The sequence below is a fragment of the Zeugodacus cucurbitae genome, chromosome 4 (genome assembly GCF_028554725.1).
Source record: "Zeugodacus cucurbitae isolate PBARC_wt_2022May chromosome 4, idZeuCucr1.2, whole genome shotgun sequence".
Classification (NCBI taxonomy): domain Eukaryota; kingdom Metazoa; phylum Arthropoda; class Insecta; order Diptera; family Tephritidae; genus Zeugodacus; species Zeugodacus cucurbitae.
Window position 1 is genome coordinate 63,017,905 of NC_071669.1, and position 72,089 is coordinate 63,089,993.

General features: G+C 34.2%; 1 long non-coding RNA gene across 1 annotated transcript; it reads left to right on the plus strand.

Annotated features, from left to right (window-relative positions):
* Positions 1-16,710: 16,710 nt before the first annotated feature.
* LOC128921561 (uncharacterized) lies at positions 16,711-41,264 on the plus strand. The gene is made up of 3 exons (XR_008471000.1): positions 16,711-16,845; positions 16,918-17,048; positions 40,499-41,264. It is a non-coding gene; the product is annotated as an uncharacterized LOC128921561 (long non-coding RNA).
* Positions 41,265-72,089: the final 30,825 nt, after the last annotated feature.

Here is a 72,089-nt window from a genome sequence, read left to right on the forward strand (position 1 = left end):
CGCCATAGCTTATCGCTTTTGTATGCGGGCAAATAGTTATAAATAAAAGTGACTTTGAATAAGCTCTACAATAATAATAAGGGTTTAGCGCACAACAACAACAACACACCCACGCATTGTTCCTTTTCAAAATATTTTCACAAAGTCCACAAGTGTGTTTATAGACGTGTGTGTATTCACGACGCTTTTGTCCTTCAACAAAGTGCCGTCAGTTAAGGCGTCGCGACTGTTCATTTGACGCCTGACTAGTGAAGTGACAGATATGTGTTAATGTGATGTTCATGCCCATAAAATACCAAATAAAAATATATTTTACGAGAGGGTGTGGAAATGAAATGAGGAAATTACAGAGTTCTGAAAATATATTTATAAAAAGAAGACGAAATTTTAACTAGAATTTCTACCAATTGAAGAGGTTTAGAGTGGAGTCTCCCTCGAGGGAAAATTTTAAGCCATAGAGTAACATTTTTCGATTTATTAATTATATGTATCACATCAAGATTACATGGGTTTTTAAAAATAGAGTCTTAATATCATCATAAATCAATTAAATCACCTGACCAAGCCATAAAAAGCCTCCCCAAACCACAATAATCAACAGACTTATATATAGTATATAATACAGAGGACTTACGCTCTAAACCATAATTGATTCGACCTGTTGGCGCTCCAACACACACTACCATGAACAAGTCTTCACTTCCGTAAGGCAGTGAATTTCTAATTTTATAGTAAATTGTATGCGCTTAGACACTGAAGACACCAGTAGTAGTACATGGATATAAAAATTGCCGGAAAAACAAGCAAAAGTCATCATTAATTTCGGCAAATTACAAAAAATGCACAGCGTAAACACCTAAAATACACGCGCCATTAACTTGTTGGCTGCCACAATTTGTGGCGCAAATTTTCCAAGGCAACAACACCAAAGAGATAAATTCGACCGGTGAACTGCCAGTTCTACTACAAACTGTTGTGGCGGTTTTTAAACTTTTATCCCATGTTTTTGCTTTCTTGTAGCGCTACAATTTAAACTGCCGTCAAGAAAAAAAACGTGACCACCTGCCAATTCGGCTTGTTGCCGCACTTTAATACTCTGTATACACATTGTAGACCCAGCTACTTAGCTGCAGGTCATCACATACCCATTCTACGTCAAAGTTATTGTCGGTCGTCGGCAAAATAAATGGGAAAATAATAAAAGCGAGTACATAAATTCTAATGCCATTATCATTTGTGGCGCTTTCACGTGCCGTCCCCCGACCGGCAGGCTGATGGGGATGGCTGCGAAAAGCAATCGCATTTCTGGTTACCATTCAGTCAGTATCTAAACTTAAATATTTTATTATAATAAAAGCAATAAACGAAATGAAAAATGTGCCCACACGAACCTCAAATGGAGTGCGGAGGAATGTTAATTGAAATTTCTTGCGTTGGAGATGAAGAAGTGATATTTTCTTGTAGAGACTATATGAGATGGACGGAACAGAATCAGAAACAGAGTCCAGTAGGTTGAGTGTTTGTCTACAAATCTGTCTGGTATGTGTTAAAAACCGCTAGTGACTAAGGCTCATGAAAGCTTTTTCGGGTTTCTATGATTGAATTGTTTTGTTCCAGAATTCATAAAAGGTGAAGGTCTTCCTTTTGTTATATTCATTGTCCACTTTCATGACTCTAAGAAAGCATACGTAATAAAAACCAAATTAACCGAGCTCAAGAGATTGATTGTCTTCTAAATGGTCAGATATTTTAAATCTTCGATAGCTAAGTAGAGACTTAATATCTTTTAAGTCTAGTTTGGCATATAATTTACATTCATTTACCTTAAAGTCTATAGTCTAGTATAAGTCTAAGCCAATAGATGGCGCTATGATCGCAGAATTTAGAAACCAATATTCAGATTGTCATTTTTTTATACTCTCGCAACAAAGTATTGTTTGTAAGTCCTAAAACCAAACGAGTTAGATATAAGAGTAAATTTCAAAACAGGATGTCTGTCTGTCCGTCCGTCTGTCCGTCCGTCTGTCCGTCCGTGCAAGCTGTAACTTGAGTAATAATTGAGATATCCTAATGAAACTTGGTACATGTGTTCCTTGGCACCATAAGAAGGTTAAGTTCGAAGATGGGCGGAATCGGACCACTGCCATGCTCACAAAATGGCGATAACCGAAAACACATAAAGTGCCATAACTAAGCTAAAATTAAGCTATGAAAGTGAAATTTTGTACAAAGGATTGTTCTAGGAAGGGGCATATTTGGATTTTTTTTTTTGGAAAGTGGGCATGACCCCGCCCCCTTACTAAGTTTTTTGTATATATCTCGTAAACTACTAAGGCTATATCAACGAAACTTTCAGGAGTCATTTCCATATATGGTCCAAAAATGAAAGAAATCGGATTATAACCACGCCCATCTCCCATACAAAGGTTACGTTTAAAAGTACTAAAAATGCTTTAATTCAGTAAGGAAAACCAGCAGAAACCTTAAATTTCATTTTAAAGAAGGTACAGAAGAGCTGCACTCAAAATGGTCAAAAACCGTATCTCCGAAACTACTAGACCAATTTCAATGAAATTCGGTTCATATTATCTTTCTAGCTTCCCAATGATATGTTATTAAACTAGTCCAAATCGGTTCACAACCCCGCCTACTTCCTATATACCAGAACTTTGAAGTCGATCTGAATGGTTTATTTTACAATATATAAAGTAAGCACTAGTGAAGATATCGAAACCGAACTTTGCACAAATACTACATTTATAGTGTGTCATCGCCCTTCTAAAAATCGCCAAAATCGGACCATAAGTATTCGACGCCCCATATATCGAATATGGAGACCCCAGACCTTCGAATAAATGGGCCTAATCATTGAATCCGTTTCGATCGAAAAATTTTACGTCGGAATCATTGAATCCGTATCGAAAATAAAATTTACGTTCACATTGAACTCACTTACCGCTTGGAAAAAATGCTTTCCGCGGCTAATAGATGTCGCTAATTACGCAATCATCATTTCGGTCGCCATCTATCCGTTGGTGAATGAGTTGCGGAAATGTAAAAGAAATAAACAATTTGGAAGTTTTTATCTAAATAATTACTGATGACGGACTAAATTATATTTTAAATGGGTATTTTAGAGACTAGAGACAAAAACGGACTAAGAAAAATAAATTAAAGATGTTTAAAAGCGATATAAAGTTGCCCACTCGAAATAGCGAAAGAATTTTCTCAAAGAGTCTCATGCGAATTAAATATTTTTATGGAAGAAATTTCACAATAGTTAATTGTCAATTTTTTTTTTAACAAAACAAAAAGCACAGACACTTTATCAAATTTATCGCATTTGTCGATAAAGCTCGATAAAAGAGTTTTACGCTCTCACTTTGTGTTAAAGCAGTTTATCGACGGATTCAATGATTGCATGCACATTTTCGATCGAAAATCTTTATCGTATCGAAATCGAATTCGCTGCGGATTCAATGATTAGGCCCAATATTTTACCGAAAATATAGGTGAGTCTCTCAGATATTTTGAAGAAATTCGGAGGGAATATTTTTCTTCTAATAATTTGTCTTCGTGCCAAAAATGGGTGAAATCGGCCATACATTCCAAGTCCTCGATATAATATAATATTTCAGTTCTTTGTAGGATTAAGAATGCTAGAACTCTCCATTTACATTGTACAACAAAAATAATAACTGTAAGCCTGTTAGTGTTTTTCCAAATCAAAAACGAAATTCTGGACAACTCCTTGAGGTTCAAATAATAAATGAAATCTGGAAATGAAATCAAATTTTATCAAATTAAATCACTTCTCATACTCTATTCAAGTTAATGGCACTCACTATATTTAAGTCCTTATGCCTGCAAGGACACAATATAATCTTTCAACAGTTTGAGACCACTTTGTGCAACCTTGATGTAATGCACTTAGACTGATGTTTTTATTAATCTTATTTATTGTTTTTGTAATTTGTTGGTAGATGTTATCAGTATATTTCCACTTATAGTTAGTAAAATTATTGTTTTTCTTGTTTTTACAATTGTTGACCGAAGACAATCGGTCATGGCCACTTGCAGCAGCACTTAAACTTAGATGTCGGTATATATATATACAATATATATACTTACAACCATCACAAAACTAGAAATTATAACTATATAATATTGACTTTATGTACCATGGAGCGTGGGTGCCGAGCAACATTGTCTTGTACCTAAAGTTTTTCGGAAATAAATCGTATCAATTTACTTGAATCTGATAACGAAAGTGCTAAAATGTTTGTTGTACATAGTATGCTCACAAATTTGTTTGTGGCCGAAAAGGAATTGCGATAGCAGGAAGAGCGACGAGCGGACAAGCTGGCCGCAAGTTGTAGCAGAAAATAGTTTTTATGTACTTTAGGTGAGGATGTACATGTATATATATGTTAGAACGAAGTTCCAGATGAAAGCAAAACACGGCGAGTGAGCTGGCGAAAGAGGTGGAAGGCCAGACATGCTGAGCCTGATTTCGGCTATAGATAATGCGACCTCTTTTGTGTGGAAATTGAAAATGCTTTAAATTGTTTTTTTTTTTTTTTTGCTTGTCATGTTTTTGTTGTATTGTGACAGGATAGGTAGATAAAGTGCCATTTTGGGCAGCAGATAATTTAAAGGTAGGTCAAAAATGTGAGAAAGCGGAAATGAAATATATAAATGAAATACAACAAATTGTCAATCATACATTAAATAAACTGACATATTCTCAAAGAGAGTGACATATGAAAATGCGCAACTCTCACTGAGAAAAAAACATTAAATATTTCAGGCTCAAATTAATTTCATTATAGATTGTGAGTTCATTAAAAAGCGTTTTAAAAAGTGAGCGCGTCCTGAAAACTGCAATTTGAACAACTCGCCACTGACGACATCAGGCCACAATGCGCTTTGAACTTAGCCTTCATATAGCGCATAAAGCAGCAACCGGCGACCCACGTAACGAGCGCCCCCCAAATATATGCCGACCACAAAACGGAAGTGTTGAGATGCAGCAGCGCGTGAGCGAGAAAACTTTTGCAACTTAATTAAATTTCAGCAAGTGAATAATGTACGAGTATATTTTGTGGAGCAGCCGCGCCAGTGTATTTAGTGGATACTTAGGAAGTGCAAGTGACTGAGTGATGTCGCGTGTATTTTAGCACATGGCAATTCCTTTGCTTTTTGGCCCGTTGCCAAATGTTTAGAGAATGTGGCTCGCGTAACGCAGCGGATGTCACACCAAAGTAAATAAAAAGTTACTCATACCACAAGGTGTCTTCGGGAATTATACACTACCAAAGCAAGTATTCGGCGAAAGTGTTGTTGTTTGCAGCGCTGGGTGACCTCTTTAGTGACTCGGAGATTTTTTAGTGAGTTCTTCTTTGTTTTTCGTGTGTTTTAGTTGATGTAAAAGTGAATTTCATTGGCTGGCTTTGAACTTTAAGTAATTTTAGAGGTGGAAATTGATTCTGTTGACAGCTATTTTCTTGATTTGGTGAGTGTGTTGAATGAGTGAGACTTTCAAAAGTTGGAAAGTATCTCAAATGTATACTAATTCTTACTAAATATCCAGTCAGTGGTGTGTGTCTTGGCTAAATCGAGCCTAATTAAAGGTCATACTTCATTTAAGCTTTAAAATCTTTGATAATCGCGATCAGTAATGACCTTTTCACAAAGCCAAATTAATTAATCAATTAAAATTTTGATTGAGAAATCAGTTTTTGCGTTTCACACTGCCGGCTACTCGTTAATCGATCAGTTGTTACACATGTTTGTTTTTGCTTGTCATAAGAAGCTGGTAAGTTTCATCAGCTGATTGCTATTTTTTATTTTTTTCCAGCAGCGATATCTACCGTCGTGTAGCGTGAATAACAACTCGCAGACAATGAACGTATATATAATTACAAATACGGTTTTTGTCGCAGAGTTGCAATTAATTCTCAAGTCGATTAAAATTCAATTCACTATTAATGTAATTGTATGGTAAATCAATCCAAATCAGCTTTTTAATCGAGCGAAGGCCGGTTAATTGATCAATTAGCTCCTGTGTGAAATGGCTATAAGACAAATTGTGGAAACTTCTCAATGTAATAATAGTGTAATTAGTAAAACCACGTTTTTCCTACTATAATACTGAATATATTCGTTAAGCCGGTATCCAAGATGAAGAAACAACATATTATCCACTGATAAATATGTGTATCTAACGATTTAAAGCCAGCCTCGGCATTTAATTTTTTGAATTTCCAGAGTAAAAAATGCTACAGAATCGAATCTGTGAAGAGATGTCTTAGGTACGTAGACTAGGTTAATAGAATTGAAATTTTTGAAGTTATAAGAGCGTCCAAGAAATTTTGACGATATTTTAACTAACGAAGAATAGAGCTGAGGCATCTACATACTCTTCTCCACAAAAATCAATGTCGTCGATAATTTTCTTTTAAAAAAACTTTAACCATTTTTGAGAAGGAGTTCGATTTTTTTTATATTTTAAGGAATATCGACTTACCCTTTAAAAAAAGGTTACATTTGTCAAAAATTTGTATCAAGAACCCTTATTTCTATTTTAATATTTTCTGAACATATTTTCCTGCCTTTTTGTGACTCGTCTACTGTTTAAGGAACCAAACTAGCAATATATAACAACATTTTTCCAAAAGACAAAAATTATAATAAAAAAGAGCACAAAATCGATGGCAATATACAAAATGAAAGAGAAATCTAAAGTAAAGTAAATAAGTAACATAAAAAGATGGCCAAGTAACCATATGCGCGCATAAACACACCATTACAAACATAACTATACTCTATATAAGTACCAACATTTAGTGCTTCCGAAAAAAAGCTAAATAGATTACAATAACAACAACAAAAAGACAACTTTTTGTCTACAAAATATTACACTGAAACATTGAACAATGACCCTGTCAACCGGCGTCACACGCTCGCTAGTCGCATATGGCAACATATGCAGTTACTTACCCCCACACACACGTGCATACATATAGTGTATCCACAAACTGACGCTAAAACAATGAACTGTCCTGTGCTTAGCGCATATGTTGCCTGTTATATAAATGGCACCTTCATTTAGCAGCACACACGTCCGGTTGTCCGGCTGCCTAAACCAATGGCTATTCATACCCCAAACCACTGCTGAGCCATTGTGCAAAACTAATCGCTTCATCCACATCACTTTCGCAACACCACAGCAGTTGACACATACAGATACATATATACGTATATCTATGGAAGGTTTCATATATAGTACGTTGCTGCTTTGGTTGTTGGTGTTGTTGATTTATGCTTCGAACTTTTTAAAAACAGCCATTTGAGGTGTTGAGAAAAAAGTGGCGCGAGTCCGGTGTGTGCGTGTTTGAATGGCTCACTTTGTAAAAATATAAAAATATATTTTGCTTTTCATGCATTGTGGCACTAACCTTGCTAGAGGGATATCACATTTCTCACTGCAGCGCAAACAATGGAAACGTGAGTTTGTATCAGTTAGAGCGAGAATATTGTTTAAATTTGTTTGAGAATGAAATATGAATAAAAGTATCTTTCTCTCTCTAGGTGTCTAGGTGTCGTCAAAGTGGAATTAATTTAAAAAAACTGTATTTATGACAAAATTTCTTTCTTCGAAATATAGTTCTATTGGATAAAGTGATAGTACTAACGTTTAAAAAATTCTACCACTAGATGGAGCTCGAGGCTAATTATTGTCATTAATCGCTCATATTATCCGTTATTGATCAGATAATAGCTTTGAAACTGGTAAATGATTAAATTTAGCTTTCAGGTGTGTGAATAACTTTAATTGTTTGTCACTTTAGAAAATATATTGTTAACGCAATCAGTATCAAAAAACTGAAACGAAAACTCATTTTTTTTGCATTTCGTGAAGTGTAATATCTTAAAAATATTCTCTGAAAAAAAAAGTTGATCCGATAATTACTTTTCGAATTATTCGACAAATAACAAATAGCGCTCGTGCACTCCAAAACGCTGGTGTGAAGGTGTAAAATGCGTTTTTCGTAAAACTATGATTTTTGAACTGTTGAAAACTGTAACTCGAAACGGCTCAGTAGATTTTATTGAAATTTATAAAGCTTTTAGAATACATATTAGTCCTGGACCTGATCGAACCTTTTTTGTTTTTTCGAAAATTTCGATTTTTTCAAACCAAATAATGATTTTTTTTACAAAAATCTATAAAACAAGTAAGGAAGGGCTAAGTTCGGGTGTAACCGAACATTTTATACTCTCGCAATTTATTTATTTAATTTTATTAAGATAACAAACAATTTGACCCACATATTCGGCATATATATGGTATAAAGTCCATTGAAAGTTTGAAAATCCTAATATTAAGTATATGGGAGTTAGGTGAAGTTATGACCCGATTTCACGTATTTTAGGCACGGAGAAATTATATTAGAAGAAAAATATTCCCTCTGAATATTTTCGTTAAAAAATGTATTCGAAGCTCTAAGGTCCTCATATTCGATGCATGAATCCTTGAATACTTATGGTCCGATTTTGGCGATTTTTAGAAGAGCGATGCCACACTATAAATGCAGTATTTGTGCAAAGTTATATTCCGATATCTGCACTGGTACTTCCTTTATATATTTTAAAGTAAACGATTCAGATTGGCTTCAAAGTTCAGGTATATGGGAAGTAGGTGTGGTTGTGAACCGATTTGACCTATTTTCACAACATATAATTGGGATGCAAGGGAAATATTACAAACCGAATTTCATTGAAATTGCTCGAGTAGTTTCGGAGATAAGTAGGCGGAACCACGCCCATTTAAAATATTGTTTTAATTTTGAATGCAGCTCTTCTATGCCTTCTTTATAATGAAAGTTAAGATTTCAGTTGGATTTCCTTACTGAATTAAAGCATTTTTAGTAGTTGTCAACATAACCTTTGTATGGGAGGTAGGCGTGGTTATAATCCGATTTTCTCCATTTTTGGACTTTATAAGGAAATACTTGAGAAAAACGACTGCTGAAAGTTTCGTTGATATAGCTTAAGTAGTTAAGGAGATATGAACAAAAAACTAAGTATGGGGAGGGGCCACGCCCAATTTTCCAAATAATTACATCCAAATATGCCAATTCCTAGAACAATCGTTTGTACCAAATTTTAAGTTCATAGCTTAATTTATGGCTTAGTTATTGCTCTTTATGTCTTTTCGGTTATCGCAATTTTGTGGACGTGGCAGTGCTTCGATTCCGCCCATCTTCGAACTTGGAACACGTGTTCCAAGTGTCATTAGGATATCTCAATTATTACTCAAGTTACAGCTTGCACGGACGGACGGACAGACAGACATCTGGATTTGAACATTACTCGTCACCCTGATCACTTTTGTACATATATATAACCTTATATCTAACTCGTTTAGTTTTAGGACTTACAAACAACCGTTATGTGAACAAAACTATACTACTCTCTTATCAACTTTTGTTGCGAGAGTATAAATTTCCTGAGTCCGCCAATTTGTGAATTTTTGAAAAAAAAAAAACAAGCTTCGATTATCTATTAGTAAAACTACTTTTTATATCCAAGTGTCTTTTTTTTTTAACTGGGTCAACACAAACAGCTATAACTTTGGAAATTATGAATTTTTTTTTCAAATTTTCTTGACTTCAAGTCAAAACATTGTGTAATAATTCCATATTATTACTCTTGAAAAATCACATGATTTAATAGCAAACACCCTGACGACCCCTAACCCCTAATGCAGGATCGAATGATACCATACGACACTCAGATACGTTCCATCTTTTTCAAACCCAGATAATTCGATCTAGTTTTTGGTTTAAAGTTTAAATTAAAGTTGAAAATAAATATTTAGTACATTTAAATAAAAATATGTATGTAGACATCTATTTCACTATAATAATCTATCCTTTCATTTAAGACAGAACTTTCAAGTCTGCTGATTAGAATATTTAGAACACAAAATCAAACCATAGGCTTTCTATTTCACTATAATAATCTATCCTTTCATTTAAGACAGAACTTTCAAGTCTGCTGATTAGAATATTTAGAACACAAAATCAAACCATAGGCTTTCTGAAAATGTCTGTATATGTCTTTTCACTTGAGGCAGCATTTAGTTCATGCATTTTATCATCTATTTTTCGTCATTTGTATGTCACACACTCATTTACTATTGCACCTATGTTTCTGATACAAATCAACCTATTTGCACAACATCTGGTCCGAATGATGCCATCCGCAGTTTGCACGAAAGCACAACAAGCAAAGTGAGTTTACATATTTTAGCTAAAGAAGAAAATGGAACTTAAAAGTAGACAACGAAATAGACAGAATACATTTTCTTAAATATACGACTACACTTATATGGCACATAGCATCAAATGGGTTAGTATATAGCAGGTTCTTAGGAAGCAAAAAAATGCTGGAGTTCGCTTCAATATATTTGCAGTAGTAGCTTTTCTGCAACTTTCTTTAGTGAGACAGCGCTCTCGACCGACTGTCAATGGAACGTTTCATGCAATAGAAAATAGAAAAAGTAATGTTAACTACCAACAAAAACAACAATGCGCGTGAAATAACCGTAAGGCAACAGCTGTCAAAGTGTAGTTCAATATATTAGAAGCATTCGCCAGCACTTTTCGTGAAATTCAATTTTGTTGTAAAAATTTCGATTCCGTTACTTATTGCCAAATCATCGTCAAGGTGTGCAACATGTACTTACTTACTCGTATATATGTAAGTACATACATAAATATTGTATTGGCAAAGCTTTCGTTGTTTGAGAGACATTTCAGCAAGTAACTGGGTTGCAATTTCACAAGAAACGAAGCTGATACTTTTTTCGAAGAAGTTGCAAAATATACAAGTTCATATATATATTTACAGATGACATCTGTCAAATTATAGTTCTAGCTATAGGTTTGATAGTTGTGTTAGTTGTTGAGTTTGACTGCAGAGAGAAAGAATAGCAAAACTTACGATTTTCTTCAAATTATTGACAGTTCAAATTTAAAAATTTCATGTTATCTCAAGAATATTCAACGGCCTTGTATCTTAAGAAAAATCTGGGATTAGTAGAAATTAAGTTCTCAGATCCCATACAAAACCTAACAAATCTTTTCACGAAGATAATTTAGAGTAGATACAATGTACCGTGTAATGTAAACCATTGAGAGAGTCTTTCTCGATTTAAATAAATTTTCTAGAGAATGCCAGATTTACGATGTTCAAGCAACAGATTGATCTATATATGGACCGGGCAAGATATTGTATTAGGTTGGCAAATATTCCTTCCGCCATTTTGTTTTTGAATTTCGCGGCTATGCATAAAGCGCTACAGAGCTCGTATCTGGTAGGTCTTGACGTAACCTACAAAAAGACGCTATGCGTGATTAGGATATTGCGTTCAAAAGTTATAGACGTGTAAACATGGAGTTCACTAACGCCGGAATTCGTGCTATTTTAAATTTTTCCTTTATTAAATTCAAACGACACCATGGATAAGCCTGCTGGCGAAAGACCTGTGACGACGAATACCAATAAAATCATCGACATGTGTCATCTCGTGACATCGCCCAGAAGATGGGAGTTACTCACCAAAACATTTTAAACCATCTGCAGAATGCTGCATACACATAATTTGACGCATAAAAACCTTCTGGACCGAATCAACGTCTGCGATATGCTGCTGAAAGAGAACGAACTCGACCCATTTTTGAAGCGGATGGCGACTGGCGACGAAAAATGGATAACATACGACAATATCAAGCGAAAACGGTCGTGGACGAAGGCCGGTGAATCGTCCCAAACAGTGGCCAAGCCGAGATTGACGGCCAGGATGGTTTTGCTGTGTATTTGGTGGGATTGGAAGGGAATCATCCACTATGCGCTACTTCCATATGGCCAGACACTTAATTCTACCACCTACGGCAAACAACTGGCTAGCTTGAAGCAGGCGATCGACCAGAAGTGTCCAGAATTGGCCAACAGGAAGGGTGTAGTGTTCCACCAGGACAACTCCACACACTTCGATGATGACTCGTTAGAAACTACGGGAGCTCGGATGGACGGTTTTATCGCACTATCGGACTATTTACTAAAAAGAGGCTTGTGAAAAGTGACTGTTCGAGTTCTTCGCATATAAGGAGGGGGGATTCTACGATAGAGATATTATGAAGTTGCCGTCTAGATGGAAACAGATCTCTGTAACACTTTTTATGAAGCGTTGAGTAAAGACCAAAGTGGTGGAGAGATATTTGCCAACCTAATATATTTATTTAAAAATATGGAGGAAGTGAAGCCTCTGAGACATTCAAAGGAATGATGTCGCAGATATAAGAGCAAGGGCGACACTCTTCATCCATGGTAAAAAACGATAAAACTTCAGGGAAAAATTTGAGTACACATAAATCATTATATACAGTCCTATTTTGAAAGCTTCCTTTAGAAAGGAAGTGGAATTTTTTTGGTTTAACTCATTTGGTTTCCTCATTCCTGCTTCAACTGGCACAATCAATCTTTTCAAAGTAAGGTGCTTTCTCGTAAAAAAAAGAACATTATTAAACTCATAGCTCTTTGTTCGCTTCGTCACTTTCCAATGTAAAAAATTAAGAAGTCAGCTAATTAAAGTTAGTTGCTAACAATCAATTCATTAAACACTGCATTACCAAAAATTTGTATTTTACTTAAACAAAGGCTCGTCGCTGCGCTGTCTTAAAGCAACACTCTAAAATCGAAAATGGCTGCCAAAGCAGCACATTGAAGTAATTTACTTTTGTAACTATTCATGTCTACTACTTCAGCGTTGAATCTCTTGGCAAACTATGTCTACCGCAATCATATACGATGTGCACACTACAAAATCCAGCAAGAGCCTGCGAGTGTTTCCTGCTGCAATTGATAGCTCAAACGGTTACAGGATAACAGTGTTGTTGTTGTGTGTCTTGCATATATAATGCATGCGAGTTAAGTGCATTTGCGGGCGCTACAACTGCAGCAATTGGCAAAGAGTATTCGAAACATGGAAATGACATTCAATATTGCCGCAAAGGTGTGCATCTGAAAGGTTTCGGCTCCCGTTCGCCGTAACTATTACGGCAAACATATGAGCGCACATAAGATATAGAGTAGTGAAATTGTATGCGCACGAGTACTTTGTATACCGGCTGGCGCACATTTCCAGATTGTTAGTGGCAACCAACCATAACGGCACATTGATACAAATCTATATGATCTCTTTGTTTTTGCATGCAAATGTAGGTTTAGAAGTAGACACTCTTGTTTGATGGCGCATGTTTCTGTGGCCGCAATATTTTGCAACCGAAACGATTTCCATTAGCTAAAAGCGAAATGTAAGATCTTTGGCAAATGGATATGTACGTATATATTTCATGGATATCAATTTTATTCGAGAAATTAATATTTTTGAATTTTATGTGAATTTTTGACTAGTGGAGTGTGAGGAAGTAATACAAGGATATACGAAGTTAATTTTATTTATTACTCTTCAAGCAAATCATTTATACTTTCTTCTCTGAGATCTTTATGGACCGAAGAGTTTTTTAGAAGAAACGATGTACATATGTTAGCTGAACCCTTGAACTTTCTTGTCACTTTCCGCTAAAAAAATCATACTTTTAGATTAGAAAATTTCAAATGAATTAGATTTGGTCTACTATAAATTCAGAATAAAAAATAAAATCTTCAAAAAGCATAAACTTCCTGTGGATTTCAAAGTGAAAACATATTTTACTCATTGCTTTCAGTTGACCCATAACAGTACAGCACGTAAATTGTGTCTGTTGCTATTATCTTCACATAAATATTTTTTTTCTTAAAAAAAAAATTTTGGACGATATTGGAGTAGCTTTCACATTAGATTTAATTCAAAACCTCAATAGATCAACAGTAAATCCGTAAAGCGCTCTCCAACTGACAGTTAAAATTGAAATATGGTATTTTAAAATTCCAAGCACATTTAACCTACTGCTTACATTGACAGACGCACTGACAGATGTCTACTATTGCTGGGAAGTACTCATATACACAGAGAAAGGCCAGTAGCTAGTATATTTATATCTAGGTATATTTATCTTAACGTGGATATTCCTCCTGCTGTGGCGGTCAAGCTGCTCTCGCCTTTGTAACAAAATCTCAAAACATAAACATTCATCTACACATATTAATTCATACTATATTTATGGTAGGTAAGGATGTATATAAATTTATGTGTTAAAATAAATATAAAATATATATGTGTTTATGTATACTTATACGTAAGTTTGTATTTATATATTTGTATATGTATGTAAGCATATCTGCTTTAAAACCTAAATAAACTGGCTTATATCATCACGTTTACACACTCAGCTCATATTTATCAATTTTATTGACACCTCGGTCACAATGGTCAAAGATTTTAACAGACAAACACAAGCACGTGCCATATGTCACTTTCAAGCTTTCAGTGGTCAACATTTGGAACTCTTTGTTTCGGTATTCAATATTGTATTAGGAGAATTTTCAATTCTAAAAGTAGTCTGACACGTTTTATTGAAAGAAACGACTCAAATATAGATTTCGAATTTTAACGAAAGCATTGAATAGCTATTTATACATACATACATATACGTAGTTTAATATGTATATATATTTTTACTTTCAAATAAAAAGTTCATGGTAAGACAAAAAGAATATAATATTCAGTACACAATGACAATTATTGCAAAAATATTTTATATGTATATATATTCAATATTATAAGTTAATTTAATATAAATTATTAAATATATTATAATCAATAATTTTGCACGTACCTATTTACTCCATAATTTTTTGTTTTCAAAATTCAATTTACCTGAAAATACAACGCATTTTAGTGAAATTAAGTAAAAATGGTAAAAATATATATATATATTTATAAATTAGATTTTAATATTATAAAAAAATATCATGTTGCACACTATTCCAATGTCAATACTGCAAAGATCAAAAGCGCACCATCTGTCAGTGAAAAACTAACGATCTGCAATAAGTGGTTGGTGTAACGGCCGCTAGCGTTGCTATTTGTTTGCTAGACATGGCTAGATGTCGCCACAGCGTTTGCATTCAGCACAACAGCAACAACTTAGCGTTTCAGCCTGTGCAGATACATACCGCCGGTGAGCTGCTTACTTAATTTGTAGAATATGAATAGAATATAAAAGTATTAATTTTATTTCTTATTAAAGACAGCTTACCTGTGATTATTACGAAGTTCAAGACAGCAAACAGCAACTTAATAAGAGTTTTTCGCATATTTTTCACAAAAAAAGTACTTTTTTTACATATATTAGGAAGCAGACGGCGCCTGCTCATACAGGACACTTATATTTTCACAAAAAAAACGGTACTAAAGGCACTGACCGGATAAAAAGTTTGTACACAGTCTACCTAAAATGCACTAAATAACCATAAATGACAGGAAACACAACTTTTGGCAAGAGTTTTAATAATTAAATCACATTTTTCAATAAATTCGAGACTCCGCGGAAACAATTACGGAACAGTTCAAATGACGCGGAAGTTTGACACTAACCGGGCGTTGCCGTTGTGTGTGAATGCATGTTATAAATTGTGCCTTGCCAATAGGTTTCGACAAATTCTAAATTAGAATTAATTTTTTGTTAAATTTATAGTTTTTTTTTTTTTTAAGAATAGATAATAATAAACTTTTATTTAAGATCTTTTGCAATACTATATTGAAGCTCTTCAATTATAAATTATTATTTGAATTTTATTTAATTATGACCTCTATCCTTTGGTTGTTTTTTAGAGACTTTATAAAGGGAATTTTGATGAAATAACGTGATTTAACATTTATAAATCTTACCGCTTACATAAAATACAGCGGCTTATTTGAAGTCTATAATTAAAGTACAGTGGAACTTCCATAACTCGAAGATCTCCATAAGTGGTACACTTGAATTTTCAATAGAATGCAACTTTCATACAAATTTCCTTCCATAAATCGAACTTTTCGACAAGGGCATAATACAAAATTTAAAATTTTACTAACGAGGCAGAATTTTAATAGAGTCCCTCTATATTGTATGGAGGCAAACAAAAAATATAATATTATACTTACAGATTTTATAAATCATCTAACGAAGCCATGGGATACAGACGTCAAGAGCCAAACAATAGCAAAATACAACAAAGAAAATTGCAGAAAACTTCTTTTATCGTATGTCTAACTGTTTTACTATACTCTGTTGTATATAGGATGGCTGATACAACATTTAACGTTTTTCTAAAAATAAGTTCTAATATTGGGAAATATTAGTAAAATCTGACTTTAAGCAATATATTATTTATTTTATCAAATCACATAAACATTTTATTTCTTTTAAATTCTATTACTTTTTTCTTTGAATAATTATTCAAAAATTGTAGTAGATTTTTTAATCAAACGCAACTCTGCACTTGCGCTAACGCTACAGCTTCTGTCAGTTTCCGTCGGCGCGAATCATAACATCTTAACCAAATTTGCTCTCGCTTGCAAAAAGTTGTAAATTTCCTTTGCTAATGTTTCCAAATGTTGTGTTTTGTTATTATTTCAATAATATAGTAAGGCTTCTACTGAAAATAAGTCGAAAATGTAACCGGGTGTTAATATGTGCGCGATAATCGTTTAATTTCGGTATCCGTGGTCTTGGCATAGGTTTGTTTGAGAAATAGTAGTTATTTATGAATTATTTAAAAGAATCATTAGTGATCCACAGTGTGTTAGGAATGTAGGACCTTGAAATAACATATTTAACATATTAGCAGGTGAGTTAATTCTTATACGCAATTTAGTTCAAATGTTCTCACATGTGTACATAAATTTATACATTACTACAGATATACACACAAATACTGCTGATGTTGCTGTGGACTTTGTGCAGTGCCATCTGCAGCTCTTGTTTAGAGCAGAATTATTGCGGCAGCACCTGTAAGTGGATTTAGTGACCGACTGAAGATTACAGAAACAGGTATGTTTAATGAAAATTTACTCGAAAATTGTTAATAAATTTAAAAAAATATTATTCTTAAACAGGTGAATAATATTTTCTGCTTTATCTAGCTTAATTATGATCATAACGAAAAGCAACAAAATTGAATTTATTGCATAAAATTTACCAGCTAGTTTTGGCCCGCATTTATGCATCTATAATCACTTATATGTATATACATGTCTATGTACATATGCACTTTTGCTTAAAAATATGCAAACATTTGCAACACTCAATTCAAAATTACCGGAATTAAATCACAGTTGATTGCATTTAACACTGAACCACAATAAATGGATTTCAACCATGTTTACCTGTGAATGCGTGTAAGCGCTCGGATAAACATTTAATTTGTTTTTATCAACACCTCTACATACACATGTAAGTAAATATAAAGGCAAAAAAAACTTGCGCTGAACTTTATGTGCATTTAAAATACACATTGAAAAAAATAACAACAACAAAACTATTAATTATACTTTAAATATTTTAGTAAATTAACTACTTCCAGCATTATTTTTTATGCTTGTGCAATTTAAATATAACTGTATTTTACAGCAACAGTATGCACATGTAGATATGTCTGTATGTACATAAGAAATTGCGCACTTAATTTATTACTTAGTCGTGTGCGAGTTGTAGTTGTTTTTTTTTTTTTCAATATTTGTATTATTGTTGAGTTGTTAACACGATCAGATTTTCCGGTGTCAGCGTATGATAAGTTAATTAAATTATATAAATTTTAAATTTTTTATACAAGCGTAAGGCGGACATTTTCAGGTGATTTATAATAAGTGAGTGAACTAAGTTGTGGCAGAAATGTGTTGGTATTAAAAATTTATTATATATTTAAAAATGGTGTTGAAACTGAAATACTATTTTAAAAATTTTATGAAATGTATTTTAAAAGTGCATTCGCTCCCGAGTAACCATTACATTAAGGGGTTACATGGGTTTCGTGGATTCAAAAGATCGATTTTTTGTTTTTTTGGCCGTCATAATTTTGGCAACATCTCAAGAATATTATCCTAAATTGTCAAGTCGATCCGAATATTAGTTTCGGAGATACAGCCTTTGGAAGGTGTGCGCTCCAAGTCAGGTATTATTGTTACTCAAAACTTTAAACGCGTTTTTCTCGGAACCGTGTTTTCAAAGTCGGTTGTCAAATTTCAAATTTCTCGAAAAGTACTCAACCGATCTTGATGAAATTTTGAACAGGTGTTCAAAATACAATTAACTCGTTCGTGCTTGAACGAAGGATTTTACTTTTTTTTCAATTACAACTATTTAAAAAAAAACAAAATGTCAGGTAAATTGGACCGAAATTTTTCTTTTTGTAAAAATATCTGCCAAAATTCCAATTTTCACTATATTTGTCTTTCCTTCGTTGAAGCACGAGTTTATGGTCTTACCTAAAACACTTTCTTTCATTTTGGATGATCCTGTCAGGAGTTACGCTGACAACGCGGACGCACTTTTTTTCCGAGGGGTCACCGGAAATGACGTCGCAATGGAGGAGTTTTACTTTTTTTTGAAAATTTCAGAAATTATTCTATAAATCTGTATCTATAAGACAGAAAAAAGTTTGAATTAAATAAATAATTTTTTACATGGAAAAAATATTTAAAATATACCATTTTTACGCGACAAAACCCATGCCCCTTAACTCATATTAAACAAATTTAGCCGCGCCCAACCATTGATAAATGCATCCACTTCGTTAGATTTATTTATGTGTGTTTGAAAGTTATTTATTTTGTACTCTCATAAATTAAATTGTTTATTTTATAATAATTTGGAAACCAAAAGACCGATTTTTTATGCCACATACACACACATTACACACATGCATATATATCTACTTGTCCTTGCCGCACACCTGACGCATGAATAAATGATTATTGTCATTCTTTTTCGTTTTCCTACGTTTATTATGACAGCTGCCATCTTCAATGTCTGTTTAGCAGCCATTTTCAATTCATCAACAGGCAGCCAGTGCCAAGTCATGACAGCAAGCGAGTTGAAATAAGCAAAAAAAAAAAATTGAAATAAGCAAAAAGTGAAGTAGAAAATTTGTGGAAAAGAAATTGTCTAAATTTTTTAGAAGCAAACTCATGCCAACATTTATTTGCTGAAAAATTGATATATCGTATAAGCGATATGTATTCTTTTTTTGAAAACACTCACATTATTAATAACAGTTATTTCAATAATTTCGAAATGATTTTAACTTTTTGTTGTAGGTGTTTCAAATTGAATTGAAAGCGAAATCAAAATTTTTAGTTTTATAAAGTAGTTTGATACAAATCAAACATTTGATGACTCAATCAATCTGAGCTGATTATCTTACTACGGGTACATAAGACCTTTAGCCCCACCTGTAAGTGGCAACTATGTATAAGTTATAATAAAGTGCACACCAATCCGCTTATTCCAACAAGTAACAGTTATATAACTGCAAGTGCGTGTCATTGTTGAAGTGAGTGTATTTGACAACCTTTTCTTTTTCCATACTTTGTCTGCCAATCATTCAATTGGATCAACAGTACTTTGCTGTCTTTAGTTAGGCACTTGCCACCAAGTGTGTCAACAATTGTTTTAAGTGGCAACATTTGTGTGAATTTCTAACGATATTCTGTTCGATGACATGCGAACGCAGCGAACGCAAAAGCATACACGCCGTGAAAGCTTTGCGTGAAACTCTGTTCTCTTCTTCCTCTTGATATTTATTTTCTTTAAATGTGTTCCAAGTTTCTTGCTTTGGTGTCATGTGAAATGTCCAACTGAAGTGCCTCTTAAAGACTAACTAGAGTGAAAACACTTCTCACAGCGTCTTCATGCTTTAAGTGTCAGCGGTTAAGAGCGACGTTAAAATGTCAGCAATGAAATGCTTAAATATTATATAAAAGTCTTTAAAAGTAAGGAATCACTTATATTTAAATTAAAGTGTACAAATATAGGATTATTTTTTACAAATTCTTGAACCCTAAGCTAAGCTACATGTTCTTATTTCGAATACAAAATTTATTTTCTTCAAATTTATTTTCACATCAAAACTACTTCCCATAGTCTAAGGTAGAATCACACCGTTGGCCTCTTTAGCTAAAGCGAACTTTATGTCCAGAAACAAATCTTGATGAGTTTTTCGGAGTAAATTTAATTCTGGAACTTTAAAACTTGAAACAATCACCTTGAACGAAATCTGGTTAGGCATAATCAAAATGTTCTGGAATAGCATAGAGAAATTTATTGATCGTGTTTTTGGGTTCGTTGAGTTCAATGAAAACCAAAGAGAGAGCAAGTGAGAGAATATTACTCTGGATGGTATTGATAGATTCAATAATTTCTGTGCGATTACATATCCCACGTTTGGCAGAATGAAGGTAATGAAATCGATTCATTTGGGTACGATCCACTAATTCTTTTCAAGTATTATTAGTAGTATGCTTAAAATATTCCTAACCTAATAACCTGTGACAAATGATACCATGATACCACCATATACTAAACGATATGTTTCAACTAAATAAAGAGTGATCCATTTCGAGGTTGCCAACTTGTTTAAAGAAAAAACACAGAAAATTCACATTTAATGAGGGATGTTTATTATCATTCTAAAGAACTTTCTTAGCATTTATTTTTTTTTTAAATTATCTTTTTCAAATATTATCCGCGGCAACGTGTCTCATTGTCGCTCCGTTGAGTCCAATTTTTGTTGATTCGTATGGGCATTTCGATTTCGGTAACTGGCGAATGATACGAGTGATGTTTTGCTCCAAGGCATGAATCGAAGTGGGGCTTTAGACTTTACATATCCCCACAGAAATAGTCTAAAGATGTCTAAAGGTGATCAATCGGCCGGCCAAAAACTTGTAATTATCGGCTGAGCGAAGTAATCTCTCAATAAATCCCTTGATTGATGTGATGTGTGGGAAGTGCCGTCGTCTGAAACCAAATGTCGCTAAGCTCACGTGCTTCAATTTCAGACATCAAATAGTCGGTTATCATGGCGCGATAACGGTCGCCATTTACGGTTACGTTCTCACCGGCATCATTTTTCATGAAATATGAGCCGATAATTTAAGATCTCGACGTCAAGTCGTTCCATTCGTCAGCTCCAGTTGCTGCGAATTGCGACGAATCGACCCTCTACGGCCTTCATATACACTCTCATCTATGACTGCTATATTTTCTTCATATATTATCCAATAATGATTGCTGGTTATTAAGATGGGTGACCATTTATTGCTATATGAATTTCTAGCTCATAATAACCTTATATTTTGAGATTACGGAGTTCAATTTTTAAATAATTTTTTTTTTCGGTTAAAATCCGACCAAGTGGAACATTGCCGATTTGAAGCTCTAGTATCAGCCTTACTAGTTTTTAAAGACTTCAATAAAGTCTCTAAAAGACCTTTCTGAAAACTCTTTTAGCTCCTTAATCAATTACTATCAATAGGAAACACATATCCTCCATTTTCATATAGCGCTGATAAGATAATAACCGCATATGAAACAAAAGTGTGCCAACAAAATCATCAGGCAAACATTAATATAGTCGAAATTCGGAAAAGTTAAAATGGTTCAAGTATTTACATATACATACATACATATTTGAATAACTCAAACGCCGCTCACAACGTGGCACACAGCAATTTAACAACTTTTCAATTTGAATTTATATGTACGTATGTATGTATCGCAGGTCTCACTTCGCAAACGCATGTCTGCATATTTCACCGTTATTTACATATGTGAGTATTATTGTTCCGAAAACTTTGTTGAAATATTAACGTTGGTTTTGTTGCTTTTTTAACGAGTCGCAGAGCGTTTTTCACTCACATATTCGAATTTCGGTGCAGTAGCATGTGTACTTATGGCTGTATGGTGTGTGTGTGTATAAGGAGACATTCATCCAGTGTTCATCTACTTGTTTGATTATGTGAGCACAATGAACCAAAAATCAGAGGTTATTGTGGCGGCACATCCAAAAGATTTATAAAAAAATTTGTAATTTTTACACAATTTCAAAATTTGTTTAAAAATATAATTTCTAATAATTTTTTCTAATTTATTTTTATTAAAATTTTATTTTTAAATTTTAAAAAGTATGTACAGTATTTTATAATGTTTTCGAAAATCTACACTTTTGGTTCACTGTGTTATTGCAGCTACTCGTAAGTGTGCGCGTCTGTCAGCGTTTGGTACGCTTTCATGTCTATTTGCATAACTGTGACAAGAATTAAACATTCATACATTCATAACAGTTTATTTATTTAAGTAAATTGAGTTTTCATAGATGACATATTCGTAATACAATTTCCCAAGGCAGAGTGCAAGCGTAAGTAATTTGTTTTAGCGTCGCTTCACGCACACACAGACACACACACACACGTACAGCGCGAGGTACAACTGATGGAAGATAAATGTTTGGTTATTTGCTAGTGATACACATAACAGTATGTATATGGTAGATCAGAAATATGAAATGAATATTAGCCATTAAAACCGTCAGAAATTTCGGTGGAGTTTAATGGAGTTTTAGTCTCCAAATATTTTGTTTAAGGAGATTTTCAGGGAATGGAAAATAACAACAAAATGAAGGTTTCGGGTGTAACCGAACATTTTGTACTCTCGCAATTTATTTTCAGCAATTTTTTAATAGAACACACAATTTGATCAATATATCCGTCATAAATTCCAATAGAATAACGAAAATCATTATATGTAGTATATGTGCTGAGGTAATTCCTGAACCGATTTCACTAATTTTCACTCTCTTAATTTTGCCAAGATATCTCACATAACCGACATATGCGGAATAAAGCCCACCATATTTTTAAAAAACATATAATTAGGTGTATGGGAGCTAGGGGAAGTTATAGCCCGATTTTAATAATTTTTAGAACAGAGACACCCTATTAAAAAAATTAAAATATCTGAGAGATTTACCGATATTTTCGGTGAAAAATTACCCTTACGCACTGAGTTCTTCTTGTTCGATATCCGGCGCCTTGAAAAGTTATATTCCGATTTCGACAATTTTTCCGCAAGTAAAGCCACAGATGATATACAGTATTTGTCTCTCTTCAACAGTTCCTTATGTGTATAAAATGAAGCAATCACATGGAATTCAAAATTAAGTTGTTTGGAAAGTAGTCGTGGTTGTGAACCGATTTCGTCCATTTCATCCGTGTTACCAGTATGCCAAGAAATTATAATGTACGGAATATCATTGAAATCGGTCAAGTAGTTTTTGAGATATGATTTTTGACCCATAAGTGGGCAACGCCACGCCCCTTTTTCACTTAGTGAGTTAAACCGCTTTTAGTAATTTTCAACATAACTTTTATATAGGAGGTGGGCATGGTTATAATCAGATTTCTTTCATTTTTGGACTGCATTAAGAAGTGGCTAAAATAAACGACTGCAGAAAGTTTGTTTTATATAGCTTTATTGGTTTGCGAGATATATTCCAATAAAAAAAATACACCCCCTTCGCTTTGCGATCCTTTGTACCAAAGGTTTTCAGTTTTTGCCATTTAGTGAGCGTTCCTCGAAGGAACATGTGTACCAAGTATCGTGAAGATATCTTAATTTTTACTCAAGTTATCCGGACGGACGGAGATATACATCCGGATTTCAACTCGTCTCGTCATCGTGATCATTTTGATATACATAACCATATAGTTTCATGACTTACAAACAACCGTTATGTGAACAACGCTTTTGTTGCGAGAGTATAAAAACGAGATCTTAATCTTTATAAGACTAGGCTAGTAAATAGAGTATGTTTCTTCACTGAAATTTATTACATTTAGGGTCTAGAAGTTTTTGTATAAGATATTAGACAGCCCAGAATACTGAACAATGATATTCCTTAGCCTTCTTATTTTGATCTGCGAATAAAAACTTAAAGTAATCACGGCAAACTAAAGAAAACAGCAAGGCCTTGAGCTTCAACCCATTAAACTTTTCATAACATCACATAATAAGCTCCTTCGAAGCGAATCATTATTTTACAAACACATTAAAAATATTCAAAGCTTTGCTTATCAGTCTACAGCAGCTTATGCCAAGCGCAATATAACTTTAACCAACACAATCATAAGAATCTTCTTTAATTTCTTACTTTTAGAACGCAACTAAAAACACAAAATCTCATTATGTTCTTCCGTGTACGCCATAATATTAGTGAAAATAATCATAATGAATTGCTGCATGCCTCTTAAGTTTTAAATAAGCATAAATTTTGCATGCCAACTAAACGCATACATATGCTCTACACTACACTTGTGAAAGAATTGCAAAAAAGGCACAGATAAAAATAAAAGCTTTCATTGCCACTAAAATGCTTAAGCATTGCAAATTTTCTGCATCAATAAATAATGCAGCGCTTGGCTGAGGCGTCGCAGCGTTAAATTTATGCAGCTGCAGTCGCTCGCCCGGCGTTTGGTTCAAGTGCAAATTGCATACATTAATTTTATCACTATTTGCTGAAGTGCCTATTATGCTTGTATACCGAGGCGCATAAATATGGCTATTATGTACGACACCGGTTTTTATTGACAATAAGCAGTAAGGTTATGCCATAAAGTGCGATAAGTATGTGTGGAATACGTGTGTAGTGTCACAATATCTCGGGTTTTAATCACTGTTGAGTTTATTGCTATGTGAATCTGTCGCTAAAATAGTTATTTCGTGTCACCAAGCGTTAGAAAATAGTTCAGGTCCACGTTCTTGACCAGTGTTGTGCGGTGCGGCCTTTTCATTTCTATACTGAAATTATTATTGTTGAAATTTTATGTGAATTTACAAGAGCAACAAAAAAATCGTATGCCCCATCTCGAGAACTATTCAAATATATTAAGATAATCACAATGAGTAATGAAAAGCTGAACATATTTTCTATTCAACGTTCACTCTTGACCTCTGAAAAGACTGACGGGGTGCAGCATGAATATATTTTCACTTTTTCTATGAGATCATTGACTCCAAGCCCAAAAAATATGAAGAGGACTTCTATTCAGAGCATATGAAGTTATATTTGGAACCCTTTTCCATTCTTCTCAAAGGAGATATTTTAGATAAGTTTAGAACCCTCGAGTCAAAGTTGATGAAATGGTTTTTCTATTGTCTATCCTGACCTGCAGCAAATAAAACTATCGCTGGCGGAATGTAAACGAAAAACTAATAAGAATAGGAAGAGTAAGGATCCATAAATCAAAGAAGGAACTAATTGATTAATTAACCGGCCTCTGCTCGATTAAAGCGCTGATCTAGATCGATTTACGATTCAAAATAAATATTAGGTTGACAAATATCCCCCTTCCGCCTTTTTGTCTTTTGAATTTCGCGGCTATGTATAAAGCGCTACTGAGCTCATATCTGAAAGGTCCTGACATGACCTACAAAACGACGCTATGCATGATTAGTTTAGATATTGCGTTTAACAGTTATGGACGTGTACACATGGAGTTCACTAACGCCGAAATTCGACACCATCGATAAGCCAGCCGTCGGAAGACCTGTGACGACGAATATCGATCAAATCATGGAAAACACCGAGTTAGACCGGCATGTGTCATCTCGCGACATCGTCTAGGACCAAACCATTTTAAACCATCTGCAGAAGGCTGGGTACACAAAAAAGCTTGATGTTTGGGTGCCGCATGATTTGACGACAAAAATCCTTCTGGACCAAATCAACGCCTGTCATATGCTGCTGAAACGGAACCAACTCGACCTATTTTTGAAGTGGATGGTGACTGGCGACGAAAAATGGATCACATACGACAATATCAAGCGAAAACGGTCGTGGTCGAAGGGTGGTGAATCGTCTCAAACAGTGGCCAAGCTAGGGTTGACGGACATGAAGGTTTCACTGTGTGTTTGGTGTGATTGGAAAGGTATAATCCACTAGGAGCTGCTTCCATATAGCCAAACGCTTAATTCAACCATCTACTGCGAACTTGACCGCTTGAAGCAGGCGATCGACCAGATCGGCCAACAGGGAGGGTGTTATGTTCCACCAGGACAACGCCAGACCATACTTCGTTGATGACTCGTCAGAAGCTACGGGAGCTCGGATGGGAGGTTTTATCACATCCACCATATAGCCCGGACATAGTGCCAGTGATTGCCACCTGTTGCTGTCCATGGCAAACGCCCTTGGTGGAGTAAAGTTGAACTCAAAAGAGGCTTGTGAAAAGTGGCTGTCCGAGTTCTTCGTAAATAAGGATGAGGGCTTCTACGAGGGAGGTTATCGAACGAAACGGCGCATTTTTAAATCCGATCACTGTAACACTTTTTATAAAGCATTGAATAAAGGCAAAAAAGCGGAAGGGATATTTGCCAACTTTTATAGAAATTTCTTTTTTTTTGTTGTGATGATAATTTATTTAAATATTATGTTGTTTATTCTGTTACCCACATCATTTACTATTTACTAAAACACTTTCCATAATATGTTATTACATCAGTTATTGAACGGAAATTACAAGGAATGTAGGAAATGAAATAATACCACAGCCACAATTCAGATCAGTTATGAAAAGTGAAATTTATAGCAATCATCAATGGCGAGATAAACTGTCCAAAGCATTGAAATAATGTGTGATATATGTGAATTCCGTTTTCACAATTTATTCTGGATTGCGCATTGAATAATATAGTTACTCATACGCCATGGCTGCCACTTTGGTATACATTGATACTTATACGGAAAAATTTTTAATGAAACTATGGCTGAAGAAATATAAAATAATAATTCTCGCTATTTTCAAAATCCATTCAATTAAATTCCCATTAAACTACTCTGAAAATGCCATTCACATACGTTAAGCACGTTAAGTGCACTGCCAATCTAAATTCAAATATTTACAAAACTGAAAAGTTGAAACAATGAAGCGCCAGCAAAGTGAACAGCTTGAACTTAAACGAAGTGGCGCAACATTTCCCAAGCGCTTACTTCCGTTATACAAGAAAAATTTGTTGCAGCTACTTCATAGTGTTGTTGTTGTGTCTATTTTGCATAGCACATTGTTGTTACTGTTGTTGTTGCGTATATATTTCATCATCGCCAGCCAGCATGACTTCGCTCATTTCCACGAACGCATTATTATTTACGCGCTAAACGAATTTGAACGCAGCGACGACGTGCCGGAAGTTGTTGACGGATACTGTTAGCTGTGGAAATGACTACCAATTACTAACAACAAATTTTCAAAATTCCACCCGCTGAGTTTGCCTTACGCGCTGCCATCAAGTGCATAGTTTTCAAGTTTGTTTTTGAATGTTGGGCGTAAGAACTGTTAAAACAATATATTGTGCAAAGAGTGGGGATGAGAGTTGAATTTAAGTATTTTAACTTTAGTATTTGTTTATGTGCGGGTTAATTTGGGTTATACCAGGTAATATTGCGCGTAAGTTGGTTGAGGTTTAGTAGGAATTGGAAGAGATACTGTAAGTTAGGTTTAAACGCATTGCCATCTTGAAGATATTGAGAAGAGGAAAGGGAAATTTGAGGAATATTTTTATGAAGTACAGTTATGAAAACTAAGTATTTTAGTTAGAAGTCTTCGTCTGTTTGTATAAGTATTTTGTTGCTTTTTTTGGCATTGGCCTACGATTGTCATTAGCGAGTTTAGAGATAAATTTGGTTACTATTATCATGAATATGACTTAATTCAAGTTTCAAAAAGTTTATGAATCTCATAACTTGGAATAAATTTTTCTTTAGATTTACGACAGACAATCTGGTCGCAAATGCCATTGATTAATTTAACAATGTGCTAGTAGAGTAGAGTTTGTTGTATTTCCTAATAGAGTATGCTGCGTTAGGTATTTGGACTGATCCTTGAGCCGGGAGATCACTGTTGGACATTTGTTGATAAGTTTTTTGAAGTGTCAAACGTCTACTACGTAGACTAATCTACTCAGACAATTTCGAACGAGTTTTTGTTTCCAGAATCTCCTTATAGATAGCTAAAATTAGGAGATCTTTTATTATACCGTGGGATAAGCCTCCTAAAGGTTCTATCGAGCGTACTGTGTGAAAGACTAAAGCTCACCGTCAACAAACTGATTGGACCTTATCAGTGCGGCTTTAGACCTGGAAAATCAACAACTGACCAGATATTTATCATGCGCCAATTCTTGGAAAGACCCGTGAAAGATCGACACACACCACCTTTTTGTCGATTTTAAAGCTGCTTTCGACAGCACGAAAAGGAGCTGCCTTTATGCCGCGATGTCTGAATTTGGTATCCCCGCAAAGCTAATACGGCTGTGTAAGTTGACGTTGAGCAACACCAAAAGCTCCGTCATGATTGGGAAGGACCTCTCCGAGCCGTTCGATACCAAACGAGGTTTCAGACAAGGTGACTCAGTATCGTGCGACTTCTTTAACTTGATGTTGGAAAAAATAATACGAGCTGCAGAGCTAAATAGAGAAGGTACAATCTTCTACAAGAGTGTACAGCTCCTTGCGTACCCCGATGATATTGATATCATCGGAAGCAACAACCGCGCCGTTTGTTCTGCTTTTTCCCGCATGGATAAGGAGGTGAAGCGAATGGGTCTGGAGATGAATGAGGACAAGACGAAACATCTCCTGTCATCAAGCAAACAGTCGGCGCACTCGCGTCTTGGCTCCCACGTCACTGTTGAAAGTCACAACTTCGAAGTCGTAGATAATTTCGTATACCTGGGAACCAGCATTAACAACACCAACAATGTCAGCCTCGAAATCCAACGCAGAATCACTCTTGCCAACAGGTGCTACTTTGGACTCAGTAGGCAATTGAACAGTACAGTCCTCTCTCGACGAACCAAAATCAAACTCTACAAGTCGCTTATCATTCCCATCCTGCTTTATGGTGCAGAAGCTTGGACGATGTCAACATCAGATGAGACGACACTAGGAGTTTTCGAAAGGAAAATTTTGCGCAAGATTTATGGTCCTCAGAACATTGGCGATGGCGAATACCGCAGACGATGGTACGATGAGCTGTACGAGTTATACGACGACATTGACATAGTTCAGCGAATAAAAACACAGCGGCTACGCTGGCTAGGTCATGTTGTCCGAATGGACGAAAACACTCCAGCCCTGAAAGTGTTCGTCAATCTAGTGACTGATAGATTTATACAAGATCGCATTGCAGATCTGCTATCTAAGAGACTTCCCTGAAATATGCTGAACTCCGAAGTAGTAGATCGACGATCTCTGTTCGAAAAAATAATGGCTCGGGGATCTGAAACCCAAATTAAGAGATAATATCCAACATAGATTCGCTTAGCACCTTAACTGTGAACTTAATTACATAATACTCGGCAGGGCTTACATTTGTCCTTTTCCTACTTTTTTTAATATTATTCTAAATTAGATAACTTTTTCAATATTCAACCATTTCATTTTGTCGCAAATATTAAAAATAACTCAGCTCTGCTCCAAACAATTAAATCTGAGTTCGTACCGACATTTTTCACTGAAATGTCACGTACGAGCACACAAAATTAAGCATACCTTCAAACCAACAGGTGAACCGCAAAAAAAGTTTTCGAAAAAGTTGTGACAAAAACTGAAAAAACAATGGGAATGAGGTGAAGAGATCAAACTCCTATCTCCATATGGAAGAGATAATAAAGAGATTTAAACAGCTGAACTATTTGGATGCAAAAACAATTAATTTGTTTTTCCATTAAAGAAATTTTTTCAATTTAAATATTTATTCAGCAAAAACGAAATCAAGCTCACACTGTAACTGATCAGACTGCTCATGACTTTGTGCATTTGTCAAATGTAAAAATTAAAAGAAAATCACGAAAGTGAAATAACAAAATAAAATTGCACAAAAACAAAATGCAACGCACAATACAAAGTACAAATTTAATCACACTTAACACTCGGGAGATTTCCGCGACTCTTCAAGCGCGCGCTAACCACACAATCACGGCCACTGTGCGCGCCACCGACGTCTATCAACAGCTGCAGCACAGCAGTAGCAGTGGCAGCACAAGCAATTTCACAGCTGCCAAACTTCAAATTATAATTAAAATGCTTGCAGCTGTGAAAGAAAAACAACGCCAAACAGATGACAGCTATGACACTAGAGCAACAATGTGGTTGGCAAGAGAAAAATATGCACAGCTGCAACAACAACAACAACAACAACAACTCTACTAATGTCATTTTCCAGTTGCTCATACGCCAGCCAACCAGCCAGTCAGCCACCGAAGTCAAGGCAGTCCGTGTGATGAGTGTGAAGAAAGCAAAAACAAAAAAATTGCAAAAAAAGTTGAGAAAATGGTAGAGCGCTGGTCTCACAGCTCCCTCGCGTATAACTGTGCAGTGTTGTCGCCGTTGCCACTCTGTGATTGTTGCATTGCAGTGAATAAACGATATGAAATTTGTCGCCACAATGCCACAGTTGGCTGGCAGTTAGTTTGTTTGAGCTGGTCCCCTTTGTGTTCATTGAATTTTCCGCTCGCCTTATCTGTGAGTCTCATAGCGCGCTCTACCCCTTTTAAGTGTCCGTACGCAAACACTCAAGCAGTGCTCTCGGTCAAAATAATAAAAAGCTTGATTTGACAGAAAATTATTATTATTTTTTTAATTCTAAAATACATTATTTTAAATGGAATTATTAGAAAATAGAAAAAGGTTAATATATTTCTGAAGTATAATTATGTTAAAATGATATTTCTTTAAATATTGGACGGCTGTCACGGTCTGTCAAGAGTTTCCCTCCTACAGTTGGAAGCTCATTCTAGAACTTTGGAAAGTGATATGACAACCTCTCACTCTCAGATATAATTGTTCTCTAGCGTTTTTCCCAGGATCCCCCCACAAAGTTAGCAGAGGCTCCACCTCTTGCTTCCGCTCTGCTAACTGTTTCTATCGACTGACTGACTACCGACTTGCCGCCATTTATGGCACAGAGCCCCCTAGGAACCCTGTCCGTTTTAAAAGTCGACGTCCATTTTTATATTGTTGCCATTATTCATTCTAATAGGATCCCCACTCAAAGCCGCTATCCAGTTCCCAGAATGTAATCACCTTTAAGGGTCCCAAGGTTACCTCATTTAAGAGACCAAGACGAGGGTGGACGTAATTCGTTCAGAGCCGACCAGCACAAAGAGAGAGACTTCTCAATCAACTTAATAATGATGGCAGAAGAACGTAATGTGAAGACTGTCAGTGTTTTAATGGAACGAAGACAGTCTTGGCATTATCCAGCCAGTCATTTGTGAAGGTTTTCATCCCCGCATACTTAGGTGGCGGGATACTTCGACCATCAGCCTTGATTGCAATCAAATCCAAAACCAACCATAGTCCTAATTCGTTATCCATGTAAATCTAATGTCAGAAGTCTGTAAGGAGTTCTTTGTTCGCGAAGAACGCAAATCATTTAGCGTTACCCAGGATGTGGATATGAGAATACTTTCAGACTTAATTCCTATAATGAGTATATTGAAGTGATACTCGAACTCAGTATTCGGAATCAATCATACTTCTATGACATTTTTCCTGCGTCAAATCTACTATGAATGCATAGAGTCTCGGTTTGAATTATAATAACATAGATATAAATATTTGAATCAATACCGAATACTTTAAGTCAATCGTCGGTACCCAAGATTTAAACACTATTAAAAATCGATTACTCCAAGTCCCACATAAAAAGTGAAACAGTTGAAAAGGAAAACAAAAATGCGCCACGAATTCTCCGCTTACCCCTCTTACTTGCGAACAACACCTGCTGTAAACTATTTCAGCTAATCCTTATCCATTGCCTTCACAAGTATGCATACTTAAGAATTTGTGGCATTTGGAATTTGATGCGGTTTGCCAAGGAAAGCAAGAGGAGCAAGGGAGCGCGATCAGCGTAAAGGTAAATAGTAAAGAGTTTACACCAACAACACACAGCACAGTGTTGTGGAACCCTCTTTCATGACGCTGATATTAGATACAAAAGCAGCAACAACACTTCCCCCAGCTATTAACGGCATTCCGCAAGAGATACTCGTTACTTTCGGCAAAGCGAGCGCTCTCACTAAGCATTTATGTACTTGTAGCAGAAAGTGTGGGACTTGGCAATGCCAAACGTCAAAGCGTTGGAAAAATGCGAAGACAGAGTAGAATTACAGGCAGTGGTAGTTCGAGGCGGCCAAGTGAAGTGCATTGAGGTGGTTTGGAGCAAATTAAGTTGCCTTGATTAACAGCTGTGGAATGTTGTTGCGGTCGGTTACTTGATGCGTTCGAAAACTGAACTGACAATGAAGTGGTCGACTTTGTGGTCGGAAGTGCTTAATAGGAATTCGTTCGCAGGAATATTCGTGTGCCGTCGTAAAAATATGTGGGTGTGTATGAATTTAAGCGCTGTCAATCAGTGAAATTAAGAGTTGACATAATATTTTAAATTTTTTGTGTTGAATTTAATGAGTTTTCAAAATTAATACATGGGATATTATGAGTATTCTTAACACAACTCATATACAAATTTAATTTTTATACTCTCGCAACCTGTTGCATAGAGTATAATAGTTTTGTTCACCTAACGGTTGTTTGTGTCACCAAGAAATATAAGAGTTATATATAAGAGGCGTGACCCCACCCCCAAATAGGGTTTTTGTATATAACTCGCAAACCAATAAAGCTATATAAACCAAACTTTCTGCAGTCGTTTATTTTAGCCATTTACTTATACAGTCCAAAAATGAAAGAAATCGGATAATAACCACGCCCACCTCCCATACAAAGGTTAGGTTGAAAATTACTAAAAGTGCGTTCACTCACTAACGAAAAACGTCAGAAACATCAAATTTTACATAAGAAATGGCAGGAGGAAGCTGCACTGAGATTTTTTTACAAAATGGAAAATGGGCGTGGCGTCGCCCACTTATGGGTCAAAAACCATATCTCAGGAACTACTAGACAGATTTCAATGAAATTCGGTATATAATATTTTCTTGACACCCTGATGACACGTGTGAAAAATGGACGAAATTGGTTCACAACCACGACAACTTACCATATAACTCATTTTTGAATTACATCTTATTCCTTCACTTTATAATATATACATTAGAAACCAATGAAAATAGCGAAATAAAACTTTACACAAACACTGCATATGATCTGTTGCATCACTTGTGAAAAAATTATCAAAATCGAACTATGACTTTTCGAGGCCCCTGATATCGAACATGAAGAACTCAGTGCCTAAGGGTAATTTTTCCCCGAAAATATACTTAGGTAAATCCCTCAGATATTTTAATGTAATTCATTCCCTCTGAATTTTTTTCTTATAACAGTTTCTCTCTGTACCTGAAATGGTAAAAATCGGGTCATAACTTCCCCAGATCCCATATACCTAATTATAAGTAATATTAAATTAAGTGAGCGTATAGTCTTCGATACATTGTATCTTGGTGGTGGAAACGAGTGAAATCGGTTTAGAAATTACCTCAGTCCCCATATACTATTTATGATGATTTTCGTTATTCTATTGAACTTTATACCCAATATATGGGTCGAATTGTGTCATCTTTATAAAATTACATCAATAAATTGCGAGAGTATAAAATGTTCGGTTACACCCGAGCTTAGCCCTTCCTTACTTGTTTTTTGATATTTTATAACGATAACTTATTAATCGATTATTTAAAAATATTTGAAAATTTACCCGATTGTCGACTTTGGATTAAACTCTTGGAAACACCAACATTTGCTTCTGAATTTCTAAAATGGTTTTAATTTTATCCTTTTCTCCTGTAAAAAAGAATTAGTAGGATATTTTAACACCATATTACTAACACATATACAGTTTATAACTTAACCCTCGTTTTAACAAACTAATCCTATTTGAGTCACCCTCATAGTCGATTGCTTTGCGTTCAAAACGTAACCGAAGAAGGATAAATGAATAAGATAAAGTTAAAATACCAATGAAAAACGTTTAAGCATTCGTAAATGCCGACAAGTGCTAACTGCGAAGCCCTAAAAATTAAAATGTTAAATCCTATTACAGCTTGTGAAGCATTTTAGTAAATTGGTTTGGTGTTCAATTGAATGTAAATGCAGCAGGATTCAATTTCTATTCGCATAAGATATTTCTTAAAGATGTAGAACTTCTGGGAAGGATAGTTGTCAAATTAGCCGTCAAATTAGTTGTCAAACTAGATGTCAAACCAGCTGTCAGGACAACTGTCAAAATAGCTGTCAAACCAAGAACCCGTTTTTTTGACGTTTATGTTCAGCACAATTTGACACATTTCATACAATAATGAATCGATATTTTTTAATAAAAAACACTATTACCAAAGTTATCGATATTCAAGTATGAAACGAAACGATAATTTCTGTAAATTTAAGTTTGCCTACTTTCTGAGTGTCCGCTACCTTCTTTAAGATTAAATATCAATAATTAATTTCACCATTCAAATACATACATATATTCTACTTACTTAACAGTACAACTACTCAAATATGCTCAAACGCCTATCGGCATTTGTCAAGCACCAAATTGACTGTGTTGCATTAGTGATGCTAACCATAGTTGCCACATAGGCAATTAGTATAACATTTGACCTGCAACCGCTGAGACAACACAGGGGGATAATTGTTGGCGTGGCTTTGGAAATTAGTGGTTTCAACAGCTACCACGCGGGGAATGCAGTGAGAGTGAATATGATATCATAAATAATGTTATGAGAATTATTATAATAATAGAATTATAATGACAAGCTTAAAGCTTTGCTAAAGCTCAAATACAATATTTTAGTTTACAATGAATGTAATATAATAAAATTTAAATCAAATATGTCACCACCAGTGAACCCAATACCTTTAAGCTGCACTTTGTGTTAAAAGCCGTGCGTAATCTGAAAAAAGAGAATCAGGTAAAAGCCTTTGGCTGATGGCATATTCATTTTAATCATTTATTTATTACATTTAAACTTTAATGCAATCGGCATACACTTTGAACTCGCAAGCCACATACGAACGAACAAGGCGTTGAATACGAATAATGCAATATTGTAAATGTATTAAATACATACATACATAACCATATACATATATATGTATGTATTTCAATAAATATATACGCTTCATTAAGAGCGCAAGCTTTAAAATGAGCCTGACGACGGCTGAATTAATTTTATTAAACGACAATGTTCGAAATACTTTAAATAAATATGTGCGGCAAACAGGTAAGAAGGTGTGAGTGGTCGCTTTGTATTATAGTATGAAAGCTTTATATACTTATGTAATATAATAAGAGCATATTAACATATATGTATATAATTAATTTAAACTTTCTGTGTATGTATTCGTGTATATGTGCGCCTTTAAGCCGCTTTTAATAAGCATTTATTCTTGCCTGGCAAATATGTGTGTATGATTGTATTAAGTATTCAGATAATATGCATTATTAATGAAATTTATTTGCTGCAGTTTGCACTGCGAAATTATTGACATTTTCAATAATAACAGAAAAGCGAAAATCCGTTATGCAACAGACAAATATTGACCTAAAATTTACTAAAGAAAATATGAATTATTCTTCAAGCAAACCAGCTTGATTTATTCGCATTACCAAAGCAATACAGGAATTTTGATATTATTCTGAAACTTAAATGCTTAGGAGTGTATAATAATAAATCTTGCTAAGAAGAGATTTTAATGTTTTTGTAATATTTTACTATAAACTAAAAAAATATCTTGAATACAAAATTCCAAAATTATTCATAATTCGTAATTCATAATTCATAATTCCCAGTACATAATTCATAATTTATAATTCATAATTCATAATATCTAATATCTAATTCATAATTCGTAAGTCATAATTCATAATTCATAATTCATAATTCATAATTCATAATTCATAATTCATAATTCATAATTCATAATTCATAATTCATAATTCATAATTCATAATACATAATTCATAATTCATAATTCATAATTCATAATTCATAATTCATAATTCATAATTCATAATTCATATTTCGTAATTCACAATTCATAATTCATAATTCATAATTCATAATTCATAATTCATAGTTCATAATTCATAATTCATAATTCATATTTCGTAATTCACAATTCATAATTCATAATTCATAATTCATAATTCATAATACATAATTCGTAATTCATAATTCATAATTCATAATTCATAATTCATAATTCATAATTCATAATTCATAATACATAATTCATAATTCATAATTCATAATTCATAATTCATAATTCATAATTCATAATTCATAATTCATATTTCGTAATTCACAATTCATAATTCATAATTCATAATTCATAATTCATAATTCATAGTTCATAATTCATAATTCATAATTCATATTTCATAATTCACAATTCATAATTCATAATTCATAATTCATAATTCATAATACATAATTCGTAATTCATAATTCATAATTCATAATTCATAATTCATAATTCATAATTCATAATTCATAATTCATATTTCGTAATTCACAATTCATAATTCATAATTCATAATTCATAATTCATAATTCATAATTCATAGTTCATAATTCATAATTCATAATTCATATTTCGTAATTCACAATTCATAATTCATAATTCATAATTCATAATTCATAATACATAATTCGTAATTCATAATTCATAATTCATAATTCATAATTCATAATTCATAATATCTAATATCTAATTCATAATTCGTAAGTCATAATTCATAATTCATAATTCATAATTCATAATTCATAATTCATAATTCATAATTCATAATTCATAATTCATAATTCATAATACATAATTCATAATTCATAATTCATAATTCATAATTCATAATTCATAATTCATAATTCATAATTCATATTTCGTAATTCACAATTCATAATTCATAATTCATAATTCATAATTCATAATTCATAGTTCATAATTCATAATTCATAATTCATAATTCATATTTCGTAATTCACAATTCATAATTCATAATTCATAATTCATAATTCATAATACATAATTCGTAATTCATAATTCATAATTCATAATTCATAATTCATAATTCATAATTCATAGTTCATAATTCATAATTCATAATTCATATTTCGTAATTCACAATTCATAATTCATAATTCATAATTCTTAATTCATAATACATAGTTCATAATTCATAATTCATAATTCATAATTCATAATTCATAATTCATAATTAATAATTCATAATTCATAGTTCATAATTCATAATTCATAATTCATAATTCATAATTCATAATTCATAATTCATAATTCATAATTCATAATTCATAATTCGTAATTCATAATTCATAATTCATAATTCATAATTCATAATTCATAATTCATAATTCATAATTCATAATTCATAATTCATAATTCATAATTCATAATTCATAATTCATAATTCATAATTCATAATTCATAATTCATAATTCATAATTCATAATTCATAATTCATAATTCATAATTCATAATTCATAATTCATAATTCATAATTCATAATTCATAATTCATAATTCATAATTCATAATTCATAATTCATAATTCATAATTCATAATTCATAATTCATAATTCGAAGTTTAAAACTTAAAATTCAAAATTCGAATATTCCGAATGAAAATACGAAAGTTGATTTTGATTATTACAAAGCTTAAAATCCGAAAAAAATTCAAAATCAAAAAGTCGAAAATTCAAAGTTTAAAATTCGAAATCAAAATGTCAAAATTCGAAATTGAAAATTAAATATTCAAAACTTAAATATTCAAAATCAAAAAGTTAAAATTCGAAATTCAAAAATCAATATTCAAAATTCGAAATTTAAAACTAAATATTCATTATTCAAATTTTGAAATTCAAAATCAAAATTCGAAATTCAAAAATCAATAATCAAAACTGAAAATTCGAAATTTGAAATACGAAATTCGACACTAAACTACAAATTCGGAATCGAAAATTCAAAATGTGTAAAATTCAAGTAGAGTTTCGAAACTCTACACACTAAACTGTGAATCGAATTTGAACACAGACACCTTTCGAAGAGTCAACTTCCTTGGTTGCACACATACAGATCCACATACATATATGTACTTCCATAAGTACGTATTTATCTATAGAAGTATCTCTGCTGATTTTATCCCGCTGATTGCTTTTTCTCCGACTCACACTTCATCATTTTATGCGCAACACATAATAACAACAAAAACAAATTATTACATTGCATATTGCACATAAAGCAAGAAGGCAAGGAGGCCAGCAGACACTGTCAGTTGCAGTCATCAATCTTAAAATTAAAAACAACTTCATTGAACTGAAAATAAAAGAGCTCTCCGCTGCATTTGCATAAATTTATACCATATTCCAGCTAGCAATCAGCAGCATCTTCGTTGTTGTGTTGTGCAATAGCTTCGCCTGTTTCTGGCATGTTGCTGTTGGATGTTGCACGTTGGATATTGCGTGTTGCTTGTAAGTGCATTAAAGAAAATTGCAGCCAAGGTAGAAAAGAAGTGCGGAAAAAAGCTAAGAGAATTGATGGAAAATTTGCATTGATGATGAAAATGAGTTACGCACACACAGTCAAGTACACTCATATACATATTTACTATGTGATATGTAATTTATACAGCAAATCATAAAATATCACGCCACAAGCTCTTTGCACACACACACTTTCTTATCAACAACTTGCAACTTTGTGTTGTGTAATGCAGTAGCAAAATGGAAAGTTATTCATAAGAAAGCTTAATTGCCAGCAAAAGCTCGACCACGCTTATCATTTGATGCAAATGAAGTAACCATCAGGGCTTTCGCTCAGCGCCAGTTGGTAAATGAAATAACTTGATTTTATATTTCCATATGTACTCAATTTCGAATCTTGTTAGATTTGACTTCGGTAAAATTTCATTTACTCTATAGAGCTTGAACCAGTGTTTTTTGGTCTGTAATGTTCAAACAAATATAAAATCTCCCCGGAAGCATTCGTTGCAATATTTTGAAGAATTATTACAATATATTCAGAAAGAAAATGAAGCAGCTCGACTCATTATAATATAAGACTGAATGAGACCTTGAAGTATAATTTTCGGCCTACTTGTGACTTGCCCAGAATTTCTCTGTTCGGTTTAGAGTTAAAGTGTAAACCATGAAGATAAGTTGTATTTACAAGGTTTGACCGAAGAGAGCTTAACAGAGAGCTGATTAGTATGTTAAAGCAAATAACTCTAGATCTTTGAACCATAATAGTTGGTTTTTTAAGTTAAGTAATATTTGCTGAGAAGATTCATAATACCCCCCTCCTTATTTCCGAAGAACTCGGACAGCCACTTATCACAAGCCTCTTTTAAGTTCAACTTCACACCACCAATGGCGTTCGCGATGGATAGGAACAGGTGATAATCACTTGGCGCTATGCCCGGGCTACATGTTGAATGCGATAAAACCTCACATCCGAGCTCCCGTAGCTTCCGAGGAGTCATCAACGAAGCGTGTGGTCTGGCATTGTCGCCTGCTTCAAGCGGTCCAGTTGTTCGCAGTAGATGGTAGAATTAAGCGTCTGACCAGATGGGAGCAGCTCATAGTGGATCCAATCCCACCAAACACACAGCAAAACCTTCCTGCCTATCAATGCAGCCTTGGCCACAGTTTGGGCCGATTCACCGGCCTTCAACCACAACCGCTTGATATTGTCGTATGTGATCCATTTTTCGTCGCCAGTCACCATCCACTTCAAAAATCGGTCGAGTTCGTTCCGTTTCAGCAGCATATCGCAGTTGTTGATTCGGCCCAGAAGGTTTTTTTGCGTCAAATCATGCGGATCCCAAACAGCAAGCTTTTTTGTGTATCCAGCCTTCTGCAGATGATTTAAACGCTCTGAATCGTCGAAACCAATCCTCCGCAGTTCGAAGTGATAGAGTACCTTCCCCCAAAACACCATTAACCTCACTGAACGTTTCTGTGCCTTATAACTGTTGAACGCAATATCCAAACTAATCATGCATAGCGTCATTTTGTAGGTTATGTCAAGACCTTTCAAAGATGTGTAGTTTTGCCAGATACGAGCTCTATAGCGCTTTATACATAGCCGCGAAACTCAAAAGACAAGAAGGCGGAAAGGGAGTTATATTACAACCTAATATAATGGTAATTTTAATTGAGTAATTTTGACCAGTTTCCGGAGGAGACGAGGAAATGTCTTAACTTAATAATAACTTTATAAAAAGAATCCGTAAATTATGATAAAATATACCGAAGTGATAAGTTCAGATATTTACCAAAATTAAAAAAATTTACTCTAGTTTATATCGACGAAAAGTTGTAAAATATTATTTTTTAATAATACATTGAAACTAATTCAAAAAATCTAGTGATTTACTATTATTAAATTTATTTAATTCCTTGCTCTTCCAGGAACATGTCATCGATTCTATCCTGACACCAAAACCAAGGTAAGCTTTAATTCCTTATTTCTATGTTAAAACAAATCCCTGCCCTGCATATTAAATGCCCCAATATCCGATAATTGAATGCATGAACCAAATACGTATTCCCCACACCCATTCACCAAGCAGGTGCCTCAGCCTGGGGCCCGCAGCAATCGCTATGTGGGTAATGCGAAGTAATTAATTAAGAGAATTTCAAAATCAATAGCAGCGGACAGCAAATTTGTCGGACGCATGTGATGTGTGAAAATTTTAGTGGCGCGCTGATGAAACACAAATAAAGGGATCAATGTGTAAAATAACTAGCCTGCAATTTACATACGCAGCCTTATATATTTGCAATCGCATATATTTGAGCACACGCACTGTCGATGACCACTCGTCACTCGCCACTACACTAGCCAGTGGGCAAATACTGCATGCGGCAATGCATTCAGCAGCGGTGAATTGAAACACAACTGCTCTGCTCTCAACGGCTGCTGCTCCGCTTGTAGTTTACATCTTTGTTTGTTTTCTTATTGAATTTTCCTGTTTACATCTCTGTACGCATACGCAACATTTGCCGAGGCATACACCGTAATCAATATGTTCGATTCGGAGTGATGCATTGACAAATACAATGCCAGCTCAATTTCACCGCCAAAGCACATATGTATTATACTTACAATCAGATATATGTATAGTTGTGTGCATTTGCATAATGCAAGTATAATGGATGGTTACCCAGTGAGCAAATTTTTGTGGGAAAATATGTATAAGGAAGATGGAAGAATATGTGGAATGAATCCTGGGTTCAGACTACCAGAAATGTATATATGTTTGTTGATGGCTAAACTCGCTCTAAATCTCCTGTAAAAGCAAATCGGTTGAAATGGAAGTGAGCTTTGAAATTTTACCCAAAAGTGGTCAGTGGCACGACGCATTTTTTATTTTTTATCTGAGAAATACAATATAGTTATAATTTATGTTTCTGTAGTTATCCTTTTTGGGGTTTAGAATATAACTGTTATATGACTGGTAAGTCGATTCTTCCATTTTAATCCAAGCATGAAATTCAATACTCCCACAAAGTTCGATTATTAATTAATAATATAAGGTTGTCAAATATCCGCCTTTTTGTATTTTGAATTTCGCGGCTATGTATAAAGCGCTACAGAGCTCGTATCTGGCAATACCATACATCCTTGAAAGGTCTTGACATAACCTACAAAACGACGATATGCATAATTAATTTGGATATTGCGTTCAACAGCTATAGACGTGTAAACATGGAGTTCAATAACTCCGCAATTCGCGCTATTTTAAAGTTTTCCTTCCTTAAAGGCAAATCCGCTAGAGAAACGTTCCGTGAGATTAATGGGATTTGGGGGGTTGGTACTCTATCACTTCGAACTGCTGAGGAATGATTTCGACGATTCTGAGAGGGGGTGAAAACGACACCATAGATAAGCGCGGAAGACCTGTGACGAGAATACCGAACAAATCATGGAAAACATCGAGTTAGACCGGCATGTGGCATCTCGTAACATCGCCCAGGAGATGAGAGTGAGTCACCAAACCATTTTAAACCATCTGCAGAAGGATGGTTATACAAAAAAGCTTGATGTTTGGGTTCTGCATGGTTTGACGCAAAACAACCTTCTGGACCGAATCAACGCCTGCGATATGCTGGTGAAACGGAACGAACTCGACCCATTTTTGGAGCGGATGGTGACTGGCGACGAAAAATGGATCACATACGACAATAACAAGCGAAAACTGTCGTGGGCTTACATAATATAGTATATATATGTAGTTTATGTAATCGGAAGAATGAATCCGGAACTACACCTCTCTGATATTTTTCATCGCATAAGTTGCTGAAGATGTCTTATAAAGAATAAACCTTAGTTCTTGATAAAATTGTCTGAAACTCCAGGACTGACAGCAAAAGGTTCGGCGCTCTCAACAGTATTTTTAGCGTAATATTGACTATTAATCGTAGTAAAACCGTATAGCAAATTTCTGAAATATTGATACTACAACCACGTCTGAGGATGAGCGTGGAACCTTTAATACTCGTACGTCATAATTGGTGAATATAGTGTGGCGTGTATCTGAAGATCTCATCTGCTAAACTCCTTCATATTTGTCAGAGAATTTATTCGGTTTGGACTCTATTGCTAGGGTCTTTGCTGCTATATGAGCACTTTGAGGAGATTTATGTTATCGTTGACATACATGAACAGCTACTGATAAGGCTAAAAGAAGCTATTGTAAGATATTAGAAAATTGTGATCCTCTGTTACTAGTAATTTCATACGGAAACCGAAAGACCGCATCTAAGTTTTCAAAAGCAGAGAACATGTGTGTTCAACTTTCTAAGGCCTGATTAGATTATTGATTTTATCTCAATTTCTGGCAAATTAGGAGGTTTGCAAATATATATATTATATATATCATCTATTATGAGGGTTCGTAATACCTAAGGTAACCCTTTTCCTTTTAGTCCCATTTCTGAAAAATACTGGCTTCATTTATTTACTATTAACCAGCGCTTTAACTTTTATATAACTGTTGCTATATCTCAAAACATTGTGAGAAAACTTCCTCACTTATTTTCTTTTAATTTTAATTCCATTAAAGTCAAACACTAATTGCTCACTGGATACACTCTGAGCCATAGGCCCAAATCATTTCAACGCATACCATACATGCACAAACAAATGTATTTTCATGCCAAATATTTACTCAAAGTTAATATAAATTTCATTTGTGTACATTAAAACTTGTTTTTGTTATTGTTGCTGTTAACATTTGTATGCATAGTTGTTTTTGTTGTGTGAAAACTGCAACATTGATGCATGCAATTGCTTGTTGCTGGTAAAATTGCATTTAATCAATGAGTTTATTGTTGTTGTTGTTGCTGTTGTTGCTGTTGTCGTTGTCGTATTCGTCGCTTTATTGCTGATTTCTGCCAGCATTAACTCTTCAATTGCGCTGCCAAAAATTTCCTATGCAACGCCGTATTTGCGGTTTTGTGCATGTGTGACGCTGGCGCTTTTCAATATTCTCATTATACAAAATGGTCGCCCGATTCTATTTACATTGGAAACGGATTTGTTTTGCATGCCAATTGTGAGTATTTTTGCCGTCATTTGTAATCATTACCAATCCAATTGGCAGTTTGTTGCTTGTTGTTGTTATGCTCTGTGGAGAATTGTTTCATTAATTTGTCGCTGTTAGGCTGTTCCGTTAAATTTTAATGATTGGTGTTAGTATAGAATTCAATTAGTATTGGTAAAGAATAACAAACGGAACAAATGCATTAGCAATTACTTTACCGCTATTGCTATTGGGTAAATACATTACACATTTAGTATGCAGTTAAATTGGTTACATTTTAGTAAATATTCGAATGGTTTTCGGAATTTTTCGCAACAGATATGTTGAGGCTGAATTTCGATGTATAATCTGAGATGGGAAATGGAGTAGTGAATCGAACGAATATGACGCTATAAATATAGCATAAACTGGTTTGTTCATTGTTTTTAGTCATGTTCTATAATTTCTTCCAGGTTCTAGATAATTGTTTTAAGATTCTAAAGCTGTTCGCATGAAAACTCTTTATTGTTACGCCCATCTTAACCCACCACAAAACCCTTCCAGCCATTCGTTCAATATTATTCCATATATTTTATAATATGTTTATAAGATGAGCTCTTCCTTAGAAGATTTTTCCGATCACACCATAGTTATGTAAACCAGATTTACTGTAGCAATTGCAGTGTAAATTTAAGGTACAATGATTTATCAAACTGCCTGCGTATGCTTTCAAACATAACTATTAGAAACGTACATATGTATTTTGGATTTCTAATCAGATTAAAAGTAATTAAATTAATATTCCTTTATCAACTGATAAGCTTAAGAGGTTATTAATAGATGTATATAATTCGTAATCAATTAGCAAGAGTGTGTTGCAAGTTGAATGATGGTGCTGAGGGATTCATACGAAAATAGCATCGAAATGCTTAGAAACGAAAGCAATAAAGTACTTTGAGCTTAATAACATATATTTTATCATGCGAGCTCTAGAAAGAGTACCAGCGTTGAAATATTTGGTTGGCGGCTATGTATAAAGCGCTACTGAGCTCGTATATGACAATACTATACATCTTTGGTATCTCTAGATTAATGGTGTTTTCAGGGATGATACTCTATCACTTCGAAATGCGGAGGAATGGTTTCGACGATTCAGAGCGGGTGACGCCGAATACCGATCAAATCTTGGAAAACATCGAGTTAGACCGACATGTGGCATCTCGTGACATCGACCAGGAGATGGGAGTTAATCACTGGATACACAAAAAAGCTTGATGTTTGGGTGGCGCATGATTTGACGCAAAAAAAAATTCTGGACCGTATCAACGCCTGCAAATTGCTGCTGAAACGGAACGAACTCGATCCTGGTGACGAAAAATGCATCACATACGACATATCATGCGAAAACGGTAAAATGATCGTGTTCGAAGGCCGGTGAATCGTCCCAAACAGTCCACAATGAGCTGCTCCGATATGGCCAGACGCTTAATTCTACCATTTACTGCGAGCAACTGGACCGCTTGAAGAAGGCGATCGATCCGAAGCGTTCAGAATTGGAAAACAGGAGGGGTGTAGTGTTCCACCAGGTCAACGCCAGATCACACACTTCGTTGATGACTCGTCAGAAGCTACGGAAGCTCGGATGGGAGGTTTTATCGCATCCATATAGGTCGCACATAGCGCCAAGTAATTACCAGCTGTTCCTGTCCATGGCAAACGCTTCTACGAGGGGGTATTATGAAGTTGCCGTCTAGATGGAAACAGATTATCGAACGAAACGGCGCATATTTGAACTAAATCCTACGACACTGTTGAGAGTCATAACGTTGAAATCGTAGACAATTTCGTATAACTTGAAACCAGCATCAACAACACCAACAATGTCAGGATGGATTTTGACCATCGCAGAATCAATCTTGTATGTAATGTCCTTTCATGGGAGACTTTCAAAGGTTTGTTGATAACTTTCAAACGACATGTTCTGCAGATGAACTGTCAATGCCAGTACTTCGAAAAAAACTCCTGTTCGGTTGAAAACATTGTTTCAATTAGAGAAAGTGATCAAACTTTCATGCAATGAAAGCTGCGATTTTAAAAAATTTTGAAAATTAATTGAGGTTTAAAGTGTTCTTTGTAAGAGATTTTACTATATTTTAGATACCAAACTTATGCAATTTGCGCCACTAAATCTAAGTTCATTAAAGTCTTCCCTGTAAGGCTGATCAATATAGAGTTATTGTGTTGGTAAAGTTAAGGATGTAAAGACAATTTAAACTGGATACATATATTATAAATTGGCAACCTGTGTTGATGGAATCGCATAATAAAAGTGATGTTCAGTTGTATTATCTTCCGTTTTATGCAAGTATTCTACTGCAAACATAATATCCTTTAATAGGAGACCTTCCAAGGTTTGTTGATAACTTTGAGACGACATGTTCAGCAGACAAACTGTCAATGGCGGTACTTAGAGGGAACTCCAGTTCGATTAAAAACAACGTTTCAATAAAGAAACTTGATCAAACCTTTTTGATATGGACGAATAATCTACCGTCAAACAGAGAAAACTGAGATGCTGATCAGATCAGATCTAGAGTCAGTGTATTAATAAATTTGAAATCCATATGAAACAAATCTTCGTTCAAACTTTATTACAGCTCTAGGTTATGGACAAGCATATCCATTTTAAGGTCTTTAAATTAGAAAAATATCTCATACAAATCACCCACTAACATAAATTACTCGAAACACCCAAGCTTACAAAAAGCAAATCTGAAAAATAGGAATTTCAATAGAAAAACCTCCAGCAGACTTGGCTATCATTTTGAAATTAATATAAAACCCTTGCTAAAGATAAATCAAACGAACGCAAGACGAAGCAAGTTATTACATCCGGTCACACATGTGCGCTTTCGTTGTCGCTGTAGAGACACGCACTTCGCTTTTTAACTATTATTGTCAAATGCTCGTAGCTGTACTTAAGTGTATACTTACATGCATGTGCCTGCTAAAACACTCACATGCTTTTGAGTACACATACATATGTAGTGCATGAAATACAACATAACTGTCTGTTGCGCCACTCCCCCAGAGGGCACATATTTGACACACATAGTAGATATATGCTGGTGTGTAAGTTTGAAATTATTGCTGTCACTTTGGCAGTGAATTGGAAAAGTTTTCACAAAGTATTTACTTCAAGTTCTACTTCAAGCTTAATATTTGTTTTGTTTCGCCTTCATTGCAGTTGTTGTTGTTGTTTTTTCGTTTTTTGTTGCTTTTTTGTACGTTTTCTTGCGCGCAAAAGAAGTCGTACGCCTTTGACAAGCAAAACAACGGACTCACGCTGGCATACCGGGTATTGCTGTCAAATATTTTCAATGTCATTGCATTGGGTTCATTTATAATATTGCACACTCAAGTAGGATGTCCACAAGAACTTGTGGAATGACTTGAAAAGCTAAAATGCGCGCACACACATAAATACACATACATATGAAGGCTAGAATAATGCCACTTGAAGTATAAATATCTATATATAATATGTGTGTGTGTATGTGTTTATGTGACTGTTGTAGTTGCATTTGACTTGCATTGCCTGCTGGCTGTCTTTTCTTCCTGCAGAGTTCACGCTGTCGGTTGACATTCATTTTGCCGGCACGTCGCACAACTGCTGCTGACTCTAAGTGCATTTCACCATGACAAAGTATTTACTAGTATGTAGTGCATATACAAATCTATATAAGCATGAGTGAATATATATTTTTGGTATATTTTCTAATTTTTATGTACCCTCTAGGAAATTGGTTCATAAAGTGTTGAAATTCTGAAAAAGTGAGTAAAAACAAAGTCATCTCCAAAGCCAAAACTGATTTTAAATATTTATATCTGATTTGCTTTTTCATATTAAAATTCACTCTAGGAAATTTATTCCAAATTCCAAGAAAAGTTTGATTTCTTCCATCAAAAACTTTATATTTGATAATTATTGAAATAACCCTACTTATACCTAGAAATGATTTTCGGGTGGCTGCGTGGAGACAGCTCTTCTTAGAGTTCAATGTTTGTGGTTTTTTTGTTACATTTTGTCCACATCTTAAGACAATATTCTTATCTCCATTTTGGAGCCCCAACTTAGACCTACTAAAATTCGCGACAAGCGCAGACATCCTAAAGGATTATTCCTCATTAACTACGTGACGGCGCTCCATCTGGTATCAAAAAGGACCAAAACTGGTCCATGTGTGGCTTGTGTGGCCAACCAGACTAACCTAACCTAACCTATACCCTATAGAAATCTATCTCGGCCTAATGAGTTTTTAAATTTTATTTCTAAAGGATTTCCATATCAAGAGATAGTTTTTCTGTAACTTTTGTTGAATACTTTGTCTTGCTAGACCATTCTGAAGTGAAGATGAAATAATGGCCTACTATCAGACACATTACAGGAACTGGATCTGGATTAACTACTACATAATTGGATATTAAAATGTTATCAAACTAACCGTACCTAATATGCTAGAATCTTAAGTTTAGTGTAATCCAAGTCTTCTTAAAGTATGAAAATATATCAAAAAAATGTTGTTTGTTTTACCCTAGGTGTTAATACGCCCCAATGTAGGCAATGATTTCTTTATTACTCACGTCAAATCTAAAGTATTGCCTACATTTAGGAGTATAAGTAATTATTTTAAACTAGCAATAAAAACAGGGAAAAAATACAAACTCTGTTACAATAAAACTGTCAAGCAAATAGTTATAAAATTTGAGATTAAATTTTTCTACAAAAATTCTTAGCAAATTTTCCTACAAACAACTCACCCACGTACTTAAAGTGCAAGTATGCATGTATAAGTGCAATTGAAGTACAACTGTGCTGTTTGTTCAAGCACTCCTTGCAGCCAACGCTGGTCGACTAGTCGAGTGAATATGAAAAATTTCATGACATTTTAATGTGACTGCAAACACTACGGGATATTTTTAATGCAATAAATGAAATTTATTTACCAATGTTTCTTGAAAAGCGCACATGTGGAGCATTCAGTGTTATAAATTATGCATTGCGAATGGAAAAAAAAATTGAAATTCACTTGCTATACTTTTTAGTAAAGAATGTGAGTATATTGGCGTTATTGAAAAATAGTATTAAATAAATTAGTTGCACTTCTTTAAATTGTTAAATATTTAATTATTTAATAATTTTTTACTTTCTTACTATAGTAAATTTAAAGTAAGATAAACGTTCATTTTTAATAATTTTTATGATTTATGAGTGATGACCAATAGTACCGATATACATGGATCTATTATGATCAATTTTGGGCTAGGCTTGTCCATTGTTATGAAAACTATTTGTACATAGTATCATAAAGTTAAATATTCTCACGAAATTTAAATTAAGGTTTGAAAAAAAAAGAAAAACTGTGCGAAGAGAACGCAATGAGGATATTCTGAGCAAAGCTTGTTTTAAATCGAGATTTGAAGCTTCTGAGATGAGAATTTTCAATTTGAAATTTGGTTCAATTCGTTTTAAACTGATTAATAGACTTTGTATACAGCCAAATTAATTGAACAAATGAAAATTTTGATCGAGAAACCAGTTTTTGCCCTTCACACTGTCGGCTACTCGATAACCGATCAACAATTATACATTTTTGTTTTTTGCTTTTTATCAGCAGTTGGTAAGTTTCACCAGCTGATTGATATTTTTAGCAGCGACATCTACTGTAGCTTTTTTAGTAAAAAAATCAGCCAATCGCAGACATAGAACCTATATCGTATGTCTTTGTCGCAGAGTTGCATTTCATTTTCAAGTCGATTAAAATTCAATTAAAAAGTAATGTAGATTTTCATTTTGTATGGGAAATCGATCTTAATAAGCGTTTTAATCGAGCAAAGACCAGTTAATTGATCAATTAGCTTCTGTGTAAAAAGGCTATTATATTGTAGGTCCGTCATATTATCTTTTATTATTTCTAAAGTCATGTCTTAAACAATTTTCGAATATTCAAATGAACGAATTTGATTCTGTGCGTAGTACATATCCTTAGTTTAGAAATTTGTCCATATGACCTCTCTTCTTTATATAATGGAGCTCTATCATACATTAAATCATTTAACTTTTAACAGATTAGTTGAGAAAAGGTAGAGAACCTCAAGCCCTAAGATCCTCTGAAATAACATGATCTTCTATCGAATATAGTAATTTGGACTCTATTCAATTTTTTGAACATGGATTCGTTTTCTTTCAAATTTATGTTTAGATGCCCTATAAAAGAGATACTCACTCTGGTAGTCTCATACCATGAGTAATTAGTTATTCAGTTATGATTAAGTCTGCATTTTATATACAGCTCTCTTCTCAGTAGACAATATTTCGGCTTCAAACACTTACAAATAGAGGCTAGGTTGTTGATAAAGCTTTTAGTAGGCCAGCCTTCAATTCTTCCGTGTACTTCAAATCATTATAATATCTCCCTCTTCATATGCTACTCAAACGCTCCCACGAATATTGTTTAAAATATCCTCTCACTAATCGAAAAAAGACAAAAATGTTCTGAGAAATCTGATACAAGTCAAAGACAAAAATATTTCCCGTGATCACTTATAAATTCCTAAAAAAAACGCGAACGATTTAGAAAAACTAATTAAGTGAGATCTAAGCAATGGATGAGCATGCCACAGCTGCCCAATAACAAATGCTGCAACAACAATAAAGGTAAACCACAGCTAAAATAAGGAAAGTCAGACATATAACACAAGCTGTGCAGCAACACAAACACACAGAGACTAACTGCCACAAAAGCTTACAACCGATATTGCAAGTGGTTTGATGCAACTTGTGCACTCGCCGTTATGCCACGCGCATTAAGTGAATGAAAATGGTCGCTAAAAATTATGACAATCAGATTTGAGCGTATTTGTGGGTGAGTGTATGTATGCACGTATATAAGTGCGGAGGTGCAATGCTGCAAGTGCCACTGATGGAAAAACGGTACTGAAATTTAACGGAAATCGGTAAAGCAAACCAGCAAAATGCAGAAGCCTACAACAAAATGTACTAGTCTATTGTAGATGAGTATATATATGTATGTATGCGTGTAAATGTATATATGTGCCTTCATTCTAACACACACACACACACACACACCCACACTCACTGAGTAATTTCAAATATTTCTCATCGCTTGATTCTCTTCTTCTGCATAAATTTAATTAAGTTGCAAAACTGCGCACCATCAACCAACCGAAGCTGCAACAACAAAAAACAACAACAACAACAACCACAACGTTATATCATAACAGAAATAGCTAACCACCAAAGGTTCTACTAACACAGCGCGGCGAGTACTTTGTACTTGCATAAATATGTATATGCATGTGAGTGCTTCATGGCGACCAGCGGGAATTTAACTGGCACTCAGTACTCAGTAAATTGAGTACAACAACAGGCGGCAAGCTTACAGGCGTACATATGTAAGTGAGTGCTGCAGCGCAATGAGAGAAGACACACAGACACTCACACAAACATACTCGCTTAGCATTTTGGTCCATAAAAAAGTGTTGGAGTGTAGGCGGTCGCTGTTTTAAACAGGCTGCGTGGCCACAAAGAGCAGCAACAAGCCGACAGCGTAATTGGTAGCGCATGGGGGCGCATTGGCGTTTCGCCAAAGGTCAACTGTCAGCGTGAGAACTAAACAATCGCACCGACAGTGGTTGTGTGGCTGTGTGTGTTCTGCGATACTTTGTATGTGAAATAGATACGCGTGTATGGCTGTGTGTGTGTGTGCGCATAAAAACTTGCCAGCGTCGGGGCTTATAAAACACTTTAGTTTAATCAAGTTGGTGCTCACTTTACGGGCGGGTGGTGTGGCCGGTCACAGCGTTTACTTTGTTGCCGTCTAAGTCGCAAAACAATGCAACCGAGCGGAACTCGTTATGTAAAAATATCTTTTATAAATATGTATGCATATATTTGTTCCGTTATGAAAGCTAGGAATTAGTTTTTGTAATGGGAAATTTAAGCCCGCAGAGTTTTTCATTTGTTAGTGCAGGTATTAAAAAATATGACACTTGCAACGCGTCGTGCACATCTTTATTGTATATACATACGTATGCGGATTATAATTTAAATTAGTGTGCAAGTTTCACTACTTTTTCTTCATATTTTTTGTGAAATTATTATTTCTACTTCTTATGTTTTTATACTCTCGCAACCAAATTTGCTAAGAGAATTCGGTACATAATACTTTCTTAACACCCTGATAACACACACGGATGGAAAATAAACGAAATCGGTTCACAACCACGACTACTTTCCAAGCAACTTAATTTTGAATTCCATCTCATTCCTTCACGTTATACGATTTACATCAGAAACCAATGAACATGTCGGAATAAAACTTTACACAAATACTTCATATCATCTGTGGCTTCACTTGTGGAAAAATTGTCGAAATCGGACTTTAACATTTCAAGGCCCCAGTTATCGAACATGACGAACTCAGCGCCAAAGGGTAATTTTTAATTGCAAATATGGGTAATTCTCTCAGTTAGTGTGTCTCTGGACTTTTGCCGAATATATGGGTCAAATTGTGTTAAAATTTTCAGTTGCAACCGAACTTAGCCTTTCCTTAATTGTCATATTTATTTTTTTTATAAAAACAATGTACTAAATGATTCTCATCTCCAAGTTTGGTGAGCCTAATATTGTATGAAACAACCCTCGCTCAAGACTTGAACGATACCTTTAGATGCAGAGATTGGGAGAAAATTTTCTATATCTGAATTTGTATAGCCAGATTGTTATCAACTTTATTGTCTACTTTGATAGTCATCAACTATTATCATAAAGAAATATGAGCCTGTAGGACTGTCAGGCTACCCGAACCAATTACAACTGAAGAATCTGTAGACACTTCGAAAGGTTGGAACTTCTTCTTTATGTCGTTCTCCGTAAAAATCATATGGGCCAAACAATTCGGGAAATTTTGATGTTACAAATTCTTCTTCTTCATTTAATAGGTTTAAGCGATGTGTAGCTATGCATATGATGTGATTTTTGAATACCAAATATATTCACCAAGTGAATATTGGTGTGATATGTGTCTGAGGCCATATGATGTGATGTCACGTCACTTGATATTATGTTGTTTATATGATATGGATTTATATGAAGTAAAAGTTGTTGTGATGTGATAAAATGTGTCTGACTTGATATATGAAGTCATATGATGTGATGTGACATCATACGATGTTATATTGTTTATGCGATTTGAATCTATAACTGCAAATGATGTGTTAGTGATATGATGTGATGTGACATGAGTGATGATGTGATTTTAGTGTTTTGTGAGTGAAAGTGATTTTATGTGCGATATGCTAAACTTCTGTTATAATTTGGTTTAAAATATTATGACGTACTACTAAGGACTTAATAAAAATTATGTAAAGTGAACTCAGACAACTTTATGAGGTGATGTAATAAAATATGTTATCAGGTAATTTAGTATAGTTTAGTGTGATATGATATATCATGATATCGTGATATCAGGTAAAGTCATACATGCCCAAATCGTACGATATGGCTCTTATCACATCACTTGCAATATTATTTTCTGTTTTATTACTATGAACGATCGCTTTAAGGATGTCAAGTGATGTCTTGTGTCATATGAAATCATATGATGTAGTAATTCAGATAAATTGCAGTATTATTATTGTTCTGTAGCACATATTCTTTGATATGATGTTGCCATTAAAGTGATGTGAGATCTTATAAAGTGAATTTATTACTTGAAATGTTTTGTAAAAATGTTATATAGCAACCCATGTTTCATGACACATTTTTTTTTTATTTTATACAAATTGGCTTTATATAATTCGAAGCGATATGACAATATGGCAGTCATAACTACGAAGTAGTAGAGAATTTCGTATACCTGGGAACCAGCATCAACAACACCAACAATGTCAGCCTCGAAATCCAACGCAGAATCACTCTTGCCAACAGGTGCTACTTTGGACTGAGTAGGCAATTGAAAAGAGTCCTCTCTCGACGAACCAAAATCAAACTCTACAAGTCGCATTCCCGTTCTGCTTTATGGTACAGAAGCTTGGACGATTTCAACATCAGATGAGACGACACTAGGAGTTTTCGAGAGGAAAATTTTGCGCAAGATTTATTGTCCTCAGAACATTGGCAACGGCGAATACCGCAGACGATGGAACGATGAGCTGTACGAGTTATATGACGACATTGACATAGTTCAGCGAATAAAAAGACAGCGGCTACGCTGGCTAGGTCAAGTTTTCCGAGTGGACGAAAACACTTCAGCTCTGAAAGTATTCGATGCAGTATCCGCCGGAGGAAGCCGAGGAAGGGGAAGGCCTCCACTCCGTTGGAGGGAGGGGGTGGAGAGCGACTTGGGCTCTCCAACTGGCGCCGAACTGCGAAGGAAAGAGAGAAATGGCGCGCTATCATCGATTCGGCTATAACCGGCTAAACGGTTTCAACGCCAATCACATACATACATGACAATATGACTGCTGTGATATGAAGTGATAATATTTATGTGATTTAGATAAAATGATCTGATCTTATAACGGAACGATTTGTTAAATCTTCTAATTTTTTACCAGATTATTAATTAGAATTATAGCCTCCAGAAAATTACCCGTTGTTAGAAAGCAAAACTACAGTTATTTATCAAAATATACATTTACCTCCTTTACTAAAATGTAAAAACAAATCCAAAAATATTTTCCGCTTCCACACCCAACAGCACACTATTCCTGCCTTTCTGCCACAATTCTATTTACTTTTCATTTTATGTTTTCTATTCACTGGAAGTCACCGCTACTGTTGAAAAATTTTCCGGCAAAGCGAATCCGCCTGCGCTTGCCCGTGGCTAAATAACAAACGACAAAAGTAAGTACATACAAACGAACCAAACGAACCAAACGAACGAAACGAATTGCCAAAGAAAAGTGTAAACACCTGCAGCTTTGCACATTGCATCATTAACATGCCACATTCATTATCTGCCTGCCAGAATTTACACGCAACGCGAGCCTGCGGTTTAACGCTGCAACACGACTGAGCCAACACCACCGCACCACTCGGTTGTTGTACTACATTGGCAACGTCAAAGCGGGCTTGTTGCAACATCTATGCCATCTATGCAATGCAACGTTGGTTTTACGCGCCCGCTTTCATTGTTTTGGCTGAATTCACTTTCTATCCTGCGGGGATTTTGCTGTTTTGTTAAGCAAGCCTTTGCGGCAATACAAATTTTCACGTCAAATTGAAATACGTGCTAATTAAATTCTACTTACTGCAGAAGATATTGAATGCGCTGAACAAGAAACAGGATGGAAATGTACCGTTAATAAGTAACAATACACTGTTGGTGGTTGATTATGTTTCAAAAGGATGCGATTTTTCAGCCGTAAAAAAATAGAGAAGTATACATTGAAAGACTTTTCGGAGGCTGCATAGAACATGTGCAATTTCAAATAACATGTTGCTAGATACAAAGTTGCCAGACACAAAATTTTCATATACAATGTTGCTAGCAACATTAGGTTTAATTAAAATTTGGTATAAAATTGGTCAAATTTTAGGTTGTCTTAGCTTCGACTTAAACGCGCTTTAAATAGCTAACTATATTTGCATTAATGCTTCCATTCTCATTTATACACTATGAGAACCTAAAGAAAGAAAATTGGTCAGATTTTAAGTTGCCGTAATTAAACCGAATTTAAAACTTAAACGGGCTAGCTAACAGGGTCTACATTCATGAACCTTTACTCATTTATATATTACATATATGAAACCCTAACAGCCCTATAATGCATTATTTGCAGCTATCAGCCAATGTCATGTCCTTTTATGTGCTTCTTGAAACATCTTCGCAATTTGCAGAAATTAATATTTGCTCTCGCGCAGCTCATTCGTTCGCAACTTGCAACCTACCTGTCTTGGAATCTACCTCAAAGTTGCGCTACAACTATCTCTAGTAAATTTAAAGTGTGTGCACAAAGAAATTGGAAGTAACAGCCGCAACGAAACTTCGCCAACAAAACAGACGAAAGTGATTTTTTCACCTTGTTCTTGTTGTTTTGGTCACTTTATTTCTTTGCTGGCAAAAGTCCAAAAGTAATTGTGGGGTAGAATTTGTACTAGGTACTGAAAACTGCAAAGAAGTTGAAACATCAATGAGGTGTTGCAAAATGGCGCCAAAAATCATGAACGAATTTGTTAATTTAAGGGGGGGCGAGGTTTGACAACTATTTTTTTTTTTTAATTTGTTTACTGAACCATCAATATCTCAAGAATATTGTGTAAAAATTTTAGGTCATTCGGAAAAAAACTAACGAAGTTACAGGAGGTTGAATAACGGTACCTCCAGCTATCTGCGCTGAGTGTACAAAACTTTGAATCGATTTTCCCAAATATGTCATTTTTAAAGTCGGTGACCAGCCTACAGGAAAAACTACTGCATCGATCGTTTCCAAAAGCAAAAGCAATTTGAGTCTAGAAGATGGTTTTTCATAAAAAATCATCAAAAATGAAGGGTTAGCAGTTCATTCAGACGTATAAAGTATCTCGTTCGAAATCGAAATCCACGATTCATCAAATGTCAAATCACAAACTTAACTCTGCAATTCTGCAATGCAAAGAGATTTGCATTTCTTGATCAAACTGACTGAAATTTGAGAACATGATCTCGATAAGAGTTTCTAGATTAGTTTTAGATTGAAACGAAAATATAGTTGGCTTAAATTCTGAACACCCAAGTAGCTTAGTTGTTGTTCTTAACATAGTGACCTTCAATCATATTTCGAGAGAAGGGAACATGAAACACAATAGATCAGCTCGTGTTAGAGTTACGGTAATTTCTCAAATATGTATTTTGGTTAATATAGTTGATTTTGTATGTCAAGTGGAATTTCATCTGAAACTAGGTTTCAGGCATCACGAACAGACCAGAATTTATATTCTGTTAAAGACTTTCGTCTCGACAGAAGTTTCAAAAATGATTGAGAAGTCATTATACTACTGCAACAAACAATATAGCTGTAGTTTTGAGTCAAAAAACTAATCGTTTAAGACAAGTTTTGATGAGAATTCATTCTACAGCTCATTTACCTAAATAAAAATATTATGAAACCTAACTAACCTTTAATGGTATTGCTGTTTCTATTAGTTTGAAGTCAAAGTCAGATTTTTTAATTAGAAACACTGAGCAAAGCTCATAAAGGACCTCCGCTACTAAATAGTACCGACTAAGAATTCCGAGCGAAAGGAGAAAAACCAGACAAAAAACAACGAAACCTATTAAAAACATTAAGCGCACACCCGCAGGAAACCGTAAAATAAAGATAGGAATAAAACTAACTGTGAAACGTTGCAAAGGAAGAAAAACACAAATGATTACCAAATAAAAAATAAAAACAACAACAACAACAACACTTAAGCGTAACCCCAAGCAGGAAGGAACTGTTGGAAGCAACAGTTGAAAGTGACTAACAACAAAGATATAACAAACGGAAACGACAACAATAAAGCAAGGCAGCCGACAAGCGGCATAAAAACACGAATTGAAAAGAGAAAACGAAAATCGAAAAGTTGTTAAGCAATAATCAGCAGGTTCACCAAGCAGCACCCGGCAGCGCAGCACAAGCACAGAGGCGCAAAGAGCGGGAAATCGCGTAGCTCGAGGCGAAATGTGCTCGCAGTAAGTAGTGTGTGTATGTATGTGCTTAAGCGCGCAAACAAACAAACAAACATATATTTGACATTAAAGATGAGCATGGATAATAATGTTGTAGGTTGTGAATTAAATGTTGGCTGCGAGTGGGATGCAAGCCTGGTAACAACTGCAACTGCTTGCCTGCTGTCTACTACCCCCCAACCCATTCAAGACACACCATGTACAACATTTTTGCAAGAAGTGCATTTGCTTGTCTATTTGATGACTTTCACGTAGACAAGCTGCCTTTTTTCCAATAGCTTTCATGACTTCAGTTGCATACTTATATAGACTAGAATGTACCGTTACTTTCTTCTTACCTGCCATTTTGTTGTTTTGCGCTTATTTTATAGCACAAAGTATTTGTAACTTGGCATTATGTAGCGAACGTTTATTCTCCGAAGTGCAGGTAAAGCCCAAAGCTTTCAAGGCGAGGTCATGTGGGGGGCGGTCGTGCAGACAATTTCTCTGAAAGCTATACTACTTGTGCAAAATCACTTCCGGCAGTACATTAGTGCTTTAAAGCTGGTATTAATAATAGCAGATGATGATCTGAGTTGAGTTCGATTTTGTAGGAAAATTATCAATTCAAATTAGAATAAATAATTAGAGATTATTATAGATTATCTGAAATGTTTTCTTATTCTTATTAACCAATTTGCAAAGAAATTTCGATTTTTGTTTTTACAAATTTTCCATTTCCTTTAATAAATCATTCAAAAGCTAAACATTGTCAAAGCTTTTTTTGTGAAAGCTCAGTGAAAGCCCAGTCACAACCAAACCTAACAACAGCAGAATAATAATGGTTGTAATGGTGCTGGCTGAATATTGTTCATAAATAGAGTTTAGTTCAGTCTTGTTTGCTTTCAAAGAGAAGCTTTTGAGAGATTAGTTTTCTCGAAGTTTTCAAGAGCTTGATAGACATTTAATCTAACACCAAATTCTTCTCAGAGCAACCGTGCCAAAACTGGAATTCTTAAAATTCCAAGCATCGAAAAATACTAAAACATTCTCGGAATGCAAATACTCAAACCTCAAACATCGGAAAATTCAGCAATGACACCACACTCGTCGATTGCACCGGCTTTTTATTCGCACACAAATTCTCACTTTCTTTGATTGCATGCAGACATTCCGAACTATGCCGGCTAAAAGAAAGAGTGGAATTCAGCATAAAAAGTAGACCAATTTTTTTACACTTTTGTCATTCAAACAGAAAAAGCATTTGACATTGCGGTAGTGGGCGGAAACAGCTGTGAAAAAGTATATATGTCACTAGAAAAAACTCAAAGTGTGGTGTGGAATTTTCTCACTATCATTGGATTCCATTTAGCACTTTTTGCTTTAGCACGGTTCCACTTTTTCTATGCCAAAAGGCATACACCTGCTGTCAAGGGTGGAGGCACAAACTGGAATATGTTATTGGTAACATAGAAGTTGTGTTCCATTGAACTTTAAAAAGACTTAAAATTTAGATATTTTTTTCGATTTAACTTAATATGAATCTTATTCGGGAAGTGATAACGGATGTAGAAAGCTATGGAAATTTACAACTATTTCATATTTAGACCTTTCCTGCTCAGATTTAAATTCAGAATTAAGAACGAATTCAGGACTTTATAGAACATAGCTACATGTAGAAGCTTTCTCTGAAAAGCTTTATTAACGCGAATAATTTTATGAAAAAGTTTATTCCTCTAGTTACTCTTTAAGTGCCTTTTATTCATAATTAAGTCATCCATAGATGGCGCTGTAATATGATAACTTTAAAAATGTAGACATAACGGGAAGTCGTCTTTGATTATAATCTCTACAAAACTCTCTCAATAATGTTAGAAGATGCCTTGCAAAAATTTCCATATCTAAGTCCCTAGCTCTTTTTTCTGTTACTAAAATAAAATATACCACCTAAAAGTAGGCAATGGATAACTGCATTAAGCGCTATTAAAGATCTTTAAATATATTTTGCAGTAAACAGTGTGACCTGCTAAAACTTTAAATGGTTGTGACCAAGAACAAATAAAAGTAGTGGTTTAACCACTGTTCCCTCCTTTCCAACTCGTGTCTTATTCTAATTATTTACTGTGGTCGCTGCTTCATTAACAGTCTGTCACAGAGTCAGTTATTTACAAATGCAAATAAATTGAATTGAAAAGTTTGTCGACTTCTTGTCGGTATATATTCTATATACAAGGTGGTTCATATGATTGTTACTACGAAATGTTAAAGAAAAATATTCCTTAATTTTATTATTGTTATTTGTGATAATCCCAATATAGACAAACACTAACTAGGCTGTGCAGTAAGCATTACGTTAAGTCATAATGGCTCCAAGACGACTTAATCATCGAGATGGTTAATATCGAATCTAGTTCGGAAAGGTTCGATTATAGTCTGAGTTGGGTAACAACGGCGACATTCTGCTGAAAGTAAAGATCATGGAATTTCGTTTCTGTAGCTTTACAACAGAGTTTCGGTTAATATTTTTAAGCACCGCTTTCCATTGAGGTATATATAATGCTTGAAGCAAAAGAACTAAAGAAAAGCATTAACGGAGCTAGATAGCCACTCTTAAGATTCTTCCGACCCATGTGAATATGTGAATTGTATCATGTCTTTTCGTAAGTACCGTAAAACTCTACCTTCCTTACTTCAATAATTTCTAACTGGCCATTGTCTCATCCGGATCCAAGCAGATTAAAAACCCTCATGGATGTTGGCTTCAGAAGCTGAAATGGAATCATCTCAACACTTTCTTCGTTTGTCACTCCTAAGGGGTTTTTAACGACTATCTAAAAAGAGAAACTTCTTATGAACCACCCTTTACTTATATAAAACACTGAAATACTAAGAACCCATTATAGTCATTGCTTTATAAAAAAAATTAAAGAAATTTTACCTAAAACAGAAGCTTAATTTAAAATCGATAATATTTCATTATTTAAGCGAACTACCTTTTAAAAATTTAAATTTTTAACGTAAAACTATCTGAATAAATTAAGTGATAAAAAAACATTTTTGCAAACGTGTCTCAAAAACCCAAAAAAAAGAAATCATAAATATTCCAGACTCTTCAGCACAAAAGAAATTTGTCTGCGGCTCTTCGCACGACTCGTATTTATCTGCACGCTCCAATGTGCTTCCCCTCTGGTCACACTAATGCACCGGAATACAGCAGCAAGCGCTTAGACACATTTATGGCAACCAAATAAGCACCGCTTAAACCACTTGCAACTATGCCACGTCGCATAGATAACTTTTGTTGCTGAAGTGTTGGCACAGCGAATTTTCGCTGAATTTCCACTTTTCCAAGCGCTTGTCTACCAGCCTGCCTGCTTGGCTGCCGGGCGGCAGTGTCTTATTTTAATTCACTCACGCGCAAGTGCTGTCATGCCACAGCTGCCAGCGACGACCGGCACTGCAGCCACGGTGGCAAGGTGCATACTATGATAGATGTTGTTGTTGCACATGTACAAGTATATAATGAATGCAGTTGACAGCTGCTTCGGCGTACATGCTTTCCTTTACATACTCATTTATATACTTGCATGCAGAGTTTTTGAGGTGAAATCGTTTTTCCGCTTACTAACTGTTGCATTAGCCACAGTGCTAGCTCTACGCTGCGCTGCTGCAAAGTGTTGATTGTGAAATTTGCATTTGCTTAAATTGCAAAACTCACCCGCGGCAAGTTCTTTTGCATTGCACTCGACGAAACGTGTTTGTGAAGTTGAAGTCGGTGAAATGTTGCATACTTTGAGTTATCATAATATTATAAGCCAAACTTAATTTTAATGAGCTACCACAGACATACATGCAAGTAGCCTAAGTATATTGCTATGGTGGAGCGGAAATTACTTTTGTTGCTTTCTGGATAAATTTTAAGTATAGAGGTGCATATATAGCAGATGTATAAATATCCCAATCTCACCATGATATGGGGTCATTCTACTACGTTAGAGCTTTCATATCAAAATATAGTTAATATTATTTGGAACGCGATAATTGTCGGATGACCCAATACTAGACCCCAAGTTATGCCCAAGTATGGCTTCAAACAAAATTCTATTGATCTGGGAAAAAATGGAGAATATTTAACTGCCTTCCGTCAATCTTTCAATTCGAATAATGAAATTAAATATTGGAGTGGGGGACCTTTTTTAGCAATTTCCATGATCTTAAAAGACTTTATGTTTATATGAATATTTTAAAAAAGTGCGGAAGGCTAAAGGATAAGAAGTTTCATAAAACATTTCTTTAAGGGGACCCTCCCCATTCTCGATTTAAAATAGGGCTGTAACTTTGCATACATTTATTTGAAGACTTAAAAAAGAAGAAAAAAATTTACATAATTTTTTTTTGTTGTTGTTGTTTTTTGTGATCAAACAAAAGCCCTTCTTTTCGACGGCGCATGTGATTTCCGCTCACTGGAACATCTGAAACCAAAAATTCCAACGGGATTAGTAAGAGTACATGTTTGGCTCTGGTATGAACTAGGATTATTAATTTCGCCAAAAAAATTAACAAAATGGCGGACCTTTGAATTTTTTTTTTTTTTTTGAAAATCGCATTATTTTAGCCACAAATCCAGTTGAAAAGTAAATAAGATCGTCACCGATTTGATTTATACTAGTTCATACCATAGCTATATATGTATAGAATAACGTATTAAAATTTGTAACCGATTGGATTAATAGGTTTTGAGTAACCTCATGCGCCAGTCGTAAAAACATTGTTTCGAGAAAAACGCATAAATCATTTGAACTGTCTTGCTTGGTTCTATTTAGTCTGTACTTTGATTCAGTGTTCCATTGAATTAAGTTTTCCTATACCAGAAACTTTGAATGGCTTTCTCTTTTTCGCTAACCTCTGCATTAGTTTTTTCGTGAACAAATATGATATGATAAGATTTTATTAATCGCAACAAGAATGTATATAATAACAAGTAATGAAGGACTAAGTTCCGGTATCACCGACTATTTTATATTCTCGCTATTTTTTATTTATATTTAAATTTATTAATATAACAAACAGTCTGACCCATTTTTGTCATATATATGGTATAAAGTCCATTGAAACTGTGAAAACCCTAATTTTAGTTATATGAGATTTAGGGGAAGTTATGACCTGATTTCACTAATTTTTGGCACGGGGACTTATTATTAGTAGAAAAATAGTCTGTCTGAATTTCTTTAAAATATTTGAGAGACTTACTAATATTTTCGGTAAAAAATGTATTGTTCGGTATATGGGGCCTTAAAAACTTATGGTCCCATATCTTCATTAGTGCTTACTTTATATATTGCAAAGTAAACGATTCAGATCGACTTCACAGTTCTGGTATATTGGAAGCAGGGGTGGTTGTGAGCCGATTTGGCCTATTTTCTTGACATATCATCGGGATGCCAGGAAATTATTATGAACCGAATTTCATTGATATTGGTGCCATGAAATTATTATGAACCGAATTTCATTGATATTGGTCGAGGAGTTTCTGAGCTACGGGTTTTGACCCCTAAGTTGGGGAGACACACCCATTTCAAATTTTATATACCAATTTGAGTGCTGCCCTTCTGTTTTATAATGAAATTTGGGGTTTCTGGTGTTTTTCCTTACTGAATTAAAGCATTTTTAGTAGTTTTCAACATAACCTTTGTATGGAATGTTGGCGTGGTTATAAACTCTTAACTTTGTTGATAGTAACTATATTTCGAGAGTATAAAGATTAACCACTCCGATGATTATAAATTATAATTTGATGTATAGAGCGTATCTTACTTTTTAAAACCCATAATCGAACTAACACTCTTTGCATATTTCCGTCTAGTGTGCCAATGACATATTTCTGATCGAAATCTGACGATTGTTACTTTGCAACAGTAATATATATTTTGCAACTAGTTCTATGTATAGGAAAAATACAGGTGGTTAATTATCTCGGCACGTGTTTGATGTCAGTTTTAAAATAGCTCAAACTGAATAGCATCGGGGTGGGGTATCTAAAACTAAATAAGAAAATAATTATATAATAATATTGTGTCCGTTTATAATATCGCCGTTAAAATATAATTATATAACACTTTTGAAATTTCGATTTCAGTTGACGCATATCCTACACCTACATACATATGTACTTATATATAGTATAGATATATATAGCATGTAGATATATTTTGTGTCGCACGATACGCAATTTGTACCAATTATCCAATAATAACTCCATTTCTCCATTTGTAGTTGACATTATTATCGGTTGTCTTGTTTTGCCTGCAAGCAACACCCACATCATTAAACACACTTACACGTACATATGGATATGTATAGTATATACATGTTCCATAATAATGGTTTTGATGTTAACTTGTGTAGATGGCGTTGACATTTCAAATCCAATTTATGCCCCCTTTCCATCTCCACTACAAACATTTAAGGGCTAATAAGTGATTAGATCTACACAGGCATATATTTTTTGGTTTTGTGTTTTTGTAATTTAATTTTGTGTTGGACGTTATAATTTTCTTCTTGAGAACATGCAGCCAGACCATAATGATGTAATCAACCCGAACCTAATTTTTAAGGTTATAAAGGGTGTTTCAATACAAAAAAAAAAAAATAAACATACAAAATCATACCTAGCATTCTCTATTTAGCCTGTCCATTTCAATTGCAAAAATTCAAATATTTTTCTAACTTTATTATGTAGAAATAAAACAGGTGGCAACACTTCTTAAATTATTATTTATTGTAAGCGGCCGTATACAGCTTGTTATTCATGTTGTAAAACTTTAATTTTACTACCAATGTTTTTGAAATAAAAATTTCAACAGGTGGCAACCATACTTGAAAAAAAATATTTTCAACTATTAGATATTATGATATGTACTTATTTTCAGTGCTTATTTATGCTAAAAATTTATAAAAAACAATTAAAAAAAATATTTTAGACCAGTGGCAACCATTTTTTGTTTTAATTTAAATGAAATATCTCAAATTTAATATTAAATTAAATTAAAAAAAAAAACATTTTTAATTTTTTATTGTTAAATTTTAAATTTGCTCTAAGCTTACTCTTCTCCTACTGAAACACCCTGTTTACAATCACATAACGTATTACTATTTTATTTATAAATACTCACCACAGTCCAATATTACTCATAATTCTACCAATTTCTTGCCTTCTGACTACTTTTGTTTTACTTTTTTCTCCTGCCATTCACCGCATGATACCCAAAATTAAATACATCAACAAATGTTACCCCGCTACCCCACACTTCAACACAGTCCGCAGTGGTTGTATATGTGTAAATATGGTTTACATTTATAAGTGTGCGTATCACAGCAATTATGATTTGTTAGCATTGACGACTGTTTTGGGTTACCCAAATGACCGTCGTGGTGTGGGAGGGTGTGGAAGAAGGAGAGTGGAGTGTGTAAGAGGTTGTGTGCTGAGAAGAGAACACATTAAAAAACACTTAGGGCACATTTGCAAATGAAATTTATATAAGTGTCTGGGCTGTCTGGTCGACTTTGATGTGTAATTTAACGGAAAATGCCAAGTATTTATATATGCAGGCCGAAAAATGCTCGCTATATGATATTAAAGTTGTGTTATTTTTGAGCATTTTACAGCTGGCTCGAAGGTTTTCTATGCATGCAATTTATATTTGAATAAAAAATTTGCTTAATGTTGAAATAATATCCATTTTATTGATTTTTAAGACAGAATTTTATTTTAAAACTTTATTTGGAACTTGATATTTATAGACATTTATTTATACTCCATATCGTTTCAAAAATAAATAATTTTTAACATTTGGTTCCATTTGTTTAAAAAAACGAGTTCCAGAGACTCAGAGACGCTAGGTCTGAAATCATTGGATCATTCAAATCGCTTACTTTATAGTTGATTCGATGATTGGAGAGAACATACGTCCACAACTTGGTATCGACCGCAGTTTCTGGTGCAGGAAGCATTGAGCTCACTTACCAGGCATTCGATACTTAAATTTATTGTCGAGCGAGACTATAGTGTATGGTAGATGAGTTTGCAGGGAAGGTAATTTCGTCTTATTATCATCAGACTTAAAAGAGGTCGGAACTTCGTTATTCTCTCACGGTTTGTTACTGGACAAAGGAACCTTGTATGAGTTTACTAAACCTTGGTAAACGTCCAGAATAGTACTTGTGTAGATGCAATTTTTTTTAGTCAGCGATGAATTGGAAGCGGTGTATGGATCTCCTTGTCTTTTGTATACATCACCCTTTGATTCCGACTGGTTATTTTCCAATTTACGTCCATTAGTATATATTCCATATTTAGTGGTTTTTTGGACAGCACGCAAGACTTCTCTGTCAAGAAAGACTTCACAAGTATCTCATCTAGTATGGGGGAAATTATTATATGGGTTTCGTGGGTTCAAAAAATCGTTTTTTTATTTTTTTAACTTATTAATTTCTACAACATCTCAAGAATATTATCCTTAATTTTAAAGTCGATCCGAATAATAGTTTCGGATATATAACCTTTGGAAGGTGTGCGTTCCAAGTCAGGTATTATTTTTACTCAAAACTTTAAACGCTTTTTTCCCGGAATCGTGTTTTCAAAGTCGGTTGTCAAATGTTCTCGAAAACTACTCAACCGATCTTGATGCAATTTGGCACAGGTGTTCGAGATACAATTTACTCGTGCTTGAACGAATGATTTTTTTTATTTTTTTTTTTTCAATTACAATTATAAAAAAAACAAAATGTCAAGCAAATTTGAACGAAATTTTTATTTTTTTGGAAAAATATCTGCCAAAATTCCCATTTTTACTTTTTTTGTCTTTTCTTCGTTCAAGTACGAGTTTATGGTCTTACCTAAAACACTTACTTTTGTTTTTTTCATTTCGGATGATCCTGTCAGGAGTTATGCTGACAACGCGTACGCACATTTTTTCCGAGGGGTCACCGGATATGACGTCACAATGGAGTAGTTTTAATTTCTTTTTTCTTTGAAAATTTCAGAAATTATTCTTTAAATATGTATCTATATCATAGAAGATATAGGGAAGGCCTCCACTCCGTTGGAGGGACCAGGTGGAGAGCGACCTGGTTGCACTTGGGATCTCCAACTGGCGCCGAACTGCGAAGGAGAGAGAGAGGTGGCGCACTATCGTCGATTCGGCTATAACCGGCTAAACGGTTGCAACGCCAATCACATACATACATATCATAGAAAAAAGTTTGAATTAAGTTTGAAAAAGTTTGAAGTTGAAATATAGATAGAATTAACATAGAAAAAAATATTGAAAATTGATCTTTTTTTACCCGACAAAACCCATGTAACCGTTTAAGAAAGTCTTGTGTTTACTTTTTTATTTAATTTTCTTATATTACATTTCGAATATAAGCTAATTAGATTCACAAAATCAACTTCTAAAATTTTTCGATCACAGCGCCATCTATGCAGTCAATTGTGTAACTATATATTTCTTAAACTGTAAACAAAAATTGTTATTTATTATTTATTTTTGATTTGTAATAAATAAATAGCTTGACTACAACGCCAGTATCGCTAAGTGGCATTATTGCCTTTAAGTGTATTTTAAAGTAAAAATCATGTTAAGAACCCACACAAAAAGAAATAATTTCTATTATTATATATTCATGTATTAGCATTTGTATTTACTGCTCGAGGAATAATGCTCAACATATGTATATACATATATAATCATATATAAATACCCAGAAGGAGTAAATGGTGAAGCCTTTATAATTAGAATTCGTACTTCAGCTGAAATTTGCCCGAGGTAAATTGCCACAATACTTGCGCAAAATGATTATACGCGGAAAACGCTCAGCACTTTGTACGCTAATCGTGAAGCTTAATGTGATGCCGTACATTTGTAGCGGTGAGTGTGCATGTAAGGGTGTGTGAGTGGGGTTTTGTGTATGAATGGATGTGTGTAGGAGCACTCTCAGAAGAACACTTATGCGTAAAAGTGTGCACAGTAGCGATTAGTGCGACATCATTATGGCGCTATAAATGGGACAACTGACTTTGACTTTTACAGCCAAGTGTGCAGCCAACTGTTTAACGGTATTTTACAACACTCAAACACATACAGACATGCCATACTTACTATAGGTGGAGTCAGCGGCGCTTTAGGTGAGGTGAATTAGAATGTGGAAAAAAAATAAAAAACAATGTGGCGCGGGAAATTAGGTCAGCGTTTAAAAGTTAGAAATTTCTTTAATATTTAAAGCTTTAAGCTTTTAGATATCCATTAAAAGCCTCATTGCCTTAAATTGATACAAATTTGCACAAAAGATAGGTTCAATGACTGTTACCAGCTGAGGACTAACAAAACCCGAATAAAAGTGGAAAAACGAATAACGGAAAATCGGAGAAAATTCGCAAAACCATACTCATCCTACATATATGTATGTGTGTGTGTTTGTTTGTATTTCACATCGCAGACGCCATTTGTAACAACATTGTGGCAGCCGCGCTTACAAGTTGAGACAAAAGAAATGCGACGATAAAGGGCGCAAAATAAACGCGCGCGCTGCATACTGCAACTGCACTCGAGCAATGGCAGCAACGGCAGCAGCAGCGGCGGAACAAACAAATCAACGAGCGGATGAACAAAGGAAGAACGGTACAACAAAGTAAAGTAATGTGTGAACACTCTCGAGAATGAGTTAACAATAATTTTGAATGAAGCAGAAAAAGACGCGCAACTGACGATGATAAAGATTACAAAGCGCACGTTAAGACTGTAGATGTTGGTGGAAGGCCGCAAAGAGTGGCGGAGAACTTGTAGAAACTTTTGAAACAAATTACATTTTCTTTAAGGCTTTTATGTGAAAAAGTATTGATTCGTGCATGTGTGCTTACAAGAGTATGGATGTGAGTACTTAATAAGAAGAATGTGAACGTTATTTATTGGTATTATATGAATTTTAATTTGATTTCGGATAAGGATGTGAATATGGATTATGGTTACGAATATTGGTATCAATATGAATATGGATATGAGTACGAGTATGAATATGAATTTGAGTATAACTTTTAATCTGAATATATATGAATATGAATATGAATATGAATATGAATATGAATATGAATATGAATATGAATATGAATATGAATATGAATATGTATATGAATATGAATATGAATATGAATATGAATATGTATATGAATATGAATATGAATATGAAAATGAATATGAATATGAATATGAATATGAATATGAATATGAATATGAATATGAATATGAATATGAATATGAATATGAATATGAATATGAATATGAATATGAATATGAATATGAATATGAATATGAATATGAATATGAATATGAATATGAATATGAATATGAATATGAATATGAATATGAATATGAATATGAATATGAATATGAATATGAATATGAATATGAATATGAATATGAATATGAATATGAATATGAATATGAATATGAATATGAATATGAATATGAATATGAATATGAATATGAATATGAATATGAATATGAGTATGAATTTGAATATTAATGCGAATATGAGTATGAATAAGAATTTCAGCATGAATTGAATATGAGTATGAATGTGAATTTTAATATGAGTGTGAATATGGATAGAGTATTGATATAAATAGGTATGAAAATCTGTGTAAATAATGTTTGAATCTGAATATGTATATAAATAAGAAATTTAGAAAATTTTGTCTAGAAATAATGTTTAGCCTAAATAAACAAGTGTAATGACAGATCGAATTAAATTGAACTGAGTATTTCCAGCAAAACATTGTGTTTTAAATGGCGATATTCTGCCAGCAAACAATTGGCTTACGAATCGTCATTAAATCCTTTGTGTATAATTATCCTACAGTTAGCCAATAATCAACTAGCCATCTAACCAAATACTTCAGGGTACAAAAAAGCTAGAGCTGAAGTGTAAATGGGCCTCTTGGGTACTATTAGTAACAAGCATTTTGAACGCTATTATTTTTTTCCAACGCAGTTTTCTGTTTTGTTATTTAGACAATACAAATAGCTAGGCATTAACATAGATGAACTTGATACAGTTACATATAGTTTGTAGTAGTTCATATAGTTGGAAATGTTGCAAATAAGTAAAGTAACAAAATAGTCTATAGACAAGAGCACGTACATCTACTTCCGGTACTAGCTAAACTCTCACATATACTCTTAACTAATAAGCAATAAAATATATATTGATGATTTGAGCTTCGTACAGTTTAACGGTCTTATAAAATTGTTGAGATATATTTTGCTATAAAACTTCTTACTCTCTTTATATATTAGAGTAAAAGAGAGTGAGTGTGAATTGCTTTCGTTTTACGAGATTTAAAGAAACTCACTCGAAGTAAGCAACAATTCGAAGTTGGAAAATGCTATTCAACTCGGTATTTAAAAGATTAAGTAGTGTTTAGAAATATTCTTCAGAAATATACTGTACGAATTAATAAATAACGAATCATAGCTCTCAAAATATATTCGTATTGAGTTCACTGACCACATTTATTAAATATCTTCGTACATAGTTTTTTTCCGAATAAAGGTTTTCGATGGAATCAAAATATAAACTTAATTCTTTTAAGCCAAAAACTTTGACTAAAATTTAATTTAATAATCTAAGGAATCTGTAAAAGTCAATTCTGTTGAGCTAAAGTGACGTAACCAGAGTAGCCAATAATATACTGAGTGAGAATATATTGACAGTATAACCGTTTCTATATGACAAAAAAAAATTATTAACGATATAATATACGATATTAAGAATCTACGATATCGGAATTATAGTAAAAAAAACTACCGTATAATTTTATAGCAAACATTATATTAAATTGTTTACTCCTTTACGTCCCATGACGCTCATACCATAAAATACTCTCCTCTCACTGCGCAATGCGCTGTTATGTTCGAAAAATTTTCACTGAGAGTCGGTAAAGAGAGCCCCGATTTCAATTAACTAAATATTCGTGAAAAGCACGAATGTGATTTCTTGATTGAATGGCTAAGAAAGAATTGTCCGTAGACTACATCCACCGCAATTCAAACAGAGAATAGAAGCTAAAAAATTCTGATTGGTTGACACAAATTTACATACTCAAATGATGGAAGAGGTGATAGATCTCATTCCAGTGTTACCTGAATTAAAAATTAATTTTTATTAATTAAAATTCATGTAGGTTATTGAACTTTTCGAAAGGCGAAATGCAATTATATCGCTTTTGGGTTATACAGGGCGTATGCGTAACATTTTAATGGATGGACATTTTTATTATTTTTTATGGTTTTTAGTTAAAGAATGAAAGGAATGGGAAATCTTATTCTATTTATGTTTGTAAAAAATATTTCTTTCTTGATAAAAAAGTTTGAAAATATTTTGTTTTTTCTTACTCTGGATAGCCTGACAACCGTGACATTACTTATGATTTATTTATTTAAAAAAAAAATAGAAAAAAATTAATAAAAAATATTTTCGAAAAAGCTTAATAGTTGAAAAGGAAGTTGGCATTGATTTGAAAGATTTTTTGTTTTTTTATTTAAAGCTTTTCGAACTTTTATTTGGGATCATTGGAAGCTATTCTTATGAAAATAAATTTTTCCAACTTTTGATATGGTCCATAAGTTTATTGATATATTTTCTCAAACCATTTGGAATACGAACATGAAACATATTTACAAGAGTTTCTAAAATTTGAGCTCACTAGAATTTTTTTTTTTTCGAAATTTTCTTTTTTTCTAAATTTAACCCTCTGGCGAATTGAACTAGACCTATTCCGAGTTTTGAAAAATTAAAAAAAAAAAAAAAACTTTCCTGAGAACGTTTTCCAGTAAATAATTTGTGTATTTAACCCTCTAGTAAACTCGCCAATTTCTTATCTTCGAGCTTTACCAAGATGAGATCGAATAGACGTCGAATGATTTAAGTTATTCAGAAACATTAATAAATTGCAGCAGTTCTCCGAAAAAATATTCAAAAATAACCAATTTGCCAAATTGAAATTTTATTTGATTTTCTCCTTAATCACTTATACCTTTCAGCTCAGCTCCTTGCTCAGCTTGGCACAAAACCAAATTTTCCAATTTGAAAAAAAAAAATCAAAAATCAATTTTGTTTTGTAAATATTTTAAGAAAGCCAAAAATCAAAGTAAATTTGTTGCTTTTACCTTCATTAAGTGGAATTACATTTTAAAGCAAAGCACTCATCAGAGTACATTAATCGAATGTGTGCAAGCATGCAACACGTTACGAGCACTTGCCGACACACTAGTTTCAGGGCATCTACACCAATTTCTGCTTATAGAAATACAAACATATATGTTTAACTACATATGTGAAAGAAAGTGTGTGTGTGTGTCTTGTGTTGGCAAAAGCTCAAACTTGAAGCAAAAATTGATTACCGTTGTACAAACGAACCCCATGCGGACGTACATGTCGTCAATGAACGCTTAGAGTGTGTGTGTGTGTGGGCAATAGAATTCCTCAAAAATGGAGCAGCCATCTATGCATTTTATCTGCTGCAAAGCAAAGAAATATGTAAATGGAAAGCATGCTGCACTAATAGTGATTTTTGTACACTAAAATTCTTATCGAAAGTACCATGTATATACATGCCAGAATTTATAATTATTTGTTGGCGTACAGAATTGGTACAAGAAGCTAATGGTTAGTGGTGACTCCTATCAATAGTAATTTACA